Genomic DNA, 72,089 nt, shown 5'->3' on the forward strand with positions numbered 1-72,089 from the left:
TTCACTCACCGGCTTCCCGTCGTCGGAGATCTCCTCTTGGCCGGACAAGAAGGGCTCGCATCGCGGCTGCGGGAGCCCTGCCTCAGGAATTTCTTCCGGCTTTGTCAGGGCAGACGTCGCGGGGTTCTCCCTCAGACAGGGAAGCCTCGCGATTGACCTGGTCATGACTCACTTCTCCACCAGGCACCGGAGTGCGAGGTTGGCTCCCGGCGGCCTCCGGCTTCCTCTTTCCCCTCTACCCCGCCCACGTCACAACACAGGTTGCCTGGCTTCCTGTGCGAGCAGGGCTGCAGCAGTGATTTCCTCAAGGCACAAATACGGGGCAAAGCGAGGGGTAGGCACCCTCGGAAATGTAAATATTAAAAAACGGGCACCTTCTCAGATTACCTATAAAAGGGCACAATGGCGGTAAATAAGCATAATGGGCACCTGCTTCAAAAACAAGCAAAAGGGGGGTCCCCACGCCGGGGGATCCCTTAGGATAGGGATTACAGCCTCCTCGAGTCAGTCAAGTGCTGTAGGGACAAATAAAGCGTTCCCGAGCGCGCGCTAGGGTCCCTCAAAGTCCAGGGGAAGTATAGCAAAACAAAAGTCCTTAGGAAGGAGAGGGGGGCAAAGGCTAGGCCCAGGGGCCTTCTCACAGGGCCCCCCAAGCATGGAGGCATTCCCAGTGGCAGTCCTCCTGGCGCCCAGCAGCAGCGCCCCCCCTCAAGCTTGGATCAGGAAAAGAGAACCTTTTGGAAGGGGTCACAGCCCCTTCTTATACCCAGAAATCCTATGTCTGTGTCTGCAGGGTGGGGGGGAAAACCAGTTGCAGCTGGTTATGGAGCACTCTGTTATGCTCAGCCCCTCTCACTATTCACTGGCCAGGCTAGGGTCATCAATTGCACCACAGGGGGCGGAGCCAGCATTGTGTGGGGAAAGCCCAGCCCTATTCAGGTCCCAGGTGCACTCCTCCCTCACATCAATCATGCAGATCTCTCCACTCACCACCGGGGCAGACCCATCCTGACTCCTGGATCCAGTCTCACCAGCCAGCTCCAGCCAACCACAAGCTAGACAGCCAATTTACATAAATTATACCAACATGCCAACTTCTAGAAGTGTCACTTCCACACTTGACACAATAACGCCGCACACATCATCGCGCAGCATTTAATCACACGAGTCCGCACATACCAAACTCGACCCTGAACTTTACAAGCATCAGGAACTAACATAGACACATACATTCCCCATGCATTCCTATGGGAGGGCAGGCCAATCTGACCATACGCACTCAGAGTGCGCACTCACTTTACATTGGGACACAGTGAAAGTGGGCAGAAGCCAAAATAACTAACACCAAGTCACAATGGAAAGCAAAACGTTTAGAAGTGAACCTGCCAGAAGGGCCAAGTCCAACACAACCCCCTTCCAGCCAAAACGCAGGGTAGACCAATCACTAATGTGATGGGCTTCCCTGATTTGGGCAATAGAAAACGGACGCGGGCCCGCAACTGCAGGGACACTCCTGTTCTACGCCACGGTGAACCCATGGGGATCCTTCTGAAAACACTGTCTGGAACAACTAGGCTACCCCACTGGTACTCCCAATCTGTCCGCGGCCAGGACAGGCCCTAGGCCACCCAGATTCCACTGGTCCTTGTCTATTCACACTGGTACATAGTAGCCATTCTCCACTCTTCCTGTCTGCAGGGCGGGTCTAGACTGCCACTGGTTCTCCAGCCTAGGGTCTACACCCTCAGGCAGACCAGGAGTCAAGGGGAGGCTCTCCTCCCCCTACCTCTCCTTCTAGGGTTCCTCCTCCTCCTGAGAGGGGTACCCTTAGAACACCACTCTCCCAACCTAGGGTTTAACCCCTCAGGTTGCACCAGGGTCAGAGGAGGGCTCTCCCACCCTCTGCCCCCCATTCCAGACTTCTGCACCCTCCCAACTGGAGTGGTACCCCTGGAAGATGAACCGGTTAGGACCCTAGTTATACAGACGTCCTACACTTTAGGTCAGAAGGATCCTGAACCTGGCCTCCCTGCCTCTGGTCTAAAACCTTTGGAGGAATAATTGCCTGGCACTCCAGGACTTCTGGGGACTTACACACCATCCCCCTGAGGCTAACACATGACTCATATTTTGCGTGACTGTCTGTGTGGCATAGATCTCTCGTCCCCTGTCCATCTGACAGTGCGTGAAGACCACCCAGAACAGTAGTGTTGTCACCCGGGTCCCCCCAGGGTAATCTAGCCCGACTGGCTAGTCCCTTGCCCACTGGTTCTTCTACTGGGGAACTCATCCCCCAATCACTCCTCACTTTGGACTCCTGTTCCCTCCCAACTGGAGTAGCACTGCTGGACACTAGAACCACTGGAGCTCTATTTATAGACGCTCCAGGTCCTCTACACACTAGGAGATCCTCCTCAAATGGACTAACAGGACAGCCTAGGTCCCCAACCTGGTGTTTCCTAAAGAAACCACCCAGGTTCTGAGACAGGGCTTCTGGCATCTGGGGACTCTCGGTCACACACTCACTCCTGCTCCACTGAGACAGTTAGTAAGCCCCTACACCCCCCTCACTACTCTGGGACCTAGCTGGGATACTCTGAACCTCTTCCACCACGCTGGGCTGGAAGATACCTGACCCACTACTTTTGGTATCACTCACCAATGACTCTTCAGCACCTCTGGCACATTCCCAGAGGCTTCAGCACCTCTGGCACATTCCCAGAGGTCTGCTTCTTTTGCAAGGGCCCATGGACTAGCAAACCCACACTCCAACAGGTGTTGGCTCATCCCCGGAAAACAACAACTGAGCAGCTGCTCTTTGATAACCAGATTGAAAAGTCCTTCAAAATCCTGCGGCATGTTGACCCTTACCCAATCAGCCAGTGCATCATTACAATCATCCGCAAAATCCCCCCAATCCTGGTAAGACAGCTTCTTACTGTCCCTGAACTTCCACCTGTATTTCTCCTCTCTGGAATAAGGTACCATACTTTGGGAACTGGGAATGGGACTTCCTGCACTGGACTCTATATTGCTTTCACCACTGGACTCAACGCTCCCTGGGGAGTCCAGATAATTATAACTGCACTCAGTGGATAATCTACCCTCTAGAGCTACTTTCTCCCTGGCAAAGGCCCTCTCAGCCTCTGCAATCCTTTCCTGCAAACCCAGCTGCGCTATCTCCTTGGCATGCTCTAACCTGAGCTTCTCCAAAGCCAGCTGGTGCTCCCTCTCTTCCCTCCTATCTACCCACTCCTCTGGGGACAGGGAAAGGGATGGGGTGCTGCACCTGACTCTGGAACCAGCAAGGGACTCCATATCTATGGGGTCTTCACTATCTACTGGCGTCCATGTACTGTCATCTTCTTCCTCTTCTTCAGACTCTTCAGGGCTCCCCACAGACCCACCACCCTCATGGCGTACGGCCCGGGCCCTATCTTCCTCACTGCGCTCATATTCCCATTCATCCTTCAGCCACAGGATCAGGTTGTCCCTCAGTTTGGAAGGGTTATCTGACCCATTCACTGCTATATCTCTTTCTTCACAGAACTCTACTAATTCATCCATACTGTATCTAAACAGACCACAGAAATTAAAAGCAGACTCCATCTTGGCAGGTCGCTCAGGGACACATGCAACACATGGGATCTAACAGTCTGAGCTGGAGCAAGAGTACACAATCTAAAAATGACAATCTTAGGAGAAGAAATAATGGAACTTAAAAAAACAATAATCCCCAAAATGTGATTATCTAAAATGCAGAGTTTTGTGGCGCTGCCAGTTGCTGCTGAGGTACTGCGCAAATGCAAGTCCTATCCCCACCGCTGATCACCAATGTTAGAAATGGGATTTCTGGTTGGCTAAGGCTTGCGCCAAAGCCAGGCAGAAACCACCACTCTAGTCAGGTCAAGGGAGTCACACGCCAAGATAACCCCTGCTCACCCACTTGGTAGCTTGGCATGAGCAGACAGGCTTACCCCGGAGACGATGTGTAAAGCGTGCACCCAGCTACAACACCCAAGGCCCACCAGAAAGGAAACTCCACACAAGGTTATCTATAAAAATAGCCTTTGTATTATACCAAACACATTAGATAATAAACACCCACTTTACAATGGGCATGGGCAGAATTTACAGGGGATTATGTACATGGGACAGGGCCATGTGGGCCACTGTCAGGAATAAGCACTTTTAGAACTAGCACTTGGTAGAATTAGCACTTAGCATATAGAACATATAATAACTGTAGCACCCAATAGCAAATGTAGCACACAACCAGTAACTACTGGTAAAAGGTAAGTACCACCTATGCAATCCTAAACACATTAGGCAAATATCACGCTGGGAACCATGAACTCACTTGCATCACCTAGATCAGGAAAACACCCTCATAAGCATAAAAATACATTTAGGGGTATAGGCATCAAAGCAAGCATATGATATAACAATAACATTAGGCAGGAAATCACATCTGCGCAAAAATCACAAGAAGCAAAAACATGTAAACTGTCCCAAGGCCAACCTGGCCTCTCAGGGGCTGAAACGCCCTGTGTCCAAAATGTCAGGGCAGGCTGCGCAGACAGCCACAGAAGATTGCACAAAAGATCAGGCCTAAACGAAGCAGCTGCCACTAAGTGCTGGGCAGCTGGGAATCTCCTTTGGGCTTTCACAGGGACAATGGGGCCCAAAACAAGGTGGGAGCCGCGTGGGCTCTGAACCAACAACTGGGGTCTCAGGAGCTTTGTGGCTCTAAACAATAATGGGCCCGGGAGCCTCTTGGGCTCTACAACAAATGTGCCCCCGTGACGTTGGAGTCTCTCTCGGAGGACTCGATATCAGCAATGTGCCTGGGATAATGTTGGAGCCTCGTGGGCTCTAATTAATAAAAATGCCCCTGTGATCGTTGGAGTCCCGCTCTGGGGACTCGGGGAGCAATGGCCTTGGAGCCTCATGGTCTCAAGAACTCAACTGCCCCCTTTGTTGGTGTCACGGGGCTCTTGAGTAAAATGCCCGGTGGAGCCTCGTGGGTTCGGACGGAACTGTGCCCCTTCTTGTTGAAGCATCCCGCTATCAAGTGGGGCAGCTCGGGGTAGAGGCACCGGCAGGGTGCAACCTCACTCCTCCTCCCCCCAACCGGCTTCAACTCACCGGGGGGAGAATCTTCTCTCTGCCTCTCGAGTCTTGCGGTGGCGGCGCTCTGGCGGGAGACACACGCAGGGCTCACACCGCCGATGCGGGAGCCCTGCTTCCCCGTCTCCTCTGAGGCTGCGGGACCTGGATTCCTCTGACGCCTTTGGCCCGAGTCCAGTGACTCCCGACGGCTTCCGGCCTCCTCTTTCCTCACGGCCCCGCCCACGCCACCATGCAGGTTGCCTGGCTTCCCGTGCAAGGTACAAATACGGGGCAAAGCGAGGTGAAGGCACCCTCGGATATTTAAATATCAAAAAGCGGCAAACCTGCAGGGTGGGCACCTGCTCAGATTATAAGAAAAATGCATTCCAAATGCAGGGTGGGCACCTGCTTAGTTCAGAAGTACGGGGGAGTCCTTCTCTCTCCCCCAGCAGCGCGACACTGCAGAGAGCCTCCCAGAAATCAAGGTGGAGTGCTCCTCAGGGCAAATCCCTCAGGGCCCAAAGTCTCAAGTCCAGGGCAAAGTTCAGGGAAGGCAGGCAGGGGGGGCAGGGGCTGGGCCCAGGGTCCAGCTCACAGGGCCCTCCAGGAAGGGAGGCAGTCCACAGTGGCGGTATCCTCTTGGCGCCCAGCAGCAGCAGGCCCCCGCCTCTCAGATCAGGAACAAGAGAACCCCGTACAAGGGGTCACAGCCCGTTCTTATACGCAGAAATCCTTTGTCTGTGTCTGCAGGGTGGGGGAAACACCAGTTGCAGCTGGTTTTGGAGCACTCTATATGCTCAGCCCCTCTCACTATTCACTGGCCAGGCTAGAGTCATCAGTCGCACCACAGGGGGCGGAGCCAACATTTTGTGGGGAAAGCCCAGCCATATTCAGGTCCCAGGTGCACTCCTTCCTCACATAAATCATGCAAATCTCTCCACTCACCACAGGGGCAGACCCATCCTGACTCCTGGATCCAGTCTCACCAGCCAGCTCCAGCCAACCACAAGCCAGACAGCCAATTCACATAACTTACACCGACATTCCAACTTCTAGAAGTGGCACTTCCACACTAGACACACTAACGCTGCACACATCATCGTGCAGCATTTATTCACACGAGTCCGCACATACCAAACTCGACCTTGCACTCCACTTGCATCAGGAACTAACATGGACACATACATTCCCCATGCATTCCTATGGTAGGGCAGGCCAATCTCACCACACGCACTCAGAGTGCGCACGCACTTTACACTGGGACACAGTGAAAGTGCACAGAAGCTAAAAATAACTAGCACCAAGTCACAATGGACAGCAAAAAGTTTAGGAGTGAACCTGCCAGAAGGGCCAAGTCCAACAAATAGACCTCTGTCTTGTCAGGGTTGCATTGTAGAGTGTTGCATTTAATGCCAGCCTAGTACTGCCATCACACAGCCTGTACATTTTCCTTGGGGTTGGGATCATTTTTATTATATGTAAGCAGCAGTTAGATAGATGGTGACCAGAACAGGTCCTAGTGGGCCACTATCAATTCGCAATGCACTTTAGTGCATGTTACAAGGAACAATATTTGTGTGGTCATAGTTAATCTAAATAGTATTTATACATATAAATAGTATTTATACATTATTATTATTATTATTATTATAATTGCATTTATTGAGCGCACAGCTACCCGGAGGTTTCCCGGCGCTTGCCTTGGGAACCCGTCCAGGCTTTTCCCTGTGAGATAGCCCCTACAGGGCATCCCCAAGGTGAAAGCCAGGCATCCCGCCGCAGGGGGGCCGTTGTGGAGATTAAGCAAGCTTAATGCCCAGAGTTGCAGAGTGAGAACCCATGATTAGACCAGGCACCAAAGCGAGAATTATCGAGTCCGTGGACATTTGAGCTCAAGACCCTGCCGTGTCGGGAATTGAACCCTGGTCCCGGGTCTGACCTCAGCTTCCGGGTCTGCCTGCTCTACACCGTGAGCCACACTTCTCAAGATTCCTCGGAACTCTTGTTAGCTTTTAATCGGCAAGCAGAAGATCCTCTGGTTAGTACAATCCCTCGGGAAACTTGACCAAGAGCGATGGAAGAGACTGCACCCTATATAAGCTGCTAATCAAACTGCTCTTCTACATATTAAGCATGGTTGGAGCTCTGATGGTAGATGTAATGGTAGGACAGTTCTTCAAACCACTCTAAAGCAAAATAGAATTTGATTTGGAGATCTGCAACCAAGCCTCTGAGTGAAGAGCGGCTGGACAAGTAAACAAGTCACTGGTAACCCCAGATCAAACACCGTCCTCCAGTACAGTGATCAAAATGAGGAAATGCTTTAAGGCAGTCAATGAATGGATAGGACACCTGCCCTGCACCATTAACCCTAGACTGGCTTGCATACCTACCAAAGATGCTGTACTGTGCATCATTGGCATTCTCCTGGGAAACTGGGGTGGCTTCCTGGCAAAACCCTAGCACTTTCCATCCAAGCACGAAGGTCAACCAGCGTTATCCTAGAGAAGAGGAACAGAGCAGACCGAGCCACCTACAGTAACCTGAGTTCTTGGGTTTGTGCTTCTTACACAAAGGCACAAGGAAGCCCCTCTGAAATCTTCTGAATTCAACTGTATTTGGTGAACTGAACATTTGGGCACTTGGTTCGGGTTTTTACTATCTAACCCGCCATGGTCTCTAGAATTTACACACTTACATTGCTTGATTTTGTTACGATTTTATGGCTAAAGATCTCAAGATTTTTTACTACAAGTTGGTGGTAAATAACGAAAACTGTTAAAAAAGCAATTTTGTGATTTTTAAACAGTGCCATGTGGCAGACATGTACGTGTGCCACATGTGCACCCATGCACTAGTCAGGGGTACCACAGGGTGTCAATGGGACACCATGCCACCCTTGTAGGTCTACCCCCTTTGCCGATTCGGTATTTACTGAATCGGTATTCCCCATTCATTCGTATTGGCCTGGAGGCCCCATAGGAATGAATTGGAAATACCGATTCTGTATTTACCGAATTTTACCGATTCGGTAAAAAATACCGAATGAATACCTACATACCATTGCTTCATTCTAAAATACTGAATCGGTAAAATTCGGTATTTTAGAATTGGTAAATGGTATTTACCTACATCTGGCCCATAGTGTCATGTGTCATGTGGTGTCATGTGTCATGTGGTGTCATGTGGTGTCAAGTGGTATCATGTGGTGTCAAGTGTCATGTGTCATGTGGTGTCAAGTGGTTTCATGTGGTGTCAAGTGTCATGTGCCATGTGGTGTCATGTTCCAGGTTGTGTCATGTGGTGTCGTGGTGTCATGTGTTGTCATGTGTTGTCATGTGTCATTTGATGTCATGTGTCGTCATGTGTCATCATGTGTCATGTGTTGTCAGTCATGTGGTATCATGTGTGCCACATGTGCACCCATGCACTAGTCAGGGGTACAACAGGGTGTCAATGTGACACCATGCCACCATTGTAGGTCTACCCCCTTTACCGATTTGGTATTTACCGAAACAGTATTCCCGATTCATTCCTATGGGCGTGGAGGCCCATAGGAATGAATGGGAAATACCGATTCGGTATTTACCGAATTTTAACGATTCGGTAAAAAATACCGAATGAATACCTACAAACCATTTATCTATTCTAAAATACCAAATCGGTAAAATTCAGTATTTTAGAATTGGTAAATGGTATTTTACCTACATCTGGCCCATTGTGTCATGTGTCATGTGTCATGTGGTGTCATTTGTCATGTGATGTCATGTCATGTCAAGTGGTGTCATGTGGTGTCAAGTGTCATGTGTCATGTGGTGTCAAGTGGTGTCAAGTGTCATGTGGTGTCAGGTGTCATGTGGTGTCATGTGGTGTCATGTGTCATGTGGTGTCATGTGTCACGCGGGGTCAAGTGGTGTCATGTGTCATCATGTTTCATGTGGTGTCACGTGTCATCATGTGTCATTACGTGTCATGTGCTGTCAGTAATGTGTCATCATGTATCATGTGTCATCAGTCATGTGGTGTCATGTGGGGTCATGTGGTGTCATGTGTCATGTGTCGTCATGTGGTGTCATGTGTCATGTATTATCATGTGGTGTCATGTTGTGTCATGTGGTGTCATGTGTCATGTATTGTCATATGGTGTTATCATGTGTCATATGGTGTCATGTATTGTCATGTGGTGTCATGTTGTGTCATGTGGCGTTGTGTCATCATGTGGCGTCATGCGTCATCATGTGGTATCATGTGTCACCATGTGTCATAATGTGGTGTCATGTGGTGGCATGTGTCAATTGGTGTCATGAGGTTTGATGTGTCATCATGTTTCATGTGTTGTCATGTGGTGTCTTTTGTCATGTGTTGTCTTGTGGTGTCATGTGTCATGTGTTGTGTTGTCATGTGGTGTCAAGTGTCATGTGCCATGTGGTGTCAGGTTCCATGCTGTGTCATGTGGTGAAATGTGTCATGTGGTGTTGTGGTGTCATGTGTCGTCATGTGTTGTCATGTGCTGTCATGTGTAATGTGGTGTCATGTGTTGTCATGTGGTGTCATGTGGTGTCATGAATCATGTGGTGTCATGTGTCATGTGGTGTCATGTTGCATTATGTTGTGTCATGTGGTGTCATCTGTCATGTGGTGTCATGTGTCATCATGTGTTATGTGTCATCAGTCATGTGGTGTCATGTGTCGTCATGTGGTATCATGTGTCATGTGTTGTCATGTGTTGTCATGTGGTGTCATGTGGCATGTATTGTCATGTGGTGCCATGTGTCATGCGTTGCCATGTGGTGTCATGTGTCATGTGTTGTTATGTTTCATGTGTAGTCATGGGTCATGTATTGTCATGTGTCATCATGTGTCAGGTGTCATGTGTCATCATGTGTCATGTGTCATATGTCATGTCATGCCATGGGAATTTGTAAAGGGCAACTGTTACCCTGAGGTGTCCTTGTTCTAGCTACAATCCTCTGAAAATAGTACAGATTGAAACCGCTAAGTTTTAAGGGCCTTCCTAAAAGCATGTAGATCCGAGTCATTCCTCAGGTGGAAAGGCAAGTCATTCCAAGTCTTGGCTGCACCAATGCTAAAGCTTTTTCCTCCCCACCTGGCTTTTTTTGTGGGTGGCACAATAACCTGTTTTGCTTTTGAAGGATGCAGTGGTCTATTTGGTGCATACAACTGAACTTGCCCCTTCAGATGGTCAGAACCGATGCTTGAAGAGCCTTAACACCTTTGACGCTCATGACGAGCTCAGCTCGTCATGAGGTACACCTCTCGTACACTCATGCCGAGCTGAACTCGTCATGAAGAATGGAAATAATTCAAAGTCAGCACAGGAGGGGAATACCATCGGCATTGATGGTGTTAAAGAACATACAGAGTGATTTAAACTGCATTCAATTCTTGATAGGAAGCCAATGGAGTTTGCGGGTCTCACTGGAGACAGATGCATATTTGGGTATGCCTGCAAGCAATCTGGCTGCTGCATTCTGCAACATTTGAAGTCTATGCAAAAGCACTCCTGGATATTCAGATATAATCTGTTGCAAAAGTCTAGTCTTAACATAATTAGTTAGGTAGTCACCAATCGCTGACTGTCCCTTGGCTGCAAAGGCAATATTTTCTTGCATGTCCTAAAGACATATGACGTGGCAGAAGCAACTGCATAACTCGGGCCACAAAATTGAGTCTGTCATCAAAAACAACTCGAAAATTTTATAATATCCTGGTGGGAGTTGGAAGAAATCCCATAGATTCTGGCCACCAACTTGAGTTTCAAAAACTGGGGTCACAGTTTATTGTTATATGTTCTCAAAAGATGCCATTGCTAATGATACAAGAACTATTTGTCAGAGACTTTATTTCTGTTCACTTAGTTTTAAACCTTTTTATGCCCTTGCTGCTGAAAATAAAAAACTAAAGCTGAAGTTTTAGCATGTTAATGCCATCTCAAGTAATACCAGCCGGATCTTGGATAACAGCTCACAACTAGTTTGTAGCTTGTGTGTGACCCAAGTTTTAAGGCCAATTTTCATTCTAATCTAAACATATGGCGGAATATTTCTTAAATCCAACAATACAAATTTCGGCTAATGGGGGCTTCTAAATGATCAATGAACAACTTCATACCAGGGATCCACACTAGTGCATAAAATGTGATGATGGTTGTGGTACATCCTGATCACTGGTTTAATAGCCTACTCTCCGTATTTATAACTAAAGCTTCCTTTTTCATTATTTATAACTACCTGTGAGTTGAATGAATGAATGAATGAATGAATGAATGAATGAATGAATGAATAGAGGATTTATAAAGTGCACGGCTAGTCTGAGAGTGTCGGGGCGCTAGGCAGGCAGCACATATTTGGGGGTTTGAACTATTAGTCTTTGAACAGGTGGGTTTTCAGTTGCTTGCGGAATGCTTTTATGTCAGAAAGGTATCTGAGGGACAATGTAAGATCAATCCAAAGTTTGGACTCGAGTCATGAACAGGCAAAGCTGCCCCATCTTTTGCTTGTTTATGCGTGCACAGCTAGGAGGTGAGCATATTGAGAGCCTAATGTTCTATGAGGGCAATAGTTGGTCAATCTTTCTAGCAGGAAACCCGGGCTTGTTTTGTAATAAGGTGAGTGTGCCACTGTAAGCACTTTAAAAATGGTCCTCTTCTTTTTCAGCAGCCAATGTAGCTGTTTATGGTAGTGAGTGATCGAGGCATTCTTGGGGTGCTTTACCAGTAGGCAGATGGCCATATTCTGGATTATTTGTAGTCTGTGTGTCGAGTACTCTGGTAGTCCTATATAAAGCACATTCGCGTAGTCCAGTCTAGCGAAAATTAGTGCGTGGACAAAAGTTTTTTGGGCTTCCCAGGGAAGCTGTTTAATATATTTCCTCAGCATTCGAAGGATGCAGCAAGAATTTTTGACCGCCGCTGTGATCTGAAACTTGAGGGATAAATGATTATCACTTTTTTGAATGGGTGAAGGCCAGGCCCCCAGCCAGCCGTGAATGGGGTCAGGTCCAAACAATAGGACCTCTGTCTTGTCAGGGTTGCATTGTATAGTGTTGCATTTAATGCCAGCCTAGTACTGCCATCACACAGCCTGCACATTTTCCTTGGGGTTGTGATCATTTTTATTATATGTAAGCAGCAGTTAGATAGATGGTGACCGGAACAAGTCCTAGTGGGCCACCGTCAATTTGCAATGCACTTTAGTGCATGTTACAAAGAACAATATTTGTGTGGTCATAGTTAATCTCAGTAGTATTTATACATGCATGCTCAGCCAGCTTCTCAAGATTCCTCATGACTTTTGTTGGCTTTTAATCGGCAAGCAGAAGATCCTCTGGTTAGTACAATCCCTCGGAAAAATTGACCAACAGCGATGGAAGAGACTGCACCCTATATAAGCTGTCAATAAAACTGCTCTTCTACATATTAAGCATGGTTGGAGCTGTGATGGTAGCTGTGATGGTAGGAGAGTTCCTCAAACCATGCTAAAGCAAAATAGAATTTAATTTGGAGATCTGCAACCAAGCCTCTGAGTGAAGAGCGTCAGGACTAGTAAATAAGTCACTAGTAACCGCAGATCAAACACCATTCTCCAGTGAAGTGATCCACATCAGGGAATGCTTTAGGGCAGTCAATGAATGGATAGGACACCTGCCCTGCACCATTAACCCTAGACTGGCTTGCATATCTACCAGCGATCCTGTACTGTGCATCATAGGCATTCTCCTGAGAAACTAGGGTGGCTTCCTGGCAAAACACTAGCACTTTCCATCCAAACACGAAGGTCAACCAGCATTATCCTAGAGAAGTGGAACAGAGCAGAAAGAGCCACCTACAGTGACCTGGGTTCTTGGGTTTGTGCTTCTTACACAAAGGCACAAGGAAGCCCCTCTGAAATCTTCTGAGTTCAACTGTATTTGGTGAACTGAACATTTGGGCACTTGGTTCGGGTTTTTACTATCTAACCCGCCAAGGTCTTTAGAATTTACACACTTACATTGCTTGATCATGTTACGATTTTATGGCTAAAGATCTCAAGATTGTTTACTTCATCTGTAGGTCATATTATGTTTGATTTTCTTCATACTGGTGAGAAGAAGCCCATTTAGAATCCCCTCATCCATTACTTTTCAAACCTTTTAGAACCACTGCCCATTTTTAGACTGTCAAATGTTTGCGACCCACCACGCTATAATGGCTATGAGGCGGGCAATTCTTTAATGTATTTTAAATATCGTGTAGTAGCACACTGTGATTTACAGGTAGCACATTTCCCATTGAAATGGCCACATCATTTGTTTGGACCTAAAGTATTGCTGATAAAACTATGTTGCACGCAAATGATAATGTGTGGACATTGGGCTTTGGTGAATATATATCATTTGTGCATCACCAAGAAAGGTGTCTTGATTTTTTTGATCCTATTAAAATCTTTTCTTACATCACATTTCAGAATTACAATGTTCTTGGTTTATGCAACAATAACTGCTGAATGTGTACAGTTATTTTACAGGTATTTACAATTTGTTGTGGGTTACACACAATGACACCCCACAACCTTTCCTTTCACACTCTCTGTACCCAAGCAGGACTGTCACTTAGTTCACTTTTCTTTCTCAGACTGCAAAGTTAAGAAGAGTTTGTAAACCCCAATCCTGATGTTGAAAAAATAAGCAGCAATTTGTCAGAAGGCAGCCTGACATTTGACCTCTATCTTCGAAGTGCAGTGATTGTGACATGATAAAAACAGTGTTTAATGGCTTCCTTATTTATTGCTTGACCTTCTCGACCCACCTAGTGGGTCACAACCGCCAGTTTGGGAAACACTGACCTAGTCTACTTTTTGATTTTGAAACAAACACATTGTTGTTTTTTCATTAAAAAAACGTAGTGATTTGTACATATGATGAGGTGCGGATTGCCTCATGTGGTGTCATGTGTCATGTGGTGTCATGTGTCGTCATGTGGTGTCATGTGTCATCATGTGTCATTTGGCCGTTCCAGCTATCATGCCTTAAGGAACGGAAGACCCTACGCCGCCTTCACGAGAAGCCATTGAGCCCTCCACCCACTAGCAGCCATTGCTTGCTGGCCATGGCGATCCCCTAGACACCGTGCCCGGCTGGGCACACGGAACGTGATCGTGTCCATCAAGACCACGATCGACAATTTCCTATTTAAAGGTGACTCCACATCACTAAGCACTTTCTACTCAACTCGGGCTTGGTAATCAACGAGCCCTTACACAAGGCGTCTAATCAAATCAGGCAATTGTAAATTGTTAGTCCTGAGGATGATCCCATTGTACTAGGAGCTAGGGATCGAAATGTCGACTTTCTAAACAGTACCGCAATTTATTCATTATGTAAATTGTATTGGGGTAACTGCTGGTTAGAGCTTACTGAAACCTGTATTGTACTGTAAGCCACCACTTGCTCCACCTTTTTTGCCTGTTACTTTGCCCTCCTCTTATTCTTATTCTTACGCTCGGTACAGGATTCTGCCCTTGTTTCACTCTTTCTGTTGCTTTCATTTTTGTTTATTCTTTTTGCATCTGTTTGAATAAATGTTCCTCTGTCCGGCTGGGCATTGGAAGAGTATCCATAGTACTTATTTAAGTCTATGTTGAAATGCTTTTATTATTTATTGTTGGGCTAAGGACCTTTGTTCTTTAAAATATTTTTTATGTGGTGTCATGTGGTGTCATGTGTCATGTGTGATATTGTGTCATGTGTTATGTGGTGTCATGTGGTGTCATGTATCATGTGAAACTAGTTAAGGTAGGACGGAAAGTGCCACCCTGGTGGGTGCGTGGACTTTTACATAACTGTCAAGTTTTCTCAGTTTATGCTCTTCTGTAATGAATTCATTCCACACTGTATCCTTGTTTCAAGAATAATATTTTATTCCATATGTACTTGTATATCTTTATTTCGTTCTCATTTGAATAAACCATTTCATTATTTCTTTGTGGTTTTTAGATTACCCAATGCATTTCGGGTCTTGAATCTGACCCTTCCTCAGGGGTCTAGGTAGGAAAGAAACGTAAACTTAATGAGCTAACCTCTTGTAAGTGTATACTATTTTCATACACATCTATACTAGACATTAAATTCACTTATATACAATTACATACATCATCCTAGCTAATCGTTGTCAAACATAATCTGCCTTAAATACATAATCTCAGGTTTATGGCCAGAGTGAGGTAGTTTCTCTCGTGAGGTTATCAAACTGCAGTGGGAATCTTACATACAAAATGGTGAAAAGAACTAACTTATTGTAGATAAGCGGATTGTAAGGTATCAGCTGCATGGAATCAGTAGGTTCAAGGTCTGGTTATATCAGAGGTGAGGGCTGTGACGTGCTGATAAGTACCGAACTGAATCAAGGGTTCGGAATCAATAGTAATCAGGGTGTGGCCCAAATACAAGCTTAGTAGGTTCTGACTAGGGTGAGGGGTTCATAAGGATAAAATACTTTAAACCGCTAAAGGTAGACTTACTATAGAAAGACGCTTGGTCAGGTTCGGCGTTCTCCCGTTGTGCGTGGTCTCGAGATTCCAATGACCAATAGGAATCGGTTTGATAGAGGTGGGTTAATATCGGCAGTCAAATGGTGTTTTCTATTGGGCGGAAAGGTGTCATGTGATCGCGAAGTGATCGGGGAGAATCGACAATGTGAATACATCTAAAATGATTACATGATTCAATATCTTGGACTTGTGTAGTCCACTAGTAACACCATATGTATGGTGATAAATTATTGTAAAGTTGGTGAAGGGCCCTAGGCCCGCATGTTGCAGGAGCAGCAATAACGTGGACACAGACACCAGATGGGGGTAGTGGGAATGGCCACGAGCACGTGCGCCCGGCCCCATTTATTGGCCTCGTCACCTGACCCAGTGACGTAGGTGCTGGGTGTGTGTAATGTGTGCTTACAGGCTGCAAACACTAGAACGTGTCTAATGCTCAGACACTACATCCCTCCCATTTTTTAATTGCAAAGACCCACATTCAGAAATCAACCTGTGGGGAAAATAACATGTATCAGGATGCAGTAAAGTGTTCAGCTTCCGCAGTGTCTTTCTATCCGCCGCTGCTTGGAATCACAGATGATGTTCAGTCTGCTGCGGGGAACATCAGTTCACAGTGGCACCGGTTTGTGGTGCTCGATGGAAACAGTCTGTTGACGACTCGGCAACCAAATTGTCCTCACAGTCTTTCTTTAGTTGACTTCCATGGCAACGGGTGCAGTTAGAGTTCTTGTTGTTCGCCGTGGAATGATGTTCACATAGCGGTCTCGGCCTTGGTTTCACTTGTGGTCTTTGTCTTACTTAGCAAAGTCAGATCTTTTGAAAGGCATCCCTCTCACCAGGATGACTTCTCTCGTTGGTGTTCCCCTGCCACGGGATAACCTTGAGGTCCTCTTCTCTCAGACTTGCGCTGGGCTGGATGTGCCACATCAGTTGCTCCAACGCCGCCGTCAGTGGGGGTATGGAGGAGACGATGTGCCTCACCTCAGATTCCGCAGCCTCGTCCCGAAGGTAGCTGTTGGTTTCTGTCTTTGCTTGCGATGTCTTCGCCCTCCCCTGACCTTTCGGATGGGCGTTGGATGACCATCTCTCGTCGCGGGGACTGTCGTCCCGGAGGCCTCTGCCCCTGGGCCACCACGGCTGGCATTGTCCAGTGTCCGTGTGACCCCAGGGGTGGATCTCACAAACAGTCTCGCTTGCTCCTCTCCGCAGATCCTGGGTGTGCAGAAACATCGTCGATCAGATCAGCTGGTCTTCTTTGCCACTGGTGTTCTTCCGGCCTAGTCTTCTTTGCCACTGGTGTTCTTCCGGCCTTGTGCTCCTCGCACCGCTGTCCTGGCACTTGTCGCCTTCCTTCTCTTCGGGAGTGTGAGACGTCTTCCTGCACTCCTCTCCCTTTCCTTGGTTGGTCCACTGTGGGGACGTTGCTTCGCACTGACTTCTCCTTCCACTCTTAACTGTGGCAACAGGCCACGTGGATATACTTCCTGCCACTCTGATCTCTCCTTTTCTTCCTTCCCTTTTGCGGTGGCAGACGTGCCACTCAGATCTCTCTTTTTCTTCCTTCCTTTTCTCGGTGGTAGACGTGCCACTCAGATCTCTCCTTTTCTTCCTTCCTTTTCACGGTGGCAGTCGTGCCACTCAGATCTCTCATTTTCTTCCTTTCTGCTTCGCGACATCACTTGGTCCGATCTTGTGTCTTCTCTCCTGACCTGGCTCCTCCATGCAGGGCGCGCCCGCTGCATGTGTACCCTTGGTCTTGTCCCTGCCGGGGACACTTTCTCCTTCTTCCCCAGCAGCCAGAGTTGGTGTCGCGAACCCTCTTCTCTTGATTCTTGTTGGTGACGTTCATGGGTCCACGTTTGTAGACCTTGTCTTGGTTGAACGTCCTGGACCGTTTGGCAGTCCACTTCTGCCGATGTCTGGCAGGTTATCTTCGGTCGTCCTGTCGGACTTTGCGCTTTAACAATTTTTTTTGTTTGGGGACCCGTCGTGGGTCAGCACTTGATGGGCGATCATTCTGCGGATCGGCTTCTGGGATGCGCCACGTCGTATGGTCGTCGTTTTGCGCTACAACAGTTCTTGGGGACCCGTCGTGGGTCAGCACTTGATGGGCGATCATTCTGCGGATCGGCTTCTGGGATGCGCCACATCGTATGGTCGTCGTTTTGCGCTACAACAGTTCTTGGGGACCCGTCGTGGGTCAGCACTTGATGGGCGATCATTCTGCTGATCGGCTCCTGGGAGGCGCCACGTCGTGTGGTCGTCCGCGATAACTGTTCTGCGCGATGGCGCTGCCCGCGCTCTTCTTTCTCCTTGTGGTGGCTGTGCGTTGCCACGTGGCGCGTTATCTGCGCATTTACTGTTCAGGGCTCTTGGACGCCTGTTGCGTGTCATTGGGTACTTGCTGCTTTGGCTGTCGTCGGGTACTTGCTGCATTGGACCGTTGGCGGGAGTAGTTGATACTGCGGTGAACACCTGTGGCCACTAGGAGTGGCTGCTCTCTCCGTCTTCTGATCGCGGCAGTCTTTTCCCTGGACGTTTTTCCAGTGCTTGGCAGTCGTTTCCCTCTAGACGTTCTGTCAGTGCTTGAGTTCTCACTGAGGCGTTCGTGCCTCTTCCCACATTGCGTTGGAAGTGGCGACTGCCGACTCCTTGCTGGTGCGCGTGGGTGTTTCCTGCGTGGTTGCGCACTTACTTGCTGCTTGGTAGTAGATTCTCCTTGGGGGCGCTACTCAGTCCGTTGCCCCTTGCTACTGCTGACTTATCTTCTGTTGTGCACTTGTGCAATGCTTGTTTTCTTTTCATGAACGTCAGGTGCGCTTTTCCTCTCTGGCCACTAGATGGCGGTAGACTCCGATTTGGCAGCAGCCTGCCTTGTGGCTCTTGTCTTCCCTGTGTTGTGGGCTCTACTGTCTGTCCCTCACCGGCTGCACACAGGGGGGCTGGAGCTGCTGCTGGTCACCTGGCCTCACGCTGCCTTCCTGGTGAGTCCCTTCCCTGTTTTTGTGTACTTTTGGGGGCGGGAGGGCGCAGGCATGATGGCGAGGCAGTTCTGTGGGTATGTGATGTGCAGGGGATAACAGGCTCAGTGTCTTGCACACTTTGAAGTTTATTTGGCACTCTTTCAAGCTTATCTTTGGCGGCGCTGGCCGCTTTCAGGCACTTTGTTCCTCACATGGAGCCCACAAGGTGGGGGCACATTAGATCTCGGCGGCGCTGGCCGCATGCAGGCGCTTCCTTCTTCTCCTGCTTTCCCCTCCCAGCCCGCGGCAGCCTCGGCAGTCCTCACGCGGGCGGGGGATGTTGATGCTTCCCTCAGGCGGGGGAGCGCGTCGCTCCCGTCACTCTTCCCTGGGCGGGGGCACTCTAGGCAGGCCGCGGGTGGGCTCCGCCGGCTATGCCTATTCGAACGCTGGTAATTATCCGGCCCTGCAGGCTCCACTCTCCCACTGAAGCTGCTTCACCTTGCTAACGCTGCGCGGCGGAAACCTGCCATGCTTGTCGCAGGCTGCGGGTGGGCTCCGCTGGCTCTGCAGTGTCTTCCTTTGGGGGGGCGCTACCGGCGGGCCGCGGGTGGGCTCCGCTGGCCCGCTAACTGTCCGGGCCATGGTGCGAGGTGGGTCGGGAGGCGGGTAGCTACTCCGCTCCCTCCCCCTCGGTATTCTTCTTGATTGCGAGTCCGGTCGCCCCTTCCCACGCCGTCTCTAGTCTCTCGGCCCGGCCCTTCCACTCACACACGCGGCAGGGGCAGGGGATGACTCGGGCAGGCCGCGGGTGGGCTCCGCTGATCCTGCTTATAATTGGGCATAGTTCATGAAAGTCACTTCGCCCCTGGGGCTCACCTTTGGCCGGCGGGCCTGATGCTCTGTCGCGGTCGTGGCGGGTGGGCTCCGCCCGGCCGGTACAACTCTCTGTGGGGTCACTGCTTCGTGGCCGTCTCAGGTGGGCACTGGGCGGTCCGCTCCTCCCTGGTGGTGCTGGATGGTGGCAGCCGACGCGGGTGGGCTCCAGTCGGCTCGTCCTTCAAGGCTGGTGCGGTGGGCCTCCTGGTCGCTGCAGGTTGCGGGGCTCAGACGTGTCCACCGGCTTTCCGGCGCTTTGCGCCTTGCTACAGGGGGAGCCCTGCAGGCGGGCAGCTCTCTTCCCCTTTTTCTTTTGCTGTGGGTAGTGGCACGCATGGGCTGCACTACCGGCCTCGTCGCCAGTGTAAAGTTGGTGAAGGGCCCAAGCCCGCATGTTGCAGGAGCAGCAATAACGTGGACACAGACACCAGATTGGGGTAGTGGGAATGGCCACGAGCGCGTGCGCCCAGCCCCATTTATTAGCCTCGTCACCTGACCCAGTGACGTAGGTGCTGGGTGTGTGTAATGTGTGCTTACAGGCTGCAAACACTAGAACGTGTCTAATGCTCAGACACTACATCTATATCGAGAAGTAGTTATGGCAAAAAATATAAATGGCGAAAAAAAATAATGGTGAAAAAAATATATAAAGTTAATTTTGATTATTATAAGAATGAGTGTGTGTGGAGCGTTACTCCTTTATATATTCACAAAGAGAAATTGTCGGCCATCTTGGGTGAGGATGAATTCAGTTATTCTGCCTGTGTTGGTTATGCAGGTTTACAAATACATTCGTTCATAACAGTATTTACAAGAAACAAAATAATTCTATTCTGTGATTGAGTCCTTGGGGACAAAGACTCCACATTTCCGTATCTAATAATATTCTGCTCTAAGTCTTTGCTTATGAGGGTCTGTATCTCTCTGTATATTTATAACTTCCAAAATAGTGAATCTCAGTTGCATAACATTATGACTAATTTTCTGCCAGTGTGTGGCTATAGTAGCTTTCAAATTCTTCAGTTGTATATTGCTTTTATGTTCTGTAATTCTTATTTTTATTTTCCTTTCTGTTTGGCCTACATATAGTTTTCTACACAGGCATTTTATTCCATAAATAACGTTTTTGGTGTCACATGTGCTGGAATGTAGCAAGGGGATTTTTTGACCCGTCATTGGATGGGTAAATATTTGACCTTGAATTACAATATTGCTGTGAGTGAAATGTTCACATCTTTGCATTCCCTTGTGTACTCCCTTTGTGCTTTTCTTTTTTTGAATGGCTAGTACTTTTATATTCTTTGATCTGTTATAAGCAAAGGTTATTCGTTCCGCGAATAAGGGTTTCAAATCAGGTTCTTGAGTAATCAATGACCAGTGAGACTTCTTTATTCTGGTGATTTGTTAGCTTGTGTTGAATGTTTTAATACACATACTGTGAGTTTGGAGTCAGATTTCATTTTGCTTTTTAGTAAGCCATCTCTATTCATATCCATTACTTTCTTTTTGGATTCTTCTAGTATTTCTCTGAGGTATCCTCGTTTTAGATATTTTTGGATTTGATTGTCGATAGTAGTTGAGACATCTGTGGGATCTGAAGTAATTCTTTTTTGTCAAATTAATTGTGATCTGGGTAAGTGCTTTTTGAGAGAATAGTGATGAAAGCTACCAAAGTGTAAGCAGCTGTTTCGGTCTGTACTTTTGGTCTAAACATTGGTTCTTATTTTATTGTTTTCAATGGTAATCAAGACATCTAGAAACGCTAGTTGATGGTTGTCTATTTGATGTGTGAATTTGATACGTGAATGTCATGTGTTCAGTGTTTTAATATTTTCCACAAGTTTATGTTTATCACCTTTCCACAATATGAAGATATCGTCTATATATCTTTTGAATAAGATCACTCCTTGTTGCCAATTAGGATTATTGAGGATATAATCCATTTCAAACTTCACCCGCAAATCCCATGGATGTTCTGCTGCAATGTTCAAAGAATTTGTCTTTCCATTGTAGATAACTGTGGAATAGAGCAAAATGTAAACGTTCAAGTAAGAAAACCTTCTCTGAACCCTTTATTTCATTCTGGAGCAAACACCATTCCATTGCTTCCATCCCTTCATTGTGTGGGATGACGGTATATAAGGCTGTTACATCAATTGAACATAGCCATGTTTCTTGGTTGCTTGTGATGTTGATGGTTTGTAACATATTCAGAAATGAAGTGGTATCTTTGATATGTGTTTGCCAGTTTTGTACTATTCGGTTGTAGAAACCAATCTAGATACTGACCTAAAGGTTCAGATAGAGATCCGCAAGCAGAGACTATAGGTCTAAAAGGCAGTTTTATGGCGTTTTATGCATTTTATGGAGCATATAAAATTAGGGTCTTGTGGATATTTTATGTTAAAAAATGTGTATGTTTTCTCCGTGATCTAGTCCATTTATAACACATGATCTAGTATAATTTTTAATGTAGTTGCAAAGGTATCTGTTGGATCTTGATCTAGTTGTCAATAGATGTTGGTATCCTGTAGATGAGACCAAACACTGTTTTCATAATATTCTGTGTTCATTATCACTAAGGCTCCCCTTTTGTCTGCTCTTTGGATAGTTATATCATTTCTGTCTGTCAAGCTTTTCAGTGTGCTCCATTCTTTTTTAGAAAAAATACTTTGAGATCCTCCTTGCCAATCAATAGATTTAATTTCTGACATAATCACTCTCTCAAATGCATCTATTGTTTTGTGTGACGTTAGCGCACAAAGTGTACTTTTTACTTTGAATTCCTTGATGTCATTTTATCTGGAGCTTGTATGTTGCTGAAGAAGTTTCATGTGTCAATTGGTATCATGTGGTGTCATATGTTGTCATGTGGTGTCATGTTTCATCATGTTTCATGTGTTGTCATGTGGTGTCTTCTGTCATGTGTTGTCATGTGTCAAAGGTGTCATTTTGTGTCATGTGTCATTTGGTGTCATGTGGAGTCATGTGTTGTCATGTGGTGTCATGTGTTGTCATGTATCATGTGTTGTCATGTGGTGCCATGTATCGTCATGTGTCATGTGGTGTCATGTCGTAATGTGGTGTCATTTGTTGGAATGAGGTGTCATGTCTCATCATGTGTCATCATGTGGTGTCTTGTGTCACGCGGTGTCATGTGTCAATTGGTGTCATGTGTTGTCATGTGTTGTCATGTGTTGTCATGTGGTGTCAAGTGTCATGTGGTGTCATTTGTCATGTGGTGTCTTGTGTCATGTGGTGTCTTGTGTCATGTGTCATGTGGTGTTATGTTGGGTCATGTGGTGTTATGCATCGTCATGTGTTATCATGTGTCATCATGTGTCATGTGGTGTCATGTGGTGTCATGTTTCATGTGTTGTCATGTGGTGTCTTGAGTCATGTGTTGTCATATGGTGCCATGTGTCATGTGTTGTCATGTGGTGTCAAGTGTCATGTGCCATGTGGTGTCATGTTCCATGTTGTGTCATGTGTCATGTGTCATGTGGTGTCATGTTGTGTCATGTGGTGCCATGTGTCATGTGGTGTCATTGTGTCATGTGTCATGTGGTGCCATGTGTCATCATGTGTCATCAGTCATGTGGTGTCATGTGTCATGTGGTGTCATGTTGTGTCATGTGGTGACATTTGTTGTCATGTGTCATGTGGTGTCATGTGTCATCTTGTGTCATGTGTCATCAGTCATGTGGTGTCATGTGTCATATGTCATCATGTGATGTCATGTGTTATGTGTTGTCATGTGGGGTCATGTGTCATGTATTGTCATGTGGTGTTGTGTTGTCATGTGGTGTCATGTGTCATGTGTTATCATGTGTCATGTGTAGTCATGTGTCATGTGTCATCATGTGTCATCATGTGTTGTCATGTGTCAGATGTCATGTGTCAGTACAAAAGGGGGTGGTAATGGACTGAGCATCTGAACCAAACAAACACTCACACCCAGTCAAAAGATCTGGGTTTAATCCATCACCGTTCTTTAGCCCACTCTGCCACCCCAGTTCAGACATGGCTATATGCAAATCAGTCTAACCCTGTGCCTCTTGGGAACAGTCCAGCCCGAACTGCCAAGCCATGCCTTCCCTGGACCGGAAACAAGCTTCCGAGGACCGGTTTCTGGCATTCCAGCTGTCTTCATCCCGGCCTGCTTGAATCCAGTGGCAAAGTGAGCAAGGGACTCACGTCTGAGCATACCCTGCCACACTTATGGCAACCAAAAGCGGTACAAAAGGGGGTGGTAATGGACTGAGCATCTGAACCAATCAAACACTCACACCCAGTTCAAAGATCTGGGTTTAATCCAGTTCCGTCCGTTCTTTAGCCCACTCTGCCACCCCAGTTCAGACATGGCTATATGCAAATCAGTATGACCCTGTGCCTCATGGGAACAGTCCAGCCCAAACTGCCAAGCCATGCCTTCCCTGGACCGGAAACAAGCTTCCGAGGACCGGTTTTTGGCATTCCAGCCGTCTTCAGCCCGGCTTGCTTGAATCCAGTGGCAAAGTGAGCAAGGGACTCACGTCTGAGCATACCCTGCCACACCTATGGCGGCCAAAAGCGGTACAAAAGGGGGTGGTAATGGACTGAGCATCTGAACCAATCAAACACTCACACCCAGTCAAAAGATCTGGGTTTAATCCATCACCGTTCTTTAGCCCACTCTGCCACCCCAGTTAAGAAATGGCTATATGCAAATCAGTCTGACCCTGTGCCTCATGGGAACAGTCCAGCCCGAACTGCCAAGCCATGCCTTCCCTGGACCGGAAACAAGCTTCCGAGGACCGGTTTCTGGCATTCCAGCCGTCTTCAGCCCGGCTTGCTTGAATCCAGTGTCATGTGTTGCCATGTGTCATATATCATGGCATGTCATGGGCATTTGTAAAGGGCAACTGTTACCCTGAGGTGTCCTTGTGCTAGCTACAATCCTCTGAAAAAAACTACAGATTAAGACCGCTAAGTTTTAAGCGCCTTACTAAAAGCATGTAGATCCGAGCTGTTCCTCAGGTGGAAAGGCAAGTCATTCCAAGCCTTGGCCGCACGAACGCTAAAGCTTTTTCCTCCCCACCTGGCTTTTTTTGTGGGTGGCACAATAACCTGTTTTGCTTTTGAAGGGTGCAGTGATCTATTGGACACATACCACTGAAATTGCCCCTTCAGATGGTCAGGACCTATGCTTGAAGAGCATTAAATACCATACAGAGTGATTTATACAGCACTCGTTTCTTGACAGGAAGCCAATGGAGTCTGCTGGTCTCGCTGGAGACAGATGCATATTTGGGTATGCAGCAAGCAATCTGGTTGCTGCATTCTGCAAAATTTTAAATCTATGCAAAAAGCACTCCTGGGTATTCAGATATAATCCGTTGCAATAGTCTAGTCTTGACATAATTAGTGAGGTAATCTCCAATTGCTGACTGTCCCTTAGCTGCAAAGGCAATATTTTCTTGCATGTCCTAAAGACATATGACATGGCAGAAGCAACTGCATTAACTTGGGCCCCAAAATTGAATCTGTCATCAAAAACAACTCCCAAGTTAGAGGTAGCGACACTCTTGAGGCGATTAGCCAGGAGCACGCTTGTGTAACTTTTAACTGTTTTAATCTTAAAAATTGTGTTTATGCTTGCACTTCCCCCCTGAGCACTCTCCTCACCTGTGCCTAATTTCACCACGCAGCTGATCTAAACGCTGCCGCCGGTCGGAGTTGTTATGCCGCCATTGTCCTCCAGCCCACAGGCCACGCCCACGGCTGTGAGGCCACGCCCCCTCCGCCACCCTATTTAAGGCACGCTGAGGTAAAAAGCTCGCTTTAGAGGTAGCGACGCTCTTGAGGCGAATAGCCGGGAGCACGCTTGAGTAACTTTTAACTATTTTAATCTTAAAAATTGTGTTTATGCTGGCACTTCCCCCCTGAGCACTCTCCTCACCTGTGCCTAATTTCCCCACGCAGCTGATCTAAACGCTGCCACGGGTCAGAGTTATTTGTGCCGCCATTGTCCTCCAGCCCACAGGCCACGCCCACGGCTGTGAGGCCACGCCCCCTCCGCCACCCTATTTAAGGCACGCTGAGGTAAAAAGCTCGCTTTAGAGGTAGCGACGCTCTTGAGGCGAATAGCCGGGAGCACGCTTGAGTAACTTTTAACTATTTTAATCTTAAAAATTGTGTTTATGCTGGCACTTCCCCCCTGAGCACTCTCCTCACCTGTGCCTAATTTCCCCACGCAGCCGATCTAAACGCTGCCACGGGTCAGAGTTATTTGTGCCGCCATTGTCCTCCTGCCCACAGGCCACGCCCATGGCCGTGAGGCCACGCTTCCTCCGCCGCCCTATTTAGGCGCGCTGATGTAAAAAGTTTGCATTAGAGGTAGCGACATTCTTGAGGCGATTATCCGGGAGCACGCTTGTGTAACTTTTAACTGTTTTAATCTTAAAAATTGTGTTTATGCTGGCACTTCCCCCCTGATCACTCTCCTAACCTGTGCCTAATTTCCCCGCGCAGCCGATCTAAACGCTGCCGCGGGTCGGAGTTGTTGTGCCGCCATTGTCCTCCAGCCCATAGGCCACGCCCACGGCCGTGAGGCCACGCCCCCTCCGCCACCCTATTTAAGGCGCGCTGAGGTAAAAAGCTCGCATTAGAGGTAGCGACGCTCTTGAGGCGAATAGCCGGGAGCACGCTTGTGTAACTTTAAACTGTTTTAATGTTAAAAATTGTGTTTATGCTGGCACTTCCCCCCTGAGCAATCTCCTCACCTGTGCCTAATTTCCCCGCTGTAGGAGAGTAGGGTCTGCTATCCTATGGTCACCCCAATTTTTTGCTTTTTGCTTCACTGGTTTTCGACTTACTGAGGCTGTGGGCCTGCTAATCAGACCCCCAGCCTGCTGTTCTCTCTCTAAATTTATAATACATGTGCTATAGGTACATACCACAATTGGAAATGGACTCCTTGTCAGCCCCTGTACTATGCACTATAGGTGCTAAGGGCATAGGTGCCACCAAGGCCTACCAGGGGCTGAAGCATAGCTTTTGCCACCCCTGGTTGGTTCTTAAATTGACACAACTGGCTGATCACTCAGCTGGGGCAAGTGGGTGTAATCACCCCTTGCTTAGATATAGTATACCTATATCTAAACCTATATCTGGACACATATATAGCCTGTAAGCCACTCCTATGGAAGGCCTCATCAATCCTGGGGGCAGAGTGCGTGGTTTTATGTGAGATGGAGCTCTGGCATGAGCTGAGCCTGTCTGCAGCTGTCGGGAACAACTCCCTAAGCTGATCCGGGATAATGCCATACCATATACTCTTAACCGCCTTATAATCCTCGCGGTTATATAGCAACTTTGGTTTGGCTTTATCAAAACATGTCGTGTAAGGTGTCATACGAATTGGAATACTACCCCCTCGCCAGTTCTGGCGACGGGGGTAGCATTCCACCCTTCTAGAGGGATAAGACATGTTACTTTACTAAAACGCGGTTGATTTAAAATGAGCCTCAGATCCACAAAATGGATGCCCCTGCCACAGACACGGGTCTGGCCTCCTGCTGCTGACCGAAACTCAGCAAATGGTGGCCTGTACAAAGGGTTTCCTGTCGCAGGGCGGTGTCAAACCACCCCAGACAGGAGATAGTGGATTGTAGTAGGGAGGTTTCAAAGAAACCAGACACTGCCTGGGGAGTACAAGGCTGCCCCTTGCATAATCCGGCCAAACCGGTTCTGGGGCCTCCCAGCCCCTGTCCCAGCGCGGCCTGGATCAAAAGAAAGGGGTGTAACCACCCCCTTCCTGGGTCCCACCCATAGGAGGGGACCTAGCAGGATGTCCAGCCCACCAGATTCGAATAAGAGTGGGAGCAGTGCCAATGCAACTCAGATCATCCTGAAGAAACATAAGAAACGAATTCTGGACCCTTCGACTTTCTACTCAACATAGAAGACGAAAGAATCTCCCTTGTGGTCAAGGAGTGACCACCCTGTGCAAACAGGCAACATCCAGCCCTCGACCCTTGCTTTGTTGCAGTTCCCGCCGGAACTCGAGCGACAGAGATCGACGAGATCAAGCTTGCCTGCCTTCTACCTGCCCGATCCACAGTCCCTGCAGAGCTGAGACCAGTGGAGGTGACCGGAAGCGTGGGGCACGCCATCTTGAAAAGGCCACGAGACGCTGACCGTGCAGCCCACGAGTGACCCTCGAAGCTGTGCACCGAGGTTTGAGAAGCCCCCACCCCGAGCTACACTTGCACCAAAGCTACCCCCTCCACACTCGACGAGTGCTGCGTGGGGCCCTTCTGCTTGTGTTGGCTCGACGCGTTGGCCCGGTCACTTGCCCGCTGGCTTGTGGTCCCTGTGCCGATGAAAACTTGAATACGACTCGCTTTTCGGGTTGCTCCAGATCTGCACCAGCTCCTGTAAAAAGGAGCCCCCACTCTGACCCTCCTGGTTCGAGTGATAAGCAATCTCCCGGTTCCGCGTGGATTGCTTTTGCCAAGTGCTGTTTGCTGCAATCTTGAAGCCGACGGTGCTGACGGCGAGAGCCTACGTGGGACAGATCGTGCCCTGCTCCTGGACATCGCAGATGCCCCAGAGCCCACGTGACAGCAGAGAGAAGCCTATCGACAACCACCTGATTGCGCCCGACATTGCCTGGTTCCGTCCTGGTTCCACCCTGGTCACTGCTGAGTGACCCAGACTCTGTCCCCTCTGCTTTCAGGTACTTTTCTACTTCGATCCACCCTTGGATCGCACCGGACACTTCTGCTTCACATCGCCTGCAGCTGCAACAGCTTCAAGCACCAAGAGCCTGCGTGTCAAAACCCGACGCCACTTCGACCCTGTGCACCCACGGCCTGTGGGTGAGGTAACATTGCTACGCCGGTGTTCCCACACTGGTACACACCTCTAGGGTCTGTGTCTAAAGTTTTGTTCCTCTAGGTTCAGCGGAAGTATCTTTTAACTCACTTTGTGTAACTTTTGCGCACCATTGACATTGCATTGGTGCAAGCCGCACTTTCCGTGCTGCACCCGTCTCCTGTGGGCTACTCCCGACTTCAGCATTGCTAGTCCTGACTGCTCCCAGCGAATCTCTAGGCCCTAGGCCTAACCACTGTTTGATTGGTATCTCTTATACCACTTTTTTAGTATATGGTTTAAGTGGCCACCGGCCCTTATCCAAAATTGTGCAACTTTGTATGTTATACTGTGCTTTTGATTTAACGATTGTACCCCTTTCCTCATAAAGAGTACTGGGGAGTAATTTAGAAATAAATACCTATATTTTTACAATATATACTTGTGTGGTGTCCTTTCATTTGATTACAGGATTGTATGTGGTAAAACAGCTCGCTTAACACGACCTCTTAAGTTTAGCCTTTAAGGCTGCTTAGTCCATGCTACCTCTAGGATAGCTTGTCTAACAAGGTTGACTTACAACCAGACATCTTTGGGGTTTGTTTGAACTGATACCAAGTGGTTCCAGAATTGGAAACACTACATATCAGGCCAACTTCTCACACCCGCGCAGCTGATCTAAACGCTGCCGTGGGTCGGAGTTGTTTGTGCCGCCATTGTCCTCCAGCCCACAGGCCACGCCCACGGCCATGAGGCCACACCTCCCTTACTCACTAAAACAATGTGCTTCCCCCGGACAAAAGGCAAGCCCGTCTTCCCCCGGACAAAAGGCAAGCCCGTCTGCGCCCGTCCGGCCGGGGACAGGGGCCACTCCCCCTGGCCACCCCCCCCTTAGGACTCAATATAGTGCTGCTACCCTTCTCACACTGAAACCCCCCTCGGAAGATATCTGCCTTCCCCAACACCATCCTCTAAACCTTCCCACCTATTGTCAACACTGCAATACTAACCTCCAAACTGCCCGGCTCAAGCCGGCCCAGCAAAACTACACCCTACTGCTCTTAAACTGCAGGTCTCTGCCAAAACATAGCGCAGAAATCTCCCTTCTTTTAGACGGGCGGTCTCCTGACGCCATCTTCCTAACCGAGACTTGGTTAACCCCAGACTGCGACCCAGATGTGATTCAAGCCCTGCCATCGGGCTACCAAATTGCTCGTAGGGACCGCACACGCGGAAAAGGAGGAGGCCTCGCTATTATCCATAAATCTATATATCAATGCTACTGTACCCTGGATCCAATCCCAGAATGCGAAAGCATGTCTTTCTGCCTCAAACTCACCCCCAACGACAGTCTGACAGGGGCACTTGTATACCGCCCACCAGGCCCACTAAATCACTTTCACTCCTCTCTACCTTAGCTAGCCGCCGAATCTGCCATGTCTTCTTCCAACTTAACGCTGCTGGGTGACTTTAATATTCACTTTGATGCCAGCACTGACAGTACTGCCAACGAGCTAGTTTCTAGTCTAGCCGCAATTCAACTAGAACAATTAATCAGGTCTCCCACTCACAACAAAGGTCACCTGCTGGACCCAGTCTTCACCAACTGCCCCAACCTCACAGTTGGCACTATTACTCCCCTACCATGGACGGATCACTTCCTGATTCCCCTCAAGTGGTCTTCCTTTAAAGTCACCCCCCCCCCCACTTCACGCAAGATGAGAAACTGGTCGAGACTCCCGCTAGAGCAGTGGTTGAGCCTCCTTTCCACCTCCAAACCTGCTCTTTCCAAAAGCCCTGCTCCTGATAGCAGGACATTCAATAAGTGGATCGAGGACTCCATCTACACCATCCTCCCTTCCAGGAAAACCAGGCTAAAAAGAGCACGAGAAACTGCCCCCTGGTACTCGTAGAAACTCAGGGAACTAAAACGACAGTGTAGAAAGCTGGAAAGGAAGTGGCGCCTGGAATATGCCATCACCGAAAAAGACAGATATAGGGAAGCCATTAGGGCATACAAAATCGAAATAAACTTAGCTCAAACCCATTACTACAAAGAGAAAATTATGGCAGCTCCATCTAAGCCAAAATAAATATATCAAGTAGTTAAAAGCCTTTCTAAGATCTCCCCTCCCACAGCCTCAACTTACGATCCTATCGTTCGATGCAAACAACTGGCTGAATTTTTCTTTAAAAAAATCAACAAAATATATTTATCCTTTGCAGCCCCCTGCCCAGAGACTATCACTGCCATACCACTACCTCCAAACGCAACAGAACACCCTCCGCGAGTTTTCCTGAATGAATTTCCACAACTAGACCTGGAATCACTCAAATCTCTTGCACTTCAGGTAAAATCAGTCTCTATCCTTGACCCTGCGCCCCCTCAGATGATGAACATGGCCAACCATGTCATCCTTCCCACCCTCATGGACTTACTCAATAGTTCCATGCTAAGAGGAGTGGTCCCCCCCCCTTGGAAACAAGCAATGGTGAGAGCATTGCTTAAGAAACCCAATCTCAATCCCACAGACCCTAACAACTACCGTCCTATTTCCTTGCTGCCATGGGCAAGCAAAATTCTGGAGAAGTACATTAAGCTCCACCTCACCAAATTCCTTGAGGAGAATCTTCTACTGGACTCCACCCAAACCGGATTCCATCCCAAACATGGCACAGAAACTGCTCTTCTAGCCATCACAGAAGAATCCAGGAGGATCTTGGATCGAGGGGGATCAGTGACAATGGTCCTCCTCGATCTAAGCGCCGCATTCGACACGGTGTGCCATAGAACTCTATTGTCTCGACTATCCGACGTGGGAGTCTTAGGAAATGCCCTTGATTGGCTGAGTTCCATTCTCAGCAGAAGAACCTTGCAGGTCTTCGACGGCGACTCCTGCTCCGCTAGCAAACCCCTAAATTGTGGTGTACCCCAAGGCTCCTCCCTGAGCCCAACGCTGATTAATGTGTACATGAGGCCGCTGGCTGGGGTCGTCCGAACAATACGGTATCAAGATCATCTCATATGCGGACGACACCCAGCTGGTGGTTGAGGTTCCGTGACGATTGTAAGTGGTGTTTTCGACTCGCACGAATATGGTCGAGTCTGGTATCTATGAACCGCAAATGACGAGTTTAGTGGGTGTACGCAGTTTCGCTGTGCTAACCTAAACCGTTCGTCTGTTTCGTGGGTTTTTCTATTTGTACCCACGGGTTCCATCTTAGATACGGCATCCATTTTGTCTCTTGCCCTTAAGTAGCCAGCGAACGGACGTTGTCCGCTTCGCGACCCTGGGATTCCCAAGACATTTGCGGAAGACACATTTCCTTTGAAAGTGTCTTTATGATGAGGGGGATGATATTGTAAGGCAGATGGCCCCGCTCGAGGCTCATCTTGCCGTGCCGGTCTATTGTCTCAGCCGTGTATCTCATTAGGCACGTCCCTTTGATGCCTGTAGCTCGTGTTTCCCGATACCTTCCTTTTTACACCCTTTCCGATCTCCCCACTGTTTCCATCTTCCTCTGCACCTGTCCTTGTTCCTTCTTCAATCTGTTTTACTGCCGATTGGAATGTACTAATGGTGGGAAGATGGGTTTTTACAGTTGGGAACCGCCAAATGTTTCCGCACTTATGTTCCGGACCTTGAATGCATCAAAGTAACCCCTCTCGGGGATAATTATGGGAACCAAGTTGTAAACCTTTGTTTACCATGTAAACCTATGGGAGAAATGTGTATAAAAGGAGCGATCCACAGTAGCAAATTGAAGCAGTCTCCTCGAACCTACACTCGTTGTACTTCCTGTGACTTCTGTGTTCCCTGCCGTAAATAAACCTCGAATCTTTGACGCCGAAGGAAGTGTCCCGTGTCTCTGTCATTCGTACGCCGGAGTAGGTTACCCACGAAGGTTTCAGGTGTTGTCCCCTGGCACCGCTGGGTCTTAAATAACCCAGTCCTTCATGGTCTCCTATACACAGAAGAACAGCGGGCTCCCCCAATCCAACCTGGCAGCCTGCATGGAGGATGTTAGAAGATGGATGACAACATCATCCCTAAAACTCAACGGCAACAAGACCGAGATAATGACCTCGGCCCCCCCTACTCTCATCGCCTTCGACCAGCTATGGCCCTCAAACTTAGGCCCACCTCCAACCCCGAAGGAGGACATCAAAAGCCTGGGAGTATGGCTGGACAAAACCCTTACCTTTAATACCCAGGCAACTAAAACCTCAGCAACCTGCTTCGGGATCATCCGAATGCTGAGGAAGATCCTGCAGATTTTGCCCTTTGAAGCTAAGCAGGTTGTTATTTAGGGCCTCATTCAGTCCAGGCTCGATTTTAACAACGCCCTCTACTTAGGAGCCCCTGAATACGTCCTGAAGAAACTTCAGCGCACGCAGAACTGTGCAGCTCGCACGCTTCTCCAGATCCCCCGCAGAGAGTCAGCTACGGCAGGGATCAGGTCACTCCACTGGCTCCCTATTAGGGACAGAATACAGTTTAAAAACTTGTGCATATAGCACCAAGCCTTCCATAGAGCTAGCCCTGAGATTAACCACTCACTTCTCTCTCCTTATTGTCCCGGTAATTCTCTTCGATCCATTAATGCATTCCTTGCTGCAGTTCCCAGAGTCAAAAGGTCCAGAGCAGGAGGCAGGTCCTTCACGCTCAACGCTGCTAAACTATGGAACTCCTTTCCCTTCTCACTAAGGTCTAACCCGTCTCTCTCATCCTTCTGTAATGAGCTGAAAACATTCCTTTTCAGAAATTAGCTTCCCACATGGTCTTTCTCCCCTTTCCCTCAGAGCTCCATTACCTCTACTTAGCGCTTGGATGCCCTCGGGCAGCAGTCGCGCTCTACAAAACCCCTTCCCTTCACTTCACTTCACTTCCAAGTGTTATACTTTCCTGGTGAGAGTTGGAAGAAATCCCCTAGATTCTGGCCACCAACTTGAGTTCCAAAAACTTGGTCATCAGCTGCCATTGCTAATGATACAAGAACTCTTGGCAGAGACTATATTTTTGTTTACTTAGGTTTAACCGTTTTCATGCCCTTGCTGCTGAAAATAAAAAGCTAAAGCTGAAGTTTTAGCATGTTAAGACCATCTCAAGTATTACCAGCCGGATCTTGGATAACAGCTCACACCTAGTTTGTAGCTTGTGTGTTAGGAACCCTAACCCAAGTTTTAAGGCCAACTTTCATTCTAATCTAAACATATGGTGGATTATTTCTTAAATCCAACAATACAATTTTCAGCTAATGGGGGCTTCTAAATGATCAATGAACAACTTCAGACAAGGGATCCACACTAGTGCATAAGATGTGATGATGGTTGTGGTACATCCTGACCACTGGTTTCATAGCCTACTCTCCGTATTTATAACTGAGGCTTCCTTTTTCATTATCTAAAACCACCTGTGAGTTGAACGAATTAATGAATAGAGGATTTATAAAGTGCAAAACTAGTCTGAGAGTCTCGGACGCTAGGCAGGTGGCACATATCTGGGGGTTTGACCTATTAGTCTTTGAACAGGTGGGTTTTCAGTTGCTGTCAGAATGCTTTTATGTCATAAGGTATCTGAGAGACAATGGAAGATCAATCCAAAGTTTGGCCTTCAGTCATGAACAGGCAGAGCTGCCCCACCTTTTGTTGTTTATGCGTGTGTTGTAAATCAACGGCGATTAGGTTAAGCATTAGCAGAAGACATGCTGTATTTGGCCATTGTCGTAGCAATTGAACCAACTCCATTTTGTATTTGTGTTGGCCATTTTGTATGCCATACATTGCCATGTGCTCGCCATGAGTTTTGTCCTGCCTCCTTGTTAACTGCACTTGGAATCTGCCCAGCAACCGGCTATAATTAGCATCCTTTGTGTGTTAGCGCATGCCCAGTAGAGTCCACATCTGTTAGTGATTAGTACCAGATAGGAATGTGCTTTTGGGGAGTCTCAAGAACCGTTAACTCCACCCATGTATCGATTGTGTTCTGAAATGTCCTTATATGGTCATAAATCATGCTCCATGTTTGTACCGCCTTCTTTTAAGCCCCCTCTTTGTGTATAAAAGAGGCCATGTGCTTTAGTTTGGGGTGCTACTCTACGCAATACTGAAGGGTGTTGCGTCGACTGTAGTACCACCTTTAAAGGTTTAATAAACTATCCTTTTGCATTTTCCAGTTTCTGTGCCAACTTCTTTTTATGGTCCGAGGACTCTGTGCAGAGAAAGGCGAACCCCTTGCACTGGTAGGCCTTGTTGAGGCTTGCTTACTTCACGTGGACAGCTAGGAGTTGAGCATATTGAGAGCCTAATGTTCTATGAGGGCAATAGTTGATCAATCTTTCTAGCAAAAAACCCGGGCTTGTTTTGTAATAAGCTGAGTGTGCCACTGTAAACACTTTGAAAATGGTCCTCTTCTTTCCCAGCAGCCAATGTAGCTGTTTATGGTAGTGAGTGATCGAGGCATGCTTGGGGAGCTTTAACAGTAGGCAGATGGCCATATTCTGGATTTTTTGTAGACTGTGTGTCGATTACTCTGGTAGTCCTATATAAAGCACATTCGCGTAGTCCAGTCTAGATAAAATAAGTGCGTGGACAACTGTTTTTTGGGCTTCCCAGGGAAGCAGTTATATATATTTTCTCAGCATTCGAAGGATGCAGCAATAATGTTTGACCACAACTGTGATCTGAGACTTGAAAGATAAATGATTATGACTTTGTTGCATGGGTAGGGAGCGAGGCAGGCAGTGTGACAGTGTGAAGGCCAGGCCCCCAGCCAGCCGTGAATGGGGTCTGGTCCAAACATTAGGACCTCTGTCTTGTCAGAGTTGCATTGTAGAGTGTTGTATTTAATGCCAGCCTAGTACTGCCATCACACAGCCTGCACATTTTCCTTGGGGTTGTGATAATTTTTATTATTTGTAAGCAGCAGTTAGATAGATGGTGACCGGAACAGGTCCTAGGGGGCCACCGTCATTTTGCAATGCACTTTAGTGCATGTTACAAAGAACAATATTTGTGTGGTCATAGTTAATCTCAATAGTATTTATACATGCATGCTCAGCGAGCTTCTCAAGATTCCTCTGAACTCTTGTTGGATTTTAATTGGCAAGCAGAAGATCCTCTGGTTAGTACGTTCCCTCAGGAAACTTGACCAAGAGCGATGGAAGAGACTGCACCCTATATGAGCTGCCAATGAAACTGCTCTTCTACATATTAAGCATGGTGGGAGCTGTGATGGTAGCTTCGATGGTAGGACAGTTCTTCAAACCACTCTAAAGCCAAATAGAATTTGATTTGGAGATCTGCAACCAAGCCTCTGAGTGAAGAGTGGCAGGACTAGTAAACAAGTCACTGGTAACCCCAGATCAAACACCATCCTCCAGTGCAGTGATCCAAATGAGGGAATGCTTTAGGGCAGTCAATGAATGTATAGGATACCGGTCCTCCACCATTAACCCTACACTGCTGTAGGAAGGTGGCTACCTGACTATGGTTACCCCAGATTTTTTGCCTTGTGTTTAGCTGGTTTTCGACTTAGTTGGCCTGGTTCCCTGCTAATCAGGGCCCCAGGCTATCTGCTCTCTCTGTAAAATGGATTCCATGTACCCTAGGTGCATAACTAGATTGGCTTGGGTCACCTTATCAGCCCCTGTACAGAGCACTATAGGTGCCCAGGGCATAGGTGCATCCAAGGCCTACCAGGGGCTGCAGCATATCTTTTGCCACCCCTGGCTGGCTATCTAAATTGACACAACTGGCTGATCACTCAGCTGGGGCAATTGGGTGTAATCACCCCTTGCTTAGATATAGTATACCTATATCTAAACCTATATCTGGACACATATAAACCTGTGAGCCACTCCTATGGCAGGCCTTAACAATCCTGGAGGCAGAGTGCGTGGTTTAATGTGAGATGGTGCTCTAGCATGAGCTGAGCCTGTCTGCAGCTGTCGGGACCAATTCCCTTAGCTGTTCCGGGATAATGCCAAACCATATACTAATAAGTGCATTATAATCCTCGCGGTTATATGTCAACTTTGGTTTGGCTTTATCAAAACATGTCGTGTAAGGTGTCATACGATTTGGAATACTACCCCCTCGCCAGTCCTGGCGACGGGGGTAGCATTCCACCCCTCTAGAGGGGACGACATGTTACTTTTGCTAAAACGCGGTTGATTTTTAAAAGAGCCTCAGATCCACAAAATGGATGCTTCTGCCACAGACACATGTCTGACCTCCTGCTGCAGACCGAAACTCAGCAGAGGAGGCCTGGACAAAGGATTTCCTGTCACAGGGAGGTGTGACACCACCCCAGACAGGAGATAGTGGATTGTAGCAGGGAGGTTTGAATGAAACCAGACAGTGCCTGGGGAGCACAAGGCTTCCCCTTGCATAATCCGGTCAAACCGGTTCTGGGGCAGCCCAGCCCCAGCTCCAGTGAGACCTGGACAAAGGAAAGGGGGTGTAACCACCCCCCTTCCTGGTCCCACCCATAGGGGAGGGACCTAGCAGGAGATCCACCCCTCAGATTGGAATAAGAGGGGGAGCAGTGCCAATGCAACTCAGATCATCCTGAAATCAACTTTAAACTAAGAAGACGACTGGACTTCGACATTCTGATGACAGAAGACTGAAGAGCATCTCCCTTGTGGCCTAGGAGGGGCCACCCTGTGAACACAGGCATCACCCAGCACCTCGACGTCTGCTTTGCCGCCGCCTCCCGCCGGAGTCCGAGTGCAGAGCCTGACAAGGCCCAGCTTCCCAGACTTCTCCCAGCCCGATCCACAGTCCCTGCAAAGAAGGGACCCGTGGAGGCACCGAGAGACGTGGGAGCGGCCATCTTGAAAGACCCCCGAGACGCTGACTGCGCAGCACCCGAGGCACCCTCGACTCTGTGCTTTGGGGTTTGAGAAGCCCCACAACCGAGCAGCATTTGCACTAAAGATCAGCCCTCCAGCATCTCCACGATCTGCGTGGGGCCCTTTTGTTTTGTGCCACTCGACTCGCCATCCCGGCCGCTTGTCACGTGGTCAGCGGCCATCTTGGCGACGAATCCTACGATTTACACTGTGGGTCTGGTTGCTCCAGACCTGCCCTCGCTCCTGTAGAAAGGAGTACCCGCTCTGACCTTGCTGGTCTGAGTAATAAGCTTTTTTCACTTTCCCCGTGGCTTGCATTAGCCAAGGCTTGGTTGCTTCAATCGAGTTGCCGACACCGCCATCAGCTAGAGCCTTCGAGGGACAGCTCGTGATCGACTCCTGGACGTCCTTGACCTCTTCGTGTCCACGCAGCTGCAGAGAGAAGCAACCCCTGATCACCTGTTTGCACCCGACTTTGCCTGGTTCCAATCTGGTTCCACGGTGGTCACTGGTCAGTGACTTTGAACATTGTCCCCTCTGCTTTCAGGTCTTCACCACTTCAGATCCACCCTTGGATCCACCGGACACTTCTGCTTCACAGCGCCTGCAGCTGCAACAGCTCCAAGCACCAAGAATCTGCGTGCCAGAACCCGACGCCACTTCGACCCTGTGCACCCACGGCCTGTGGGTGAGGTAACTTTGCAACGCCGGTGTCCTTACACTGGTACACACCTCTAGGGTCTGTGTCTAAAGTTTTGTGTTCCTAGGTTCAGCGGAAGTATCTTTTAATTCACTTTAACTGACTTTTACGCACCATTGACAGTGCATTGGTGCGCGCCGCACTTTCCGTGCTGCACCCGTCTCCTGTGGGCTACTCCCGACTTCATCATTGCTAGTCCTGACTGCTCCCAGCGAATCTCTAGGCCCTAGGCCTAACCATTGTTCGATAAGTGTTACTTATACCACTTTTTTTAGTATATGGTCTGAGTGGCCACCCGCCCTCATCCATAATTGTGCAACTTTATATGTGTAACAGTGCTTTTGATTTAAACGCTTGTGCCCCTTTCCTCATAAAGAGTACTGGGGAGTAATTTAGAAATAAATACATATATTTTTATAATATATACTTGTGTGGTGTCCTTTCATTTGATTACAGGATTGTATGTGGTAAAACAGCTCGCTTAACACGACCTCTTAAGTTAAGCCTTTAAGGCTGCTTAGTCCATGCTACCACTAGGATAGCTTGTCTACAAGGTTGACTTACAACCTGACATCTTTGGGGTTTGTTTGGACTGATACCAAGTGGTTCCAGAATTGGAAACACTACATATCAGGCCAACTTCTCACATTGGTGTGCAGCGGTGCGGATTTGAGCTTGCTGTTTGTTTTACCATTGCAATCTTTACATCAAATTGAAAGATCACATCAAGTACCTCTAGGTACATATAAATCAAAAGCTTAGCATATTAAGTTCTACTGAACTTAGTAGTTGTAGATTAAAGGGATTAGCACACCCTGACTACAACTCACTAGCAAGGTACAGTAGGAAAACACTCAGTGTAGGTAAGTGCATCACTTACACCTCACTAGCAGTCATGTCTGATACAGGTAGAGCCTCAGGCTCTGCTCCTGTAGTAGTTGATCCTATAGGGACAACATCCAGATATGACAACCTTAGCCACAAAGACCTGAGTGCCTTGTGCACAGCCAGGGGGCTAAAAAAGGGCAGAGGCCCTACCATTCCTTCCCTAATAGCTCTCCTAGAAAAGGATGACCTAGATAAGGTGAGTCAGGCTCCCTTAGAATCAGGTGAAGGGATACATTCCCCTGAGATTGAGAATCTTCCAGAAGAAGAAGAGGAGGAGGAAGAGGAAGAGGAAGGCTCAGATTTAGAAGAGCCTGAAGATCAGGATCAGAGGGGAAACCAGGTACAGGTTGCCAGGCTTAACCAGGCCAACCTAGACCTACATGGGAATGGAGAGGGCCAGCACCACTCCAGATCTCATAACCAAATTCTCCCAGGTAACAGGAGGGTGAGATCTCAATCAAGGGACTCTCATCTTTCTAGTGCCTCAAGAGAATCTCAGAGAGGGATGACTCCCTCCCAGAGGAAAGAGCATAGGGCCAGAATGAGGGCTGTCCAACTCCAGATAGAGAGGGAGGAGGTAGCTCTGGCTCAAGCTAAACTTACCTTGGCTCAAGCTAAACTTACCTTGGCAAGGGAACAGAAATTAAGTGGCTTAGATGCCACTGGTGGCAGCAAAATTCCTAAAGACAGGTCCTATGATAGTAGAAACCTGACAAAGATTGTGCCCCCCTATCAGGAAGGGGATGACATCCACAAATGGATGACTGCTCTGGAGAGAGCCTGCATGGTACAGCAGGTTCCTGAGGAACAGTGGGCAGCAATCTTATGGTACTCCTTTTCAGAGAAAGGGAGAGATAGGCTCCTCACTGTCAGACATGAGGATGCCAGCAATTACAAAGTCCTGAAGAGTGTCCTAATAGATGGGTTTGGCTTAACCACTGAACAGTACAGGTTAAAGTTCAGAGATACCCAGAAGACACAGACTCAGGACTGGACTGATTTTGTTGATTGTGCAACTAAGGCTCTGGAGGGTTGGCTAAATGGCAGCAAAGTACATGACTTCACAGGATTGTATAATTTGATTATGAGGGAGCAGATCCTAAGTAATTGTCAGAACCAGCTCTTACACCAGCACCTGGTGGACTCAGATTTGACCTCTCCCCAAGAATTGGGAAAGAGGGCAGATAAATGGGTCAGAACCAGGATTAGGCCTAAGAATCAGGACAGTAACCAGAAGAAGGAGTCTACCAAGCCTCAAGATAAGAGTGGGGATAAAAGTAAAGAAAACACTTCCCCAGGGCCCCAAAACTCCAAGAAGGGGGGTGGGTCCCAAGACACTTCTTCAACAGAGAAAAAGCCTTATTGCCATGCCTGTAAACAGGTTGGGCATTACAAAACAGACAGCTGTTGTCCCAAGAATGGCAATAAAGAAAACATACCTCCAAAGCCAGCTCCAACACCTCCTGTTACTGTCAGCAGTAATCCCCCAGGAAGTGGGAGCACACCCAGGAATCTGGGTGGGTTTACTTTTGGAGCCCAAGGGGACCCTGGCCTATCCAGGTCCCCATCCCCAAATGATCTTGTCTATGAGACTGGCATGGGGTTTGCCAACTTCTCTGTTTGCCCAAATACCTTGAGCAAATATAGACAAGAACCCATCATCAATGGTTTGAAAGTTGAAGCTTTTAGAGACACAGGGGCTAGCATCACCATGGTGGCTGACTGTATAGTCCCCTCTAAGCAACTTTTACCAGGTGCCACATACCAGGTAACAAACATTGATGGTATCCAAACAAATCATCCCAAGGCAGTAGTAAGTCTCAACTGGGGAGGTGTCACTGGCCCAAAGAGAGTGGCAGTGTCACCAAACTTGCCTTGAGACTGTCTACTGGGTAATGATTTGGAAATCTCAGCCTGGGCTGAGGTTGAACAGGAAATCCATTCTAGAATGGTAAATTCCAATGGAAAGGTTAGTGGGGCTGTACTGGCTATAGCCCCAATTCAAGATGTCCTTCCTGAAAAGGTTGGTAGGGCTGAGCAACTCTCTGCCCCATCTTTACCAGAAGCTCTTCCAAGACAGAATAGCAAAGCTGTTATGATAACAGCAGAAACCCAAACTGAGTCTCCTCCTGAAAAGGTTGGTGGGGCTGTGATGGCCACAGCCCAAACTCAAACAGACATGTGTGTTGTGAAGCCTGAAATAATGGATCACTCCACCCAAACTGAGAGCATGGAGGAGGAAGAGAAATCTCCCCCTCACCAGACAGTAGGACAGGATCAGCCTCCTCAGGGAACTGATCTTACCCCTGATGAAGGAACTGCCCCAGAGGTTGTTAGGCCTGGCCTGACAGAGCCTCTGATGGCAGTGGACCCTTCTCAGGTGGGATCCAGTCTGGAGCAGGTAACCTGCCCCTCTCTACCTTGCCTCAGTCAGCCCAGGGCTGCAGAGGACAAGAAGGACAGTGAGACCCAGAAGGCCCCCTGTCAAATAAAGCACCCCCATCAACAGATTAGGGGCACCAAAACTAGTAGGCCTAGTAAGGTGAAAACTTTAAAAACTCCTGAGGGAGCCCCCTTAAAAACAGTTAGGGACCTCCCACAGATGGATTCTGTTGGGCACAGCCAAACCTGGGACCCAAAGGGCCCAAACCTGAACTGTCCCTCCAGCAAGCCAAACAGAGGGACCCAGCCTCCAGCTTTAGGTAGCCAGAGGTTGACCCTGAGAGCTCAGTGCAACTCAGTTGAAGAAAGAAAGGCACACATGGTGGAAGATAATTGGAGGAAGTTGAGCCCAAAAATAGTGGAGCCTCACTTCAGTACTCCATATCCAAACCAGCCTTTAACTTTGCATAAACACACCCAAGGTAGTGATTCCCTATGGTGGAGACCCTCTAATACCCCTAGGATGGGGGACTGCTTAGTGGACCATGAGACAGGGGGTACCCATGCTAGTGCAGGTACTTCCTTATATGGCCACTCAGGCAATAAAGGCTTACCTGGCCAAGGATAGCCTTATCTCCTTTCGTTTGGGGGGGGGGTTATGTAGGAAGGTGGCTACCTGACTATGGTTACCCCAGATTTTTTGCCTTGTGTTTAGCTGGTTTTCGACTTAGTTGGCCTGGTTCCCTGCTAATCAGGGCCCCAGGCTATCTGCTCTCTCTGTAAAATGGATTCCATGTACCCTAGGTGCATAACTAGATTGGCTTGGGTCACCTTATCAGCCCCTGTACAGAGCACTATAGGTGCCCAGGGCATAGGTGCATCCAAGGCCTACCAGGGGCTGCAGCATATCTTTTGCCACCCCTGGCTGGCTATCTAAATTGACACAACTGGCTGATCACTCAGCTGGGGCAATTGGGTGTAATCACCCCTTGCTTAGATATAGTATACCTATATCTAAACCTATATCTGGACACATATAAACCTGTGAGCCACTCCTATGGCAGGCCTTAACAATCCTGGAGGCAGAGTGCGTGGTTTAATGTGAGATGGTGCTCTAGCATGAGCTGAGCCTGTCTGCAGCTGTCGGGACCAATTCCCTTAGCTGTTCCGGGATAATGCCAAACCATATACTAATAAGTGCATTATAATCCTCGCGGTTATATGTCAACTTTGGTTTGGCTTTATCAAAACATGTCGTGTAAGGTGTCATACGATTTGGAATACTACCCCCTCGCCAGTCCTGGCGACGGGGGTAGCATTCCACCCCTCTAGAGGGGACGACATGTTACTTTTGCTAAAACGCGGTTGATTTTTAAAAGAGCCTCAGATCCACAAAATGGATGCTTCTGCCACAGACACATGTCTGACCTCCTGCTGCAGACCGAAACTCAGCAGAGGAGGCCTGGACAAAGGATTTCCTGTCACAGGGAGGTGTGACACCACCCCAGACAGGAGATAGTGGATTGTAGCAGGGAGGTTTGAATGAAACCAGACAGTGCCTGGGGAGCACAAGGCTTCCCCTTGCATAATCCGGTCAAACCGGTTCTGGGGCAGCCCAGCCCCAGCTCCAGTGAGACCTGGACAAAGGAAAGGGGGTGTAACCACCCCCCTTCCTGGTCCCACCCATAGGGGAGGGACCTAGCAGGAGATCCACCCCTCAGATTGGAATAAGAGGGGGAGCAGTGCCAATGCAACTCAGATCATCCTGAAATCAACTTTAAACTAAGAAGACGACTGGACTTCGACATTCTGATGACAGAAGACTGAAGAGCATCTCCCTTGTGGCCTAGGAGGGGCCACCCTGTGAACACAGGCATCACCCAGCACCTCGACGTCTGCTTTGCCGCCGCCTCCTGCCGGAGTCCGAGTGCAGAGCCTGACAAGGCCCAGCTTCCCACACTTCTCCCAGCCCGATCCACAGTCCCTGCAAAGAAGGGACCCGTGGAGGCACCGAGAGACGTGGGAGCGGCCATCTTGAAAGACCCCCGAGACGCTGACTGCGCAGCACCCGAGGCACCCTCGACTCTGTGCTTTGGGGTTTGAGAAGCCCCACAACCGAGCAGCATTTGCACTAAGGATCAGCCCTCCAGCATCCCCACGATCTGCGTGGGGCCCTTTTGTTTTGTGCCACTCGACTCGCCATCCTGGCCGCTTGTCACGTGGTCAGCGGCCATCTTGGCGACGAATCCTACGATTTACACTGTGGGTCTGGTTGCTCCAGACCTGCCCTCGCTCCTGTAGAAAGGAGTACCCGTTCTGACCTTGCTGGTCTGAGTAATAAGCCTTTTTCACTTTCCCCGTGGCTTGCATTAGCCAAGGCTTGGTTGCTTCAATCGAGTTGCCGACACCGCCATCAGCTAGAGCCTTCGAGGGACAGCTCGTGATCGACTCCTGGATGTCCTTGACCTCTTCGTGTCCACGCAGCTGCAGAGAGAAGCAACCCCTGATCACCTGTTTGCACCCGACTTTGCCTGGTTCCAATCTGGTTCCACGGTGGTCACTGGTCAGTGACTTTGAACATTGTCCCCTCTGCTTTCAGGTCTTCACCACTTCAGATCCACCCTTGGATCCACCGGACACTTCTGCTTCACAGCGCCTGCAGCTGCAACAGCTCCAAGCACCAAGAATCTGCGTGCCAGAACCCGACGCCACTTCGACCCTGTGCACCCACGGCCTGTGGGTGAGGTAACTTTGCAACGCCGGTGTCCTTACACTGGTACACACCTCTAGGGTCTGTGTCTAAAGTTTTGTGTTCCTAGGTTCAGCGGAAGTATCTTTTAATTCACTTTAACTGACTTTTACGCACCATTGACAGTGCATTGGTGCGCGCCGCACTTTCCGTGCTGCACCCGTCTCCTGTGGGCTACTCCCGACTTCATCATTGCTAGTCCTGACTGCTCCCAGCGAATCTCTAGGCCCTAGGCCTAACCATTGTTCGATAAGTGTTACTTATACCACTTTTTTAGTATATGGTCTGAGTGGCCACCCGCCCTCATCCATAATTGTGCAACTTTATATGTGTAACAGTGCTTTTGATTTAAACGCTTGTGCCCCTTTCCTCATAAAGAGTACTGGGGAGTAATTTAGAAATAAATACATATATTTTTATAATATATACTTGTGTGGTGTCCTTTCATTTGATTACAGGATTGTATGTGGTAAAACAGCTCGCTTAACACGACCTCTTAAGTTAAGCCTTTAAGGCTGCTTAGTCCATGCTACCACTAGGATAGCTTGTCTACAAGGTTGACTTACAACCTGACATCTTTGGGGTTTGTTTGGACTGATACCAAGTGGTTCCAGAATTGGAAACACTACATATCAGGCCAACTTCTCACAACTGCCTTGCATATCTACCAGAGATGCTGTACTGTGCATCATTGGCATTCTCCTGAGAAACTAGGGTGGCTTCCTGGCAAAACCCTGGCACTTTCCATCCAAACACGAAGGTCAACCAGCATTATCCTAGATAAGAGGAAAAAAGCAGACAGAGCCACCTACAGTGACCTGGGTTCTTGGGTTTGTGCCTCTTACACAAAGGCACAAGAAAGCCCCTCTGAAATATTCTGAGTTCAACTGTATTTGGTGAACTGAACATTTGGGCACTTGGTTCGGGTTTTTACTATCTAACCCGCCAAGGTCTCTAGAATGTACACACTTACATTGCGTGATTATGTTACAATTTTATGGCTAAAGATCTCAAGATTGTTTACATCATCTGTAGATCATATTATGTTTGATTTTTCTTCATCCTGGTGAGAAGTAGCCCATTTAGAATCCCTTCATCCTGTACTTCTAAAACCTTTTAGAACCACTACCCATTTTTTAGAATGTCAAACGTTTGCGATTCACCACGCTATAATGGCAATGAGGCGGGCAAATCTTTAATGTATTTCAAATATCGTGTACTAGCACACTGTGATTTACAGGTAGCACATTTTCCATTGAAATGGCCACATAATTTGTATGGACATAAAGTTTTGCTGATAAAACTATGTTGCACACAAATGATAATGTGTGGACCTGTGGTTTTGGTGATCATATATCATTTGTGCATCACCAAGAAAGGTGTCTTGATTTTTTTGATCCTATTAAAATCTTTTCTTCCATCACATTTCAGAATTACAATGTTCTTGGTATTTGCAATAATAACTACTGAATGTGTACAGTTCATTTACAGATATTTACAAACTGTTGAGGGTTACAAAAAATGACACCCTACAACCTCTCTATTCATACTCTCTGTACCCCAGCAGGATTGCCACTTAGTTCACTTTACTTTTCTTTCTCAGACTGCAAAGTTAAGAAGAGTTTGTAAACCCCAATCCCGATGTTGAAAAAATAAGCAGCAGTTTGTCAGAAGGCAGCCTGACATTTGACCTCTATTTTCGAAGTGCAGTGATTGTGACATGATAAAAACAGTTTAACGGCTTCATTATTTATTGCTTGGACTTTCTCGACCCACCTAGTGGGTCACAACCCCCAGTTTGGGAAACACTGACCTAGTCTACTTTTTGATTTTGAAACAAACACTTTGTTGTTATTTCATTAAAAAAACTTAGCGACTAGTACGTATGATGAGGTATGGATTGCCTCATGTGGTGTCATGTGTCGTCATGTGGTGTCATGTGTTGTCATGTGTTGTCATGTGTCATGTGGCATCCTGTGTCATGTGGTGTCATATGACATGTCATGTGTCATCATATGTCATGTGGTGTCATTTGTCATATGGTGTTTTGTGGTGTCATGTGTATGTGATATTTGTATCCTACTATAAGCACTGGAATGCAGCTATAGTATGTCACCTGTAACCACTGGACATTTCACCTATGGATATGGAGAGAGAGACCACCAAAAAAAAAAATTGTCTTCTTTCCTTTACAGGTTGATCAATAGACTTCTTTTTTTGCTAGGTACATTATTTTTACCTGCACTGTAATTTTTCCTCACTTTTATTAGAAAATTCTGGTATTAGTTAGAGAAACATGAGTAAGGTGGGGATTTGTGCACCCCGTCCTGAAGAAGGTGCTTCTGGCACCGAAACATGTCGACGCACACAAAAAGGAGGTAACGCACATTGTCAGCGTAGTGACCTCCCACCCTCTTTTTTAACAGCACCAGCCCGGGGGCTTATTAAATAATTTTTTGTCACCCCACGAGCCAGGTTCTTTTTAACTATCGCTATTTCCCAAACCCCACAATACACTCACAGTTATTCCAAACAACCCCTCACCAACACCACTCATAGTCTAACAAGTGCTCCCACGTCTCTGTAGGTCGCAGCACGCCGTACCCCGTAGAGGGGTACGATGACCCTGATGATGAAGCATGACACCAAGGAGCCTGTTGGTGTGTGAGGGGACCTAAAAACATAAAGGTGTTCCCCACTGTGGAGGAGACACCCTTAATCTCAAGGAGTGGATTCTAACTGCTTATTTATATATGCCCAGGGAGAATGAATCCATTCTGATTTCTCTCTCTCCCCCCTCTGATTGTTAATTATGTGGTGTCATGTGTCATGTGTTGTCATGTGCCATGTAGTGTCATGTGGTGTCATGTGTCATATGGTGTCATGTGCTGTCATGTGCTGTCATGTGGTGTCATGTGTCATGTGTTGTCATGTCGTGCTGTCATGTAGTGTCATGTGGTGTCATGTGTCATACGGTGTCATGCGGTGTCATGTGTTGTCATATAGTGTCATGTGGTGTCATGTGTCATTTGTTGTCATGTATCATGTGGTGTCATGTGGTGTCATGAGGTGTCATGTGGTTTCATGTATCATCATGTGTCATGTGTATTGTGTCATCTTATGTCACGTGGTGTTGTGTCATGTGGTGTCATTCGTCATGTGTTGTCATGTGGCATGTGGTGTCATGTGGAATCATGTGGTCTCATGTGGTGTCATGTGTTGTCATGTGTCATGTGATGTCAGGTGTTGTCATGTATCATGTGGTGTGATGTGTTATCTTGTATCATGTGTTGTCAAGTAGTGTCATGTGGTGTCATGTGTCATGTGTTGTCATGTGGTGTCATGTGTCATGTGATGTCATGTGTCATGTGGTGTCATGTGTTGTCATTTGTCATGTGTGATGTGGTGTCATGTGGTGTCAAGTGTCATTTGGTGTCATGTTTTATGTGCCATTTGGTGTCATGTGGTATCAGGTGTCATCATGTGATGTCATGTTGTGTCATGTGGTGTCATGTGTCATCATGTGGTGTCATGTGTCATGTGATGTCATGTATCGTCAGGTGTTGTCATGTGTCATGTGGTGCCATGTGCTGTCATGTGTCAATTGGTGTCATGTGGTGTCATGTGTCATGTGGTGTCATGTGTCAATTGGTGTCATGTGGTGTTATGTGGTTTCATGTTGTGGCATGTGTCATGTGGTGTCATATGGTGTCATGTGTCATGTGTTGTGTTAGACCTGACACCTTGGCTTGAGTCGCCCTTCCACTTTTTGCTGATGTTCCTCAGATGTTTTGCTGGTGTTAGCTGCTCAGGGCACTGCACCACAGCCAATCCGTGCAGCAGTGCAAGTGCTCCCAATGTAAAGCGTACCTGTAATAGGTTTCCATGATTGGCTCATTTGATTTTTATCAGTCCCCAGTAAAGTGCACCAGGAGTGCCAGGTCTTGTAAATACAAATACTGCTAGTGGGCCTGCAGAGCTGGATTGCACTAGCCACAGAAGCAGCCTTTTAAAATATGTCTAAGGTCTGCCATTGCAGAACCTGCGTGCAGTCTGGTACTGTCATGCTGGCTGGGTAAGTGCTCACACTTGCCAGCTTCTAAACCTTCCCTTTACTTCACGTCAGTCACCCCTTTGGTAGGCCCTAGGGCAGGGTGCATTGTAAGCATAAGGTAGGAAAAGCCCTGATGTGTGTGGCATGTCCTAATAGTGAATTACAGCCATTTTTGTTTTTCACTATTGTAAGGCTACCTGTTTTCATAGGCCAGAATGGGCTGCTGGAATCATTACACTCTATAATCCCAGCAGGCTCAGGGAACATGGTAGAAAGTCAAGTTTGGTATGCCTGAACTTAGAATAATACAATACTTCTTTTAGTAAAGTTTATTTTAATATCCTGTGTTTGCAAATGCTACTTTTAGAAAGTTAGCATTTGCTTGCCTGACCATTTCAGCCCGCCTCTGCGAGGATGTGTATCTGCTGTCTGGTTTCGGTGAGTGACAGGGCGGGGAATTCCAGGGGACAGTCTGGGCTGCTAGGTGGTGAATAGAGGGATTACGCCCAGGATGGGTGGGTGGAGTGCCCCTTGACTCTGAATAGGGCTGTGCTCTGCCACCACAATGCTGGCTCCACCTCCTTCAGAGCGTCTGATGTCCCTGCCCTGCACCCTGAAAGAAGAAGGCAGCTTCCTGTAAACAGAGTGCTGCAAAACTGGGTTGAACCAGGCTCAGGCCCCCTGGCCTGCAAGACAAAAGAAACTCAGTTGAAATGTAGGAGCACTGCTCATAAGAAAATAGATCCTGTTTTACCACAACAAACCCCTGCCCAACTAGAAGGACCAAGAAGAAGCTGAAGGACTCGCATGAAGTGGTGCCTTGCTGAGGAAGGAGAGGAAAAAACAAAAGAGGACTTTGTTTTATTGTGCTTAAACTTATCTCCAAGGCCTGGATCTGAGCCAGCCCCCGGAACTGAGCCCCAAGACCAGTGGGCTCATTGTGCCTTCGCTCGTACTCAACTGAGCTGTGTACTTCCCTCCCACCTGAGCGGAGTCCTGCGCCCCTTCGTCCCCTCCTATGGCTGTGACACCCAGGAGCCGGGCCGCCCTTGCCTGCTGAGAGCCCCGCTTATGCAGAGTTGCTCTCTCCCCATCGGGCCAGGCCGCCTGCTCCCCTGTCACCTCGCCTGCTATTTGGAGAGCGTCATGTGCTCACTCGCCCCTTCCACCGGAATTTCACTTGGAGCGCGATCTACGCCCCTGACGGCCGCCCGTACGTTTCAACGTACCTGGCTGCCCAGCTTTGCCCTCCAATTTATGAATGTAGGAAGGTGGCTACCTGACTATGGTTACCCCAGATTTTTTGCCCTGTGTTTAGCTGGTTTTCGACTTAGTTGGCCTGGTTCCCTGCTAATCAGGGCCCCAGGCTATCTGCTCTCTCTGTAAAATGGATTCCATGTACCCTAGGTGCATAACTAGATTGGCTTGGGTCACCTTATCAGCCCCTGTACAGAGCACTATAGGTGCCCAGGGCATAGGTGCATCCAAGGCCTACCAGGGGCTGCAGCATATCTTTTGCCACCCCTGGCTGGCTATCTAAATTGACACAACTGGCTGATCACTCAGCTGGGGCAAGTGGGTGTAATCACCCCTTGCTTAGATATCGTATACCTATATCTAAACCTATATCTGGACACATATATAGCCTGTAAGCCACTCCTATGGAAGGCCTCATCAATCCTGGAGGCAGAGTGCGTGGTTTTATGTGAGATGGTGCTCTGGCGTGAGCTGAGCCTGTCTGCAGCTGTCGGGAACAACTCCCTAAGCTGATCCGGGATAATGCCATACCATATACTCTTAAGCGCATTATAATCCTCGCGGTTATATAGCAACTTTGGTTTGGCTTTATCAAAACATGTCGTGTAAGGTGTCATACGAATTGGAATACTATCCCCTCGCCAGTTCTGGCGACGGGGATAGCATTCCACCCTTCTAGAGGGAGAAGACATGTTACTTTACTGAAACGCGGTTGATTTAAAATGAGCCTCAGATCCACAAAATGGATGCCCCTGCCACAGACACGGGTCTGACCTCCTGCTGCTGACCGAAACCCGGCAGAGGAGGCCTGGACAAAGAGTTTCCTGTCACAGGGCGGTGTCAAACCACCCCAGACAGGAGATAGTGGATTGGAGTAGGGAGGTTTCAATGAAACCAGACACTGCCTGGGGAGCACAAGGCTGCCCCTTGCAGGATCCGGCCAAACCGGTTCTGGGGCCTCCCAGCCCCTGTCCCAGCGCGGCCAGGATCAAAGGAGAGGGGTGTAACCACCCCCTTCCTGGGTCCCACCCATAGGAGGGGACCTAGCAGGATGTCCAACCCCCTAGATTCGAATAAGAGGGGGAGCAGTCCCAACGGACCTCAGATCATCCTGAAGAAACATAAGAAACGAAATCTGGACCCTTCGACTTTCTACACGACGTGAGAAGACTGAAGAATCTCCCTTGTGGTCAAGGAGTGACCACCCTGTGCAAACAGGCACCATCCAGCCCTCGACCCTTGCTTTGTTGCAGTTCCCGCCGGAACTCGAGCGACAGAGATCGACGAGATCAAGCTTGCCTGCCTTCTACCTGCCCGATCCACAGTCCCTGCAGAGCTGAGACCCGTGGAGGCGACCGGAAGCGTGGGGCACGCCATCTTGAAAAGGCCACGAGACGCTGACCGTGCAGCCCACGAGTGACCCTCGAAGCTGTACACCGGGGTTTGAGAAGCCCCAGCCCCGAGCTCCACTTGCACCAAAGCTCACCCCTCCACACTCGACGAGTGCTGCGTGGGGCCCTTCTGCCTGTGTGTGCTCGACGCGTTGGCCCGGTCACTTGCCAGCTGGCTTGTGGCCCCTGTGCCGACGAAACTTGAAAACCGACTTGCTTTTCTGGTTGCTCCAGATCTGCACCAGCTCCTGTGAAAAGGAGCACCCACTCTGACCCTCCTGGTTCGAGTGATAAGCAATCTCCCGGTTCCGCGTGGATTGCTTTTGCCAAGTGCTGTTTGCTACAATCTTCAAGCCGACGGTGCTGACGGCGAGAGCCTACGTGGGACAGATCGTGACCCGCTCCTGGACGTCGCAGATGCCCCAGAGCCCACGTGACAGCGGAGAGAAGCCTATCGACAACCGCCTGATTGCGCCCGACATTGCCTGGTTCCGTCCTGGTTCCACCCTGGTCACTGCTGAGTGACCCAGACTCTGTCCCCTCTGCTTTCAGGTACTTTTCTACTTCGATCCACCCTTGGATCGCACCGGACACTTCTGCTTCACAGCGCCTGCAGCTGCAACAGCTCCAAGCACCAAGAACCTGCGTGACAGAACCCGACGCCACTTCGACCCTGTGCACCCACGGCCTGTGGGTGAGGTAACTTTGCAACGCCGGTGTCCTTACACTGGTACACACCTCTAGGGTCTGTGTCTGAAGTTTTGTGTTCCTAGGTTCAGCGGAAGTATCATTTAATTCACTTTAACTAACTTTTACGCACCATTGACTTTACATTGGTGCGCGCCGCACTTTCCGTGCTGCACCCGTATCCTGTGGGCTACTCCCGACTTCTTCATTGCTTGTCCTGACTGCTCCCAGCGAATCTCTAGGCCCTAGGCCTAACCAATATTCGATAAGTGTTACTTATACCATTTTTTTAGTATATGGTCTGAGTGGCCCCCCGCCCTCAGCCATAATTGTGCCAACTTTATATGTTTAGCAGTGCTTTTGATTTAACGCTTGTGCCCCTTTCCTCATAAAGAGTACTGGGGAGTAATTTAGAAATAAATACATATATTTTTACAATATATACTTGTGTGGTGTCCTTTCATTTGATTACAGGATTGTATGTGGTAAAACAGCTCGCTTAACACGACCTCTTAAGTTTAGCCTTTAGGCTGCTTAGTCCATGCTACCACTAGGATAGCTTGTCTAACAAGGTTGACTTACAACCAGACATCTTTGGGGTTTGTTTGGACTGATACCCAGTGGTTCCAGAATTGGAAACACTACATATCAGGCCAACTTCTCACATTGGTGTGCAGCGGTGCGGATTTGAGCTTGCTGTTTGTTTTACCATTGCAATCTTTATCAAATTGAAAGATCACATCAAGTACCTCTAGGTACATATAAATCAAAAGCTTAGCATATTAAGTTCTACTGAACTTAGTAGTTGTAGATAAAAGGGAGTAGCACACCCTGACTACAACTCACTAGCAAGGTACAGTAGGAAACCACTTAGTGTAGGTAAGTGCACCACTTACACCTCACTAGCAGTCATGTCTGATACAGGTAGACCCTCAGGTTCTGCTCCTGTAGAAGTTGATCCTATAGGGACAACATCCAGATATGACAACCTTAGCCACAAAGACCTGAGTGCCTTGTGCACAGCCAGGGGGCTAAAAAAGGGCAGAGGCCCTACCATTCCTTCCCTAATAGCTCTCCTAGAAAAGGATGACCTAGATAAGGTGAGTCAGACTCCCTTAGAAACAGAGGAAGGGATAAACTCCCCTGAGAATGAGGATCTTCCAGATGCTGATGTAGAAGAGCCTGAAGATCAGGATCAGCAGGGAAACCAGGTACAGGTTGCCAGGCTTAACCAGGCCAACTTGGACCTACATGGGAATGGAGAGGGCCAGCACCACTCCAGATCTCATAACCAAATTCTCCCAGGTAATAGAAGGGAGAGATCTCTGTCAAGGGACTCTCACCTTTCTAGTGCCTCAAGAGAATCTCAAAGAGGAATGACTTCCTCCCAGAGAAAAGAGCATAGGGCCAGGATGAGGGCTGTCCAACTCCAGATAGAGAGGGAGGAGGTAGCTCTGGCTCAAGCTAAACTGACCTTAGCTCAAGCTAAACTTACCTTGGCTAGGGAACAGAAAATAAGTGGCTTAGATGCCACTGGTGGCAGCAAAATTCCTAAAGAGAAACCCAGGTCCTATGATAGTAGAAACCTGACAAAGATTGTGCCCCCCTATCAGGAAGGGGATGACATCCACAAATGGATGACTGCTCTGGAGAGAGCCTGCATGGTACAGCAGGTTCCTGAGGAACAGTGGGCAGCAATCTTATGGTACTCCTTTTCAGAGAAAGGGAGGGATAGGCTCCTCACTGTCAGACATGAGGATGCCAGCAATTACAAAGTCCTGAAGAGTGTTCTGATAGATGGGTTTGGCTTAACCACTGAACAGTACAGGTTAAAGTTCAGAGATACCCAGAAGACACAGACTCAGGACTGGACTGATTTTGTTGATTGTGCAACTAAGGCTCTGGAGGGTTGGCTGAATGGCAGCAAAGTACATGACTTCACAGGATTGTATAATTTGATTATGAGGGAGCAGATCCTTAGTAATTGTCAGAACCAGCTCTTACACCAGCACCTGGTGGACTCAGATTTGACCTCTCCCCAAGAATTGGGAAAGAGGGCAGATAAGTGGGTCAGAACCAGGATTAGGCCTAAGAATCAGGACAATAACCAGAAGAAGGAGTCTACCAAGCCTCAAGATAAGGGTGGGGATAAAAGTAAAGAAAACACTTCCCCAGGGCCCCAAAACTCCAAGAAGGGGGGTGGGTCCCAAGACACTTCTTCAACAGAGAAAAAGCCTTATTGCCATGCCTGTAAACAGGTTGGGCATTACAAAACAGACAGCTGTTGTCCCAAGAATGGCAATAAAGAAAACATACCTCCAAAGCCAGCTCCAACACCTCCTGTTACTGTCAGTAGTAATCCCCCAGGAAGTGGGAGCACACCCAGGAATCTGGGTGGGTTTACTTTTGGAGCCCAAGGGGACCCTGGCCTATCCAGGTCTCCATCCCCAAATGATCTTGTCTATGAGACTGGCATGGGGTTTGCCAACTTCTCTGTTTGCCCAAATACCTTGAGCAAATATAGACAGGAACCCATCATCAATGGTTTGAAAGTTGAAGCTTTTAGAGACACAGGGGCTAGCATCACCATGGTGGCTGACTGTATAGTCCCCTCTAAGCAACTTTTACCAGGTGCCACATACCAGGTAACAAACATTGATGGTATCCAAACAAATCATCCCATGGCAGTAGTAAGTCTCAGCTGGGGAGGTGTCATTGGCCCAAAGAGAGTGGCAGTGTCACCAAACTTGCCTGTAGACTGTCTACTGGGTAATGATTTGGAAATCTCAGCCTGGGCTGAGGTTGAACAGAAAATCCATTCTAGAATGGTAAATTCCAATGGAAAGGTTAGTGGGGCTGTACTGGCTATAGCCCCAATTCAAGATGTCCTTCCTGAAAAGGTTGGTAGGGCTGAGCAACTCTCTGCCCCATCTTTACCAGAAGCTCTTCCAAGACAGAGTAGCAAAGCTGTTATGATAACAGCAGAAACCCAAACTGAGTCTCCTCCTGAAAAGGTTGGTGGGGCTGTGATGGCCACAGCCCAAACTCAAACAGATATGTGTGTTGTGAAGCCTGAAATGATGGATCACTCCACCCAAACTGAGAGCATGGAGGAGGAAGAGAAATCTCCCCCTCACCAGACATTAGGACAGGATCAGCCTCCTCAGGGAACTGATCTTACCCCTGATGAAGGAACTGCCCCAGAGGTTATTAGGCCTGGCCTGACAGAGCCTCTGATGGCAGTGGACCCTTCTCAGGTGGGATCCAGTCTGGAGCAGGTAACCTGCCCCTCTCTACCTTGCCTCAGTCAGCCCAGGGCTGCAGAGGGCAAGAAGGACAGTGAGACCCAGAGGGCCCCCTGTCAAATAAAGCACCCCCATCAACAGATTAGGGGCACCAAAACTAGTAGGCCTAGTAAGGTGAAAACTTTAAAAACTCCTGAGGGAGCCCCCTTAAAAACAGTTAGGGACCTCCCACAGATGGATTCTGTTGGGCACAGCCAAACCTGGGACCCAAAGGGCCCAAACCTGAACTGTCCCTCCAGCAAGCCAAACAGAGGGACCCAGCCTCCAGCTTTAGGTAGCCAGAGGTTGACCCTGAGAGCTCAGTGCAACTCAGTTGAAGAAAGAAAGGCACATATGGTGGAAGATAATTGGAGGAAGTTGAGCCCAAAAATAGTGGAGCCTCACTTCAATACTCCATATCCAAACCAGCCTTTAACTTTGCATAAACACACCCAAGGTAGTGATTCCCTATGGTGGAGACCCTCTAATACCCCTAGGGTGAGGGACTGCTTAGTGGACCATGAGACAGGGGGTACCCATGCTAGTGCAGGTACTTCCTTATATGGCCACTCAGGCAATAAAGGCTTACCTGGCCAAGGATAGCCTTATCTCCTTTCGTTTGGGGGGGGGTTATGTAGGAAGGTGGCTACCTGACTATGGTTACCCCAGATTTTTTGCCCTGTGTTTAGCTGGTTTTCGACTTAGTTGGCCTGGTTCCCTGCTAATCAGGGCCCCAGGCTATCTGCTCTCTCTGTAAAATGGATTCCATGTACCCTAGGTGCATAACTAGATTGGCTTGGGTCACCTTATCAGCCCCTGTACAGAGCACTATAGGTGCCCAGGGCATAGGTGCATCCAAGGCCTACCAGGGGCTGCAGCATATCTTTTGCCACCCCTGGCTGGCTATCTAAATTGACACAACTGGCTGATCACTCAGCTGGGGCAAGTGGGTGTAATCACCCCTTGCTTAGATATCGTATACCTATATCTAAACCTATATCTGGACACATATATAGCCTGTAAGCCACTCCTATGGAAGGCCTCATCAATCCTGGAGGCAGAGTGCGTGGTTTTATGTGAGATGGTGCTCTGGCGTGAGCTGAGCCTGTCTGCAGCTGTCGGGAACAACTCCCTAAGCTGATCCGGGATAATGCCATACCATATACTCTTAAGCGCATTATAATCCTCGCGGTTATATAGCAACTTTGGTTTGGCTTTATCAAAACATGTCGTGTAAGGTGTCATACGAATTGGAATACTATCCCCTCGCCAGTTCTGGCGACGGGGATAGCATTCCACCCTTCTAGAGGGAGAAGACATGTTACTTTACTGAAACGCGGTTGATTTAAAATGAGCCTCAGATCCACAAAATGGATGCCCCTGCCACAGACACGGGTCTGACCTCCTGCTGCTGACCGAAACCCGGCAGAGGAGGCCTGGACAAAGAGTTTCCTGTCACAGGGCGGTGTCAAACCACCCCAGACAGGAGATAGTGGATTGGAGTAGGGAGGTTTCAATGAAACCAGACACTGCCTGGGGAGCACAAGGCTGCCCCTTGCAGGATCCGGCCAAACCGGTTCTGGGGCCTCCCAGCCCCTGTCCCAGCGCGGCCAGGATCAAAGGAGAGGGGTGTAACCACCCCCTTCCTGGGTCCCACCCATAGGAGGGGACCTAGCAGGATGTCCAACCCCCTAGATTCGAATAAGAGGGGGAGCAGTCCCAACGGACCTCAGATCATCCTGAAGAAACATAAGAAACGAAATCTGGACCCTTCGACTTTCTACACGACGTGAGAAGACTGAAGAATCTCCCTTGTGGTCAAGGAGTGACCACCCTGTGCAAACAGGCACCATCCAGCCCTCGACCCTTGCTTTGTTGCAGTTCCCGCCGGAACTCGAGCGACAGAGATCGACGAGATCAAGCTTGCCTGCCTTCTACCTGCCCGATCCACAGTCCCTGCAGAGCTGAGACCCGTGGAGGCGACCGGAAGCGTGGGGCACGCCATCTTGAAAAGGCCACGAGACGCTGACCGTGCAGCCCACGAGTGACCCTCGAAGCTGTACACCGGGGTTTGAGAAGCCCCAGCCCCGAGCTCCACTTGCACCAAAGCTCACCCCTCCACACTCGACGAGTGCTGCGTGGGGCCCTTCTGCCTGTGTGTGCTCGACGCGTTGGCCCGGTCACTTGCCAGCTGGCTTGTGGCCCCTGTGCCGACGAAACTTGAAAACCGACTTGCTTTTCTGGTTGCTCCAGATCTGCACCAGCTCCTGTGAAAAGGAGCACCCACTCTGACCCTCCTGGTTCGAGTGATAAGCAATCTCCCGGTTCCGCGTGGATTGCTTTTGCCAAGTGCTGTTTGCTACAATCTTCAAGCCGACGGTGCTGACGGCGAGAGCCTACGTGGGACAGATCGTGACCCGCTCCTGGACGTCGCAGATGCCCCAGAGCCCACGTGACAGCGGAGAGAAGCCTATCGACAACCGCCTGATTGCGCCCGACATTGCCTGGTTCCGTCCTGGTTCCACCCTGGTCACTGCTGAGTGACCCAGACTCTGTCCCCTCTGCTTTCAGGTACTTTTCTACTTCGATCCACCCTTGGATCGCACCGGACACTTCTGCTTCACAGCGCCTGCAGCTGCAACAGCTCCAAGCACCAAGAACCTGCGTGACAGAACCCGACGCCACTTCGACCCTGTGCACCCACGGCCTGTGGGTGAGGTAACTTTGCAACGCCGGTGTCCTTACACTGGTACACACCTCTAGGGTCTGTGTCTGAAGTTTTGTGTTCCTAGGTTCAGCGGAAGTATCATTTAATTCACTTTAACTAACTTTTACGCACCATTGACTTTACATTGGTGCGCGCCGCACTTTCCGTGCTGCACCCGTATCCTGTGGGCTACTCCCGACTTCTTCATTGCTTGTCCTGACTGCTCCCAGCGAATCTCTAGGCCCTAGGCCTAACCAATATTCGATAAGTGTTACTTATACCATTTTTTTAGTATATGGTCTGAGTGGCCCCCCGCCCTCAGCCATAATTGTGCCAACTTTATATGTTTAGCAGTGCTTTTGATTTAACGCTTGTGCCCCTTTCCTCATAAAGAGTACTGGGGAGTAATTTAGAAATAAATACATATATTTTTACAATATATACTTGTGTGGTGTCCTTTCATTTGATTACAGGATTGTATGTGGTAAAACAGCTCGCTTAACACGACCTCTTAAGTTTAGCCTTTAGGCTGCTTAGTCCATGCTACCACTAGGATAGCTTGTCTAACAAGGTTGACTTACAACCAGACATCTTTGGGGTTTGTTTGGACTGATACCCAGTGGTTCCAGAATTGGAAACACTACATATCAGGCCAACTTCTCACAATGAAGAAGGCCGTGCGCCCCCTGAAGCTCCCCCAGTACGGACCGTACTGGAGGACCTATTGCCGCACCTGCCTGTCGGAAGCTGCCATCCATTGAAAATCCGAGGGTACACTTGCCCTTCGGCGTGAACCAAGAGAGTACGACTCGTCCCCGCCTCAAACGCCGCATGGACGTGAGTGCTATACTTGCCACACCTGAACCAAGGGACTGTAACTTACGAGCAAATCTACATCGGACCCGGCGCACATATGAGGTTGATGTACATAATTATACACTAACAACCTCCCACTGCGCCCCTTTTAATGATACCAGCCGGGGGCTTAATAAAAGCACACTCGTAGCATTTTCGTATACTGTGCGTAATGTTTCAGCGTAGTCTTTCCAACCCTCACGCACCTCGCGGACATGGTCATCCGAGGCGTGGCGTTTCGTACGAGGCGTACACCACTATAGCAAGTCAAAGAGGAATACCTGGGTGCACACTCACAAATAGTCTTATTCTATTTTCATGCCACTCTAAATAAACACTCAGACTTAACTAAGAGACACTGGTTCAATACACTATATAAATTAAATGTTAATTTCCACACCAAAATCGGAACGTTCACAGTCTAATTTTAATAAAAACATATACATAATTTTTTTTAGCACAACACAATTTAAAATTTTAAAGGGAAATTCTTTGAAAAGAATAGAATAAAACAATTTATCATGACACTTCATTACACATGTAGCCAAATTCAACTTGAAATTAAAAACAAAGAGAATCATAAACACATAAATGCTATTTCATCAGATCATAAATTACACATGGAATTTTATTTTTCTGAAAACCTATTTGTAAACAACCCCCTATATTCACTGTGGCCTATTGATGTTTTTGCCACTACTGATCTCTGGATCCAAAGGGCTATGGCTCTTATACAAGTCTTAACAACAGTAACATTAATACATGTATATCGGTTGCTCACTGGACCCTAGTTGGATTCTATGTATGAAAGAATGCGTCGACGCGTTTCGGTGCAGAACAAATGATACTGTGGCCCCTTCTTCAGGACTTCTGTATTTGGGGTCACCGGCTTCGGTAAGTGGTGATTTACACCCTCTCCCTTATATGTAGGGAAAAGTATCCAAATGGGTGTATTTGTAATTCTCGGATTACTTCTTCAGTTCTCAGTTCTGGGAAATGGTTGATCCTTTATGTGTTCCCCTTTATGGAGTATCTTCTCTGTTTTCCGAATCTTTAGGCACTTTGCTGCATATTTTAAAAACTTATAAAACTCATCTCGAACGGGCATAAATCTGTGAATCTCCTTCAATGAACTGGATATGTTCTTGCGTTTCCTGGAGTCATGTCTTTGCCTCGTTCCAACACCACTATAGCACAACAAAGGGGTGCGCGTTGTCACACTCCCGTGCGAGGCGCACCTGGCTAGCATAAAAGTCTATTTTTCACCCCACGAGCCAGGTATCTTTTAACCATCACTTAATCCACCACTGACGTACATTCAATTTCCCACACACACGCACACATAGTCCAAGAACAGTGCTCCCACGTAGCCGTCGGTCGTAGCACCCCGCATCCCGTAGAGGAGTGTGAAGACCCCAAAGATGAAGCATGACACCAAGGGGCCTGTTGGTGTGTGAGGGGTATTTTAACAACACCGTGTGCTCCCCACCACTGTAGGGTTCACCATCACTATCCAAGTGGATTCCACTTTGTTTATGAAACGCATTCGGGGAGACTGAGTCCACTTCTCTCCCTCCTTTGTTACAATTATATGGTGTCATGTGTCATTTGGTGTCATGTGGAGTCATGTGTTGTCATGTGGTGTCATCATCATGCATCATGTGTTGTCATTTGGTGTAATCTATCATCATGTGTCTTGTGGTCATGTCATAATGTGGTGTCATGTGGCATGTGTCATCATGTGTCATGTGGTGTCATGTGTCATCATGTGATGTCATGCATAATCATGTGGTATTATGTGTCATCATGTCATGTGGTGTCATATGGTGTCATGTGTCAATTGGTGTCATGTGGTGTCATGTGTTGTCATGTGTCTTCATGTTTGATGTGTTGTCATGTTGTGTCCTGTGTTGTCATGTGTTGTCATATGGTGTCATATGTCATGTGTTGTCATGTATTGTCATGTGGTGTCAAGTGTCATGTGCCATGTGGTGTCATGTTCTATGTGATGTCATGTGTCATATGTCATGTGTCATGTTGTGTCATGTGGTGTCATGGGTCATGTGGTGTTGTGGTGTCATGTGTCACAATGTGTCATCATGTGTTGGCATGTGTCATGTGGTGTCATGTGGTGTCATGTGTCATGTGGTGTCATGTAGTGCCATGTGTCATCATGTGTCGTCATGTGTCATCATGTTTTGTCATGTGTTATGTGGTATCATGTGGTTTCATGTGTCATCATGTTTCATGTGGTGTCATGTGGTGTCATGTTTCATGTGGTGTCATGTGTCATCATGTGTCATCATGTATCATGTGTTGTCAGTCATGTGGTATCATGTGTCATCATGTGTCATCAGTCATGTGGTGTCATGTGGTGTCATGTATTGTCATGTGGTGTCATGTGGTGTCACGTTGTGTCATGTGTCATCATGTGTCATCATGGAGTGTCATGTGTCAATTGGTGTCATGTGGTGTCATGTGTTGTCATGTTTCATGTGATGTCATGTGGTGTCTTGTGTCATGTGTTGTCATGTGTCATGTGGCGTCATGTGTCATTTGGTGTCATGTGGAGTCATGTGTTGTCATGTGGAGTCATGTCTCATTATGTGTCATGTGTTGTCATGTGGTGTCATCTATCGTCATGTGTCTTGTGGTGTAATGTCATAATGTGGTGTTGTGAGAATTTGGCCTGATATATGATGTTTCCAATTCTGGAACCACCTTGTATCAGTCCAAACAATCCCTTATGGTGTCTGGTTGTAAGTCAACCTTATTAGACAAGCTATCCTAGGGGTAGCATGGACTAAGCAGCCTTAAAGGCTTAACTCAAGAGGTAGTGTTAAGTGAGCTGTTTTACCACATACAATCCTGTAATATCAAATGAAAGGACACCACACAAGTATATATTATAAATATATATGTGTTTATTTGTAAATTAATTCCCAGTTCTATTTATCAGCAAAGGGGCACAAGCGTTAAATCAAAAGCACAGTATAACACACAAAGTTGCACAATTATGGATGAGGGCGGGTGGCCACTCAAACCATATATTAAGAAAGTGGTATAAGAGATACCAATCGAATAGTGGTTAGTCCTAGGGCTTAGGGAATCGTTGGGAGCAGTCGGGACTAGCAATGCTGAAGTCGGGAAAAGCCCGCGGGATTCGGGTGCAGCGCTTAAAGCACACGCATGCACCAATGCAAAGTCAATGGTGCGTAAAAGTTACACAGTTAGAGTTTAAGGATACTTCCGCTGAACATAGATGGACAAAACTTTAGACACAGGCCCTAGAGGTGTGTACCAGTGTGGGAACACCGGTGTTGCAATGTTACCTCACCCACAGGAAGCGGGTGCATCGGTTCGAAGTGGCATCGGGTTTCGTCACGCAGGTTCTTGGTGCTTGAAGCTGGAGATGCTGCAGGCGATGTGAAGGAGAAGTGTCCGGTGTGTGCAAGGGTGTATCAGAGTAGAAAAGTACCTGCAAGCAGAGGGGACAGAGTCTGGGTCACTCAGCAGTGACCAGGGTGGAACCAGGACGGAACCAGGCAATGTCGGGCGCAATCAGGTGGTTGTTGAGGAGCTTCTCTTCGCTACCACGTGGGCTCTGGGGCATCTGCGATGTCCAGGAGCGGGTCACGAGCTGGCCCATACAGGCTCTCACGGTCAGCGCTGTCGGCTTTAAGATCGGAGCAAACAACACTTGGCAAGAGCAATCCACGCAGGACTGGAAGATTGCTTCTCACTCAAACCAGGAGGGTCGGAGTGGGGGCTCCTTTTCAGAGGCGCTGTTGCAAGTCTGGAGCAACCAGAATCACAAGTCGGTTTTAAGTTTTTGCCGGGACAGGGGCCACAAGCCAGCTGGCAAGTGACCGGGCCGACGCGTCGAGCCAAAGAACGCAGAAGGGCCCCACGCAGCACTCGTCAAGTGTAGGGGGTGTGCTTCAGTGCAATAGAGGCTCAGGGTTGGGGCTTCTCAGATCCTGGTGTACAGCTTCGAGGGCCACTCGTGGGCTGCACGGTCAGCGTCTCATGGCCTTTTCAAGATGGCGTGCCCCACGCTTCCGGTCGCCTCCACGCGTCTCAGCTCTGCAGGGACTGTGGATCGGGCGGTATGAAAGGAAGGCAAGCTTGATCTCGTTGATCTCTGTTGCTCGAGTTCCGGCAGGAACTGCAACAAAGCAAGGGTCGAGGTGCTGGATGGTGCCTGTTTGCACAGGGTGGTCACTCCTTGACCACAAGGGAGATTCTTCAATCTTCTACGTCTAGTAGGATGTCGAAGGGTCCAGAGTTTCATTTCGTATGTTTCATCAGGATAATCTGAGTGTGTTGGCACTGCTCCCATTCTTATACCAATCTAGGGGGCTGGATTACCTGCTAGGTCCCCTCCTATGAGTGGGACCCAGGAAGGGGGTGGATACACCCCTTTCCTTTGATCCAGGCCGCGTTGGGACTGGGGCTGGTTTGGCCGGATTATGCAAGGGGCAGCCTTGTGCTCCCCAGGCAGAGTCTGGTTTCTTTCAAACCTCCCTGCTACAAACCACTATCTCCTGTCTGGGGTGTTGTAACACCTCCCTGCAACAGGAAACCCTTTGTCCAGGCCTCCTCTGCTGAGTTTCGGTCAGCAGCAGGAGGTCAGACTGGTGTCTGTGGCAGAAGCATCCATTTTGTGGATCTGAGGCTCTTTTAAAAATCAACCGCATTTCAGTAAAGTAACATGTCTCCTCCCTCTAGAGGGGTGGAATGCTATCCCCGTCGACAGGAATGTCGAGGGGATAGTATTCCAAATTGTATGACACCTTACACGACATGTTTTGATAAAGCCAAAACAAAGTTGCTATATAACTGCGAGGATTATAAGGCACTTAATAGTATATGGTTTGGCATTATCCCGGAACAGCTTAGGGAGTTGTTCCCGACAGCTGCAGTCAGGCTCAGCTCATGCCAGAGCTACATCTCACATTAAACCACGCACTCTGCCTTCAGGATTGATAAGGCCTTCCATTGGAGTGGCTCACAGGTTTATATGTGTCCAGATATAGGTTTAGATATAGGTATACTATATCTAAGCAAGGCGTGAATACACCACCTTGCCCCAGCTGAGTGATCAGCCAGTTGCGACAATTTTAGATAGCCAGCCAGGGGTGGCAAAAGATATGCTGCAGCCCCTTGTAGGCCTTGGATGCACCTATGCCCTGGGCACCTATAGTGCTCTGTACAGCGGCTGATAAGGTGTCCCAAGCCAATCTAGTTATGTACCTAGGGTACATGGAATCCATTTTACAGAGAGAGCAGATAGCCTGGGGCCCTGATTAACAGAGAACAAGGCCAACTAAGTCGAAAACCAGCTAAACACAAGGCAAAAAAATCTGGGGTAACCATGGTCAGGTAGCCATCTTCCTACACAACCCTCCCGCCAAACGAAAGTAGATAAGGCTATCCTTGGCCAGGTAAGCCTATATTGCCCGAGTGGCCATATAAGGAAGTACCTGCACTAGCATGGGTACCCCCTGTCTCATGGTCCACTAAGCAGTCCCTCACCCTTGGGGTATTTGAGGGTCTCCACCATAGGGAATCACTACCTTGGGTGTGTTTATGCAAAGTTAAAGGCTGGTTTGGACATGGAGTATTGAAGTGAGGCTCCACTAATTTAGGGCTCAGGTTCCTCCAATTATCTTCCATCATGTGTGCCTTTCTTTCTTCAACTGAGTTGCACTGTGCTCTCAGGGTCAGCCTCTGGCTACCTAAAGCTGGTGGCTGGGTCCCTCTGTTTGGCTTGCTGGAGGTACAGTTTAGGTTTGGGCCCTTTGGGTCCCAGGTTTGGCTGTGCCCAACAGAATCCATCTGTGGAAGGTCCCTAACTACTTTTAAGCGGGCTCCCTCAGGAGTTTTTAAAGTCTTCACCTTACTAGGGCTACTAGTTTTAGTGCCCCTAATCTGTTGATTGGGGTGCTTTATTTGACAGGGGGCCCTCTGGGTCTCACTGTCCTTCTTGTCCTCTGCAGCCGTGGGATGACTAAGGCAAGGTAGAGAGGGGCAGGTTACCTGCTCCAGACTGGGTTCCACCTGAGAAGGGTCCACTGCCATCAGAGGCTCTGTCAGGCCAGGCCTAACAACCGCTGGGGCAGTTCCTTCATCAGGGGTAAGATCAGTTCCCTGAGGAGGCTGATCCTGTCCTAATGTCTGGTGAGGGGAAGATTTCTCTTCCTCCTCCATGCTCTCAGTTTGGGTGGAGTGATCCATCATTTCAGGCTTTACAACACGCATATCAGTTTGAGTTTGCGCTGTGGCCATCACAACCCCACCAACCTTTTCAGGAGGAGACTCGATTTGGGATTCTGCTGTTATCATAACAGCTTTGCTATTCTGTTCATGAAGAACTTCTGCTAAAGATGGGGCAGAGAGTTGCTCAGCCCTACCAACCTTTTCAGGAAGGACATCTTGGGTTGGGACTCTAGCCATGACAGCCCCACTAACCTTTCCATTGGAGTTTACCATCCTAGAATGGATTTCCTGTTCAACCTCAGCCCAGGCTGAGATTTCCAAATCATTACCCAGTAGGCAGTCTACAGGCAAGTTTGGTGACACTGCCACTCTCTTTGGGTCAGTGACACCTCCCCAGCTGAGACTTACTACTGCCATGGGATGCTTGGTTTGGATGCCATCAATGTTTGGTACCTGGTATGTGGCACCTGGTAAAAGTTGCTTAGAGGGGACTATACAGTCAGCCACCATGGTGATGCTAGCCCCTGTGTCTCTAAAGGCTTCAACTTTCAAACCATTGATTATAGGTTCTTGTCTATATTTGCTCAAAGTATTTGGGCAATCAGAGAAGTTGGCAAACCCCATGCCAGTTTCATAAACAAGATCATTTGGGGATGGGGACCTGGATAGGCCAGGGTCCACCTGGGCTCCAAAAGTAAACCCACCCAGATTCCTGGGTGTGCTCCCACTTCCTGGGGGATTACTGCTGACAGTAACAGGAGGTGTTGGAGCTGGCTTTGGAGGTATATTTTCTTTATTGCCATTCCCTGTACAACAGCTGTTTGATTTCCAATGGCCAGTCTGTTTACAGACATGACAGTATGGCTTTTTCTCTGTTGAAGAAGTGTCGTGGGGCCCACCCTTTTCCTTGGAATTTTGGGGCCCTGGGGAAGTCTTTTCTTTACTTTTATCACCACCCTTATCTTGAGGCTTGGTAGACTCCTTCTTCTGGTTATTGTCCTGATTCTTAGGCCTAATCCTGGTTCTGACCCATTTATCTGCCCTCTTTCCCAATTCTTGGGGAGAGGTCAAATCTGAGTCCACCAGGTGCTGGTGTTAGAGCTGGTTCTGACAATTACTTAGGATCTGCTCCCTCATAATCAAATTATACAATCATGTGAAGTCATGTACTTTGCTGCCATGTAGCCAACCCTCCAGAGCCTTAGTAGCACAATCTACAAAATCAGTCCAGTCCTGTGTCTGTGTCTTCTGGGTGTCTCTGAATTTTAACCTGTACTGTTCAGTTGTTAAGCCAAACCCATCTATTAGAGCACTCTTCAGGACTTTGTAGTTTGTAGCATCCTCATGTCTGACAGTGAGGAGCTTATTTCTCCCTTTCTCTGAAAAGGAGTACCATAAGATTGCTGCCCACTGTTCCTCAGGAACCTGCTGTACCATGCAGGCTCTCTCAAGAGCAGTTATCCACTTGTGGTTGTCATCCCCTTCTGTGTAGGGGGGCACAATCTTTGTCAGGTTTCTAGTATTATAGGACCTGTCTTTCTCTCTATGAATATTGTTGCTGCCACCAGTGGCATCTAAGCCACACATTTTCTGTTCCCTTGCTAAAGCAAGTTTAGCTGGGGGCAGGGCGAACTCTTCCCTCTCTATCTGGAGTTATACAGCTCTCATCCTGGCCTTATGCTCTCTTCTCTGGGGGGAAGTCATTCCCCTTTGAGAGTTTCTGGAGACACTAGAAATGTGAGAATCCACTGAGGGAGATCTCACCTTTCTATTGCCTGTGGGAACTAGGTTATAGGATCTGGGGAGGTGCTGGCCCTTTCCATTCCCATGTAGGTCTAAGTTGGCCTGGTTAAGCCTGCCAACTACAACCTGGTTACCCCTCTGATCCTAATCAGGCTGGTCTACTACTGAGCCATCCTCCTCCTCTTCCTCCTCTTCTTCTTCCTCATCTGGAGTTTTCTCCTTCTCAGGGGGGTTCTCTCCATCTCCTAAATCTAAGGGAGCTGCACTCGCCTTATCTAAGTCATCCTGTTCCAGGATGGCTATCAGGGAAGGAATGGTGAGGTTGAAGTAATCAGGGTTCCCAAGGCCTACATGCTCCGAAGATAACCCACTTACACTCAAGAACTGTTGGCACGGAAACTGTAAAAGGCAAAGAACAAGTTTATTAAGACCCCATGGGGTGGTGGTACACTCAAACAGCACCCTTCGGTAATGCAAGAGGTATCACACCGAACACCGGTGTGACCCCGATTTATATACAGTTTTGGGGCAATAAAAGATAGGCGGCACAAGTTTAGAACACATTTAGGTACATATATGGTCATGTTTTGGAACACAGCCAGCTCATTGGAGGGGGCACAACTCCGCTGGTCAGTTTGGCGCACATTCCTAAAGGCTTACTGGTCAGTTGGGACTGCGCATGCGCAAGCTTGACCAGTACTAAAAATAGCCTGTTGCTGGGCAGACTGAAGTGGTCAGTGGTACGGACAACGGACTAAAGGGCACGCCGGCCACGAGGCCGCTTATGGTCTAAGATGGCCGCCGCAACATTCAAAATGGCGTTTTCATATATAGCCAAGTTAAGGAGGACAACGTGTAGTTTCAGCTAATCGCTAACGCGGCCATGCCAATTACGACAGACGACCCTTTTAGCGTTTAGCTGAATCTACCTCATAGTGAACATAATCAGGATGTTCGTCCTCGATGTCTATTAACATTATTTGGGTCACTTCTTTATGAAGCATCATTTTGTCATGAGCAAGAGCTCGTCTTGATGGTATGCAAGCTGATAGGCACATAGAACATAATGCTGGGCCACATTGAATACATAGGCATATAAAAAACATTGCTCCCACGATTATACATAGAATCGTCAACAGTTTCCAGCCCCAAGTAGCAAGCATGGACCAGAACCATCCTGAAAGTGTCCAAGTTCCATTGTCCGGATGTATCTCAGCTGCGATCTTGTGGAGCTTTGATATGGCATCATAAACCGATGGAGAATTGTCCGGTATGTATACACAGCAGCTGCTTCCGATAATTCTGCATGCCCCCCCACGGTCAGCCAAAACTACATCCAGCACCATCCTATTTTGGAGCGTAACAATTCTGGAAATCTGTAGTTCCTCAGTGATGTTTCCCAGGGCAATGGCAGTGTCATTCGCTACAGCCTCGACAACACGTGTCAGTCGTCTTATTTTCTGGCTGTTCAATGCAGCCCCCACGAAGGAAAAAAGTCCCAAATTAAAGTCCACATACTGTTGCAAAGCAGTATCGGTCTGGTCTATGTCATCCAGAACAACAGTCCGCTTAACCCTATTCAGGACAAAATCATGATACAAGGTATAATCATTGTGATACATTGGTGGGGCAATGAATACAGGAGGTAGCACAAACGATACGTAGCACGTGCCCAACCATCCCAATGGAAGCTGATGGTAACCCTTCGTTCCACAAATAAAATACGTGTTTTGTGATGCTACAAATGAGATGCCATTCGGGCTATCAAAAGTAAGAGTAGTGTTACATTCGCTTTTCCCCACTGCAATCGAACTTTTATTCCTAATACACAAATCGGCTTTAGTAGAAATGACATTAATGACATGTGCGCTAGATACATTAATATTTCTTTGATTGCTGTACACACGTGGGGCAGACACGTTGTCGGGCCTGTACTCTTCCCATTCAAATCGAGTACCCTCAGCCTGTGAAAACCCATCCTTGTCATGGGAGCATACTTTATTCAAACGGAAAAGCACCCCCCCTTTGGTTGGCCATCTCAAAGTAAAGAGGAGGGTGTACCAGGCGTTGCATGATCCATTATGCGAAAACGGAAGTGGAATGAGTGGGGTGCCCCCTCTCTTCTGGTGCCCCGGCAACATCCCACACACCCAGCAATTCGAGGTATTGGTCATATTATGTGTGGGGTGAAGAATCTGAATAAAACTGTTGTTCAGATAGGTCTGCCGATGTCGTTCTTCATGATAGGGTAATGTAAAGTGAAAATGTTCAGATGGAGCCAGGGTAGTCGGCAGCAAATGTTCACGTGCAGGCACCACAAGTTCAACTACCCAGGCTATTACAGCTATCACCACAATAGTCAGAACAAAGAGAATGGCACCCAATATTCGTTTATCTCGTGATGCCGTTGATGCCATAGTTCAGGAATGTTCGTGCAAAGTCTCAAATAGCACAAATTGTTCACAGAGTTTCAGATACACGTGCGTGTATACCTAAAAAAAGAAAAATGCGGTGCTGAACTCCGAGGTAGCCGTTGTTTTCTTCTCCGGGCCAAGACGGGTGTCGCTACACTGGCAGAACTGATCCCCCCCCTTGGAATTCCCGGTTTCAGTTTCACAAACCTGGAGCGGTAACCAACCAGTCACTTAAAAAAAACAAAATTCTTCTTATCGGGGACGCAGGTTGTAGCGCTCTCGTCCGGCAACAGCGTGGTCCGGGAAGGCTCCCTCAACTTCGGCCGACGTCACAGCTGGGCTCTTTTCTTTCTCCAAAATCTCTTTGTAGTCGGTCAGCACAGCAGGAGTCACCAAATCCGGAGAGACACGGCGGCAGTGTGTCGAATGCACCCACCGCTTCCTGTTGGTCACTCGTACAGCGGTGCGGGTTGCAAGGAGGACCTGTTCGGGGCCCTTCCACCTGGGCTCCAGACTGCTCGCTCTCTCAAACGACCGAATCATCACGTGGTCACCAGGGCGGAGATCATGGCCCTCTCCAGTAGAGTTGTCAGGGAGCGCTTCTCGAACCTGTTGATGAATAGAAAGCAAATCATTTGTTAATCGTGCCAAATAGTCGTTCATCATAACACAAGGCACATCATGTATTAATCGCGGCTTAGGCACCCCCCAGATATTCATGGGGCGCCCAAACACCACCTCGTAGGGTGTAAGGCCAGTTCGTGAATGGGGTACTGATCTAAGAGAGAGCAGTGCTAGCGGCAAAGCGTCTGGCCACTTCAACGATGTAGACGCCACAATTTTGGCCAGCTTAAGTTTCAACGTAGCATTGTACCGCTCAACCAGATCTGCCGACTGAGGGTGGAATACAGCGTGGACCTTCTGCTGAATCCCTAACCCCTTCAGTACATACTCCACAATCTTTCCAACAAAATGAGGCCCATTATCGCTCCACAGAAATTTGCAAACTCCAAAGCGAGGAAAGAATTCCTTAAGCAACACCTTAGCTGTTGTCAAAGCCGTATTGTCTTTCGTGGGGAAGGCCTCAACCCATTTGCTAAAGGCACATACCACCACTAGGACGTACTTCAGGTTGTTGCAGCGCTCAAGTTGGATGTAATCCATTTGGAGTACCTCAAATGGTGCAGAAGGTGGAACGAACCCTCCTTTCGGAGTATGGGTCCCCTTTCCAGGATTGTGTTGTAAACAAACCAGGCAGGTCTGCACTACTCTCTTCGCAGTATTAGCAATCTCCGGATGTTCCCAAACTCGTGTTAACAGCCGAGTGATTGCAAGAGCTCCGACATGCGCCAGTCCATGTGTCATCTGGACCATCGCCTGCAAGTAAGCCGCAGGCAATTTCCATTTCTCCATGTCTTTGCTTCTCCAACAACCCTCGTCATCTAGTACCCCCTCTGCTGCCCATGCCGCAAGTTCAGATTCAGTAGCTGATTTTTGAATATCCAATATTTCTGCTCTAGCATCACTCCATCGCTCAGCCTGCGATTGTATCACATACATGGGGGAGCTAGTTCGGGACATAGCCGTTTGTCTCGCTATGCTGTCTGCAAAGGCATTTCCTTGGCCCACTTTATCCGTGATCTTTTTGTGGGCACTGCATTTTACTATCGCTACTTTCTTTGGGCCAAGCAACGCGTTTAGGAGATCACGCACTAGCTCTCCGTGCATAATGTGTTCTCCGTGAGATGTCAAAAACCCACGTTCTCTCCAGAGTAGCCCGAAGTCATGTGCCACTCCGAAGGCGTACCGGCTGTCTGTGTATATGTTCACACATAGACCAGCACTCAGTTCGCAGGCTCTTGTTAAGGCTATCAGCTCTGCTGCCTGAGCCGATTTTTGTGGTATCCTAGCTGTTTCTACCACTGCCTTAAGTGTCGTGATCGCATAGGCTGCGGAAGTCGTACCATCTGGCAGCCTTAAACACGATCCATCAACCCACAGTTCCCCATCCACATCTGGAAGTGGCACATCCTGTAAGTCGACACGACCCTTTGTCTGTTCCTCGGTCAGGAAAACACAATCGTGATGTTTTTCTTCCTGACCCTCCTCGGCCGGATAGGGCAATAAAGTGGCAGGGTTCAAAGTAGCGCATCTTTTCAGTGTAATATGTGGCGCCAAAAGTGTCAGCTCATATCCTGTTAGCCGTGCACTCGTAAGGTATTGGGTCTTTGTTTGGTTTAGCAGAGCATCTACTGCGTGAGGAACTAACACCAGCAGTTTGTGCGATAACACTATTCCCTCACTCTGTCGTATGGCTACTGCCGTTGCTGCTACCGCTCGAAAACACCCAGGCAACCCTCGTGCTACAGGATCCAGACTGGCAGAGAAGTATGCACATGGTCTCTGCTTATCCCCGTGTATTTGCACTAACACTGACAACGCGCACCCATCATTCTCGTGCACGTACAATGTGAAAAGTTTCGTGTAGTCTGGTGTGCCTAACACGGGTGCGGAACAAAGGGCCTGCCTCAACTGTTCAAAAGCCTTCTGAAATTCGTCTGTCCATTCTAAGGGCATTGGTGTAGCTTTGGACAATAACGCTAGCAAGGGTTTTATGATGTGTGAAAAACCCATGATCCACTGTCTACAAAAGGTCGTCAACCCTATGAAGGCACGTACGTCTCTCTGCGTGCGGGGGACTGGTGTGTCTAAAATTGCTTGAATTCGATCAGATGTTAATGCACGCCCCTCCTTAGACAACAGATGACTGAGGTAGGTCACCTGAGGTCTACAGTATTAAAGCTTTTTCTTCGAAACCTTATGATTGTTCTGTGCCAAAAAGGAAAGCAACGCAAGTGTACTTTCTTCACATTGTGCATAAGAGTCAGCAGCAAGCAGAAGGTCATCCACGTACTGGATGAGAGCAACGCCAGACTGCAATTTAAAGGAATCTAACTGCCTTTTCAAAGCCTGGCTGTAGATGCTAGGGCTTTCAGTATAACCTTGGGGAACACGACAAAATCTACACAATTTATTATTTAACGTAAAGCCAAACAAATATCTGCTATCAGGATGAACAGGGATGGAAAAGAATGCATTTTTCAAATCAATTACACTAAACGTGGTGGCCGTGGGTGGGACCAATGTAAGCAAGGTCGTAATATCAGACACCACCGGGTATTGGGGGATGACAATTTTGTTGATCTCTCGCAAGTCAATAATAAAGCGATAGACTTTGTCGTCAGTATCTCTCTTGAGGATCGGAAGAATAGGACTGTTGCAAACATTGTAAGGGACCTCCTCCACGACCCCTGCAGAAATTAAATCCTGAACAATATGCGTCAATGCAATTTCACCTTCTCTCGAGATCTTATACTGTGGCACTCGTGGCAGAGGGGCCCCCTCCCTAACAGTAATGTGTATTGGTGGAATACGCATCTCTCCCACATCCGTATCTGAGGTCGCCCATAGCATATGCGGTAGAGAGGCCAAAGCTGGAATATCTAAGATGGCGTAAAACCTGTCGGGGTCAGG

The sequence above is a fragment of the Lissotriton vulgaris genome, chromosome 2_2 (genome assembly GCF_964263255.1).
Source record: "Lissotriton vulgaris chromosome 2_2, aLisVul1.2, whole genome shotgun sequence".
Lineage (NCBI taxonomy): Eukaryota > Metazoa > Chordata > Amphibia > Caudata > Salamandridae > Lissotriton > Lissotriton vulgaris.